This window comes from Crocodylus porosus, unplaced genomic scaffold (assembly GCF_001723895.1).
Source record: "Crocodylus porosus isolate Cpor-Errol unplaced genomic scaffold, CroPor_comp1, whole genome shotgun sequence".
NCBI lineage: Eukaryota > Metazoa > Chordata > Crocodylia > Crocodylidae > Crocodylus > Crocodylus porosus.
This window is the reverse complement of record NW_017728950.1, coordinates 72,983,266-73,055,354: the sequence shown is the minus strand read 5'-3', so window position 1 is coordinate 73,055,354 and position 72,089 is coordinate 72,983,266. Positions and strand designations below refer to the sequence as shown.

The following is a 72,089-nucleotide window of genomic DNA, read 5'->3' as shown; positions in this document are numbered from 1 at the left end:
CACAAAAGGTGAAACAGCAATGCTGCATATCTGATCATTGTACCTGTAAAATATGCATGTATAAGAAAACAGGGGAACTGTGCATATATATATGTATATGTATATGTAGCTGTTCAATTTACACACATGTACTCTAGTTTGAAAATTTAGCCCCAAATGTATAAAAATATTTTCATGATTTTTTTAACTTCAGTGAATGCAACTTTTTTTCTCATTTAAATATTCCCAAAACATACCAATGTTATGCCTGCATTTAAGAATCAGAAAATAAAGCTGGCTACAAAGAGAATACCCCACACCCATTACTTTATAAATAACTGGGATTATAAATTAACTATTATCATTGCTTGTGGTAAGTAAAATAGTAAAGGAACAAAATTGCTAATCTAAAAGGAATTAATAAATAATTAAAAGCAATCAAAACCTTTCGATTTAAATAATCTGGAGTATCATTAGCTATACAGAAAGGGAATTTTTTAGAAACAAACAGGGACAGATTCTGCTCTGACCAGCACCCATATAACAATTTAGCCCATAATTTTTACCTTGACAAAATACCTATAATTGTAGGTCATAAAGTTTAGATTCTGATATTTTAAAAAATGGACTCTTTCCTATATACACATCCCTCAAAAACAATTGTTTAGGTTTTAATGATGTTTTCCAATGTGTTCTCTGTGTTATGCCCTAACCTACTGAAGCAGACATCCTGATGCATAATTACATTTTTCAAACCTTTTCTACATCCTAAGGACTATTTGGCTATGCACACATTTCTCCGTGGCCTTTCATTTCCTTAATCAGACAAAAACTTCTTGGTAAAATAAAGTTGTATTTATTACTTTGGGGCTCAAGTGGCGTTAACTTAAATCCTATGTCAACAAAGTCAGTAAAATCCAACACAATGGTGTATGCAGTCTTTAAATATATCAGGACTCTCCCCCTTGCCTTCTAATCTTCTAACAAGGGAAGATCTACCATGTGATCCCTGAGCACACCAAAAGGTTTCTTTGGAGTTTTACAATATGTTCCTGGGTATAATGTGGGTAGAGTCATTGCCATGTTTCATTTTGAAGTTTCTGTTCCATCTCACAAGTATGTTATACTCCAACATTTTAATAAGAACCTACTTAATATTATTCTACTTCATTTGGGATATGGTACCTGTGATTTGCCTCGAGTAAAATAGATTTCACTCCATCTCAAGAAAACACACAAATTTCAGAGTCATTCATACCACACAACAGGTTCATCCAGCTATTCTTCCATACTCAGACCATAGGCCACAATGCACTAGGCCAGTGGTTCTCAGGCTTTTTTGTACTGGGACCCATTTGCAAAGACTGATGGCTTGTCCCAACCCATACTGCCCTGGCCCTGCCCTGCCTCCCCTTCCGGGGCCAGTGGTTCTCAGTGTCTGGCTACATGGCTGCCTGCCCCATCCCCTCCACAAACACGCACATGCATGCACACACCAACCCCCCACTCCAACAGTCCCCCAAGCCCTGGCCCTCCAACCCTGCTGCCCTTCAGCTGCTGGGGCTGCTCCCACAATCCTGCCTGGCTGTGTGCTGGCCATGCCCCCAGCAGCCAGCCTGCAAGGAGAAACCAACGCTTTCATACAGTTTTCTGGCACCTGCTTGCGAACCTTTGAAATAATCTTGCAAACCACTTTTGGGTCACAACCAACAGGCTGAAAAATGCTGCACTAGGCTTCTATGACAGTTGTTCCTCACAGAACCAGTGATGTGGGGCAGGCCGATATCCCAATATCATTGTTTCCACGTCTGGTAGCAATTTCTCGGCCTTGAGGATGGCTGGTTGGATGGGACCTAGACCCCTTGCTCTAGTGGGATCAGTTGGGGAACTGAGTCTCCTCTGGTGTCAAGGTGGGTTCTCTTCCTCCCACAGCTGGCTCAATGAATACCAGGCTGTGCTCAGGCAAGTATGTATGGGATGAAAAGAAACAAGCTGATCCAGGGCTCCCAGACAGCACAGCAGCACCTTGGTTCATGTCTTCCCCTCTTCCTTTTAGTGCACTCCTGGGAAAACCTGCTGCACTCCAAGAGGTGCTGGTGGGATATACCTATTGCAGCAATTTCCATGACTAACAAAACCAGACCAGCAGAACCTATGGTTCTACAAATAGCTGCTGTTTTCGGATAACTCAATCTCATCCTCAGCATAAGCTGAGAACATTAATAAGTGATGCAGGCCTTAGTGTGTAGATGGGGAGTGCCATCAAGACAGCTGCATCTACCCAAAACACAGCAGATAACTGCACTGTGATTACGTTGCCACACACCATCCAGTCTAAGGTTTGGAGAAGGGTCTGTGAGATGATTTTTGGGCTATACCCCAAATGTGTTTTAAATAAAAGTGTGTGTACATGGAACTCATTTGAACCTGTTTATTTTTATCTTTGGACCCAGCAAATTTTTCATGGTTCATGCTTGAACCCATGAATCAGCTTAGATTGGCTTGAAATTGGGCTCAGTTACACTTAAAACATTTTACAAACCTTAACAAATCTGATCTGGGTTTTAAGATTTTTATAAAACTTGAAATCATATGCATTCCATACGGATGGGGTTTTTATTGCAAGCATTTTATATAGCTCTATGGGATTTACTTTTTCTTGTGGGTTTTTAGCATTTCCTATCCCTGCCAGAACCATAAAGAGCAAATACTGGAAAAGATGGAAACTACAGTTATGTGGGAAAGAGGGTCTTAACTTGTTGAGCCTTGAACAAAATTTGGGTTCACTTGGGGTTTGAAATAGAGTTCCTGAGTCAATTCCTATTTTATTGTAGCCAGTTAGCCTTAATGAGGTGTATTAATGAGAAATCACTTCCCTTCTAATGTAAAATCGTGAAGCTTGCTAGTCATGGAAATTAATAACGTTTTGGAAGGACTTGAGATGGGTGTTGGCTTTTGTAGAAGCATAAGAGCAAATATTTACAGTACATTAGGCTTTACTTAATTTCTAAAATTATATTCTCTCCCTTTGGAGTAATCTGTTTTCCAAAAGACAGATCTCTAATCCCAGTCCCATTTTCTGTAGCTCCCTGCTAGTTCTCCCCACTTTTCTATATTCAGAATTCTCTCTCTAGTTTTCTTTAGTCTAATGGTTTGAACAGGAAAAGGCAAGAAATCCTTAATTTTACACCAGCTCTTACACTGATTTAATCTGTGGCATTCAGCAATTTATTTAAGCTCTGTGCCTCAGTTTCCAGTCAGTAAAATGAGGTTAGCAATGCTGCCTCAAAGGGGTGTTAATTAACTCATGTCTATAATGGGATTTTAAAATATAAAGTGTTAAATAAATGTTATTTAGCAGTATTATAATTGCTCATTGGAGTTTTCAAAACCCCAGAATAAGCATTACTTTGCAAATGACTTAACCTGCTACCAAGAAGTGCCATTTTTGGTCTCACAAGCTAACTTTGTAGAAAGTCAAATTAAATGAAAGCAACACTGTGATGTAAAGAGGGGGAAATTATTACATATGCTGTTTTTTCCCTGATATAAATCTGCAGTGCACCATTTGCCATTAGGGTCTTTAGTAAAACTACACTAACCTGGCTTTGGATTTACAATAGCGAAAACCATCTGTGTATACTTAAAATCTTTGTTGGCAGATTTCCATATGTGGTTCATGCATTCCTTTGCCCATGCAATTTGAAGCTGTCAAAAACTAATTAAATAATTATGTGGTTGTTACTGCAGCTGTGTGTATTCTTCATTACGTTATAGGACTGCGGTTTGAGGCACTCTCTTGTTCTAGGTTTCAAAATATTAGTAATGGAAGGTGTGTTGTCGGTGCATGTTCAACTGTTGCCAGAAAAAGCAAAAAGGAAAGGGAACCTTCCTTAATGTCAGAGTCTGTCTCTGCACTCTGTATTATATAAAAACTGCATACATCATAGATGTGCAGATGCTAACATACTACTTGCTACCTTCTGCTGTTGGAAATTAAATATTGAGTATAAGGAGTCTGTAGGATACAGAAAGTCCACTAGATATGATGTTTTGCAATGGGAACAGACTCTCAAAAATCTAAATTCAAGCTTGCAATACTTCTGATTTTGTAAAGGTGTCTGGTTGAATCTCTTTGCTGAAACAAACAGCATTAACCACAGGTAGGGGGACATTGAATAGATCATGTGGTCTTCTGGTTAAGACACTGAACAGAGAGTCAAGAGATTTCGTTTTTGTTCCCCCAACAGCAGCACTGTTCATTCACCTGTGACCTTGGGCAAATTTCTTCGCTTCCCTGTGCCCCAGTTTTCCAATCAGTAGTGTGTGAATAAAAGTATTTTCCCAATACAGAGGTGTAATAGAATAGTTGCAGTAATGTTTGTATAAACATATAGGTCCTCAGACTGAAGATGCTATACAAATGCAACACAGTGATATTTGATCCCACGTTTGGCCGCTTATGCCAGCTCATATCAACATTTGTTTGTTTTCAGCAGAAAAACCCCCCAGAATATCACAGTATCTCCTATTCCTCCCCAGCAGGAGTTCACAATGCTCTTGTAAATATGAAATTGTAGGCATTTCTTCACTATATCTGGGTCCAACATATCCCAGAGCTGAGGAAAAGGAACAGATTTAGTCTTGCTGGCACAGGCCCAAATCACCCAGACTGCTGATCCACCGGATGAGATTTGCCCCCAGGCAGGATGAGTGGCAGAGCCCTGTGGGGAAAAGGTACCCTTGATCTATGCTCCCTTCTCAATAGCAGACATATTCACTGAAGCTGCTTAATGAGGCTGCTGAATCCTAGGAATCAGCATCTCTCTTTAGTCACTGGTCTTGCTCTTCAGAGCAAAATGGCCTGGAAAGTGATTTTGAAAACACTTTTCATTTAAACCAAGGTAAAGTTTTAATTCTACCTGAAGTTAGCCTTTTGACAGGCAAAACTGCCAACAAATTAATAATAACGCCTTGTATTCAAAAGCTCATCTAACTTTATCCCAACCATGTGGTTGATCCAATAAAAGATATCACCCCAAAAAATCCTTGCCTCTCAAATAAATGAAGATGTTACTACAGCAGCAAAACTGAATACTATAAAATAGCTCCTAATTTAAAACATTTATTGGGCATTTCAATTTTTAAACGTTTTTTTCTGCTAATGTAGACTCATCTCATTCGCAATTGCCTATTGCTAGTTGATTCAAATGATAATAAATGAAAAATATCAGCGCTGAATGTATTTGAGATTTCTAAGGTAGGCTCCCAAATGTTAATGTAGTTATTAATGCAGCTTTTTCCTCCCTGACATTTCTATGTGATTTATGACTGTTAGCCTATAGACTTTTTAGTCACTTGTCACTGAATGGGACACACCTGTTACTAAAAGTCTAATGTAATTAGTAAGTGCATTTAGATTACTGTAAGGGTTTGGGGGTCTTTCCTTTATAAACCCACTTTATTTTCCTCATAAAATTTGTATTTAATTCCTCAAAAAACTAAACTTAGAACCTCCTCACCTTTCTATAAAGACACACTAAGCAAATATCTCTACAAAATGTAGGAGTTACTGAAAAGCAGTATTCTGTATCTTCTACTCCCTCTAGTGGCTTTGTAGCTGCAAGCTGACATAACTGACATTGCACGCAAACACACAGGGTACTTATTCGCCAACACATTTAGATTGACCTAATTAGGGGTAGATGGATCTACATGCCTATCTGTGCAGGTGTACAGAGCAGTGAAATTGGGCAAAAAAAGGGTAAGCATCATCTAAGTAACCTGAGGATGTGAATTAACCTAGATCAGGAATGGATTCACCCCATCTACACCACGTGAATGTAGACTGGGCGCAATAAATAGGTGTATGTACCTACGGAGAAACACATCTTGCACATAGTGAAGGAGAAAGAGTGAGGAAAACCCCTTGCTAATTTGCTTGTTCAAGTGCCTCTCAATAATACAACCACCAATACCTTGGGGCCAGATGCTAATAAAGTACCCTTTTCATGATGAATAGTACCTTGTTCAACAAAGAGTCCCGTGTGTAATTGGGACTGCCTGTAAACAAAACTATGTCAAAACATAGACTTTAATATCATTGCCTCCAATGACTTCTCAGTGTCCTCTTGCTAACGAGGCATGAAAGGCATGAGGAGATCTTTCCTTTAAAGATAGTCCCAGATACTGAAACAATTTGAGGGCTTTTTTCTTGGGGGGGATGTATTTCTGTTTTGTTTTCCTACACTAGACTCTAAGTTTATGACAGAAGTGAGAAAAAAAGTATTTACTCCATAGTTGAAATGTATTCTAGTTCAGGGTTATGTATAACAACGTGCATGTCCACGCTTTTAGCATCCAAGTCACATATGCACTTTCTTCTTAACTAAACATAATCATATACGTCCATATCCCCATCCAAAACCACACCACAACATATTCTCTTCCAACATAAACTTTTCTTTTACCACAAGCCACACATTGAATAACCCAATATCAAGAGCACAAGCTTAATTCAAAAGTTTCATTTTAAGATTGCACATTTTTGATATTCCCAATTTCTTCATCTCTGAAATATCTTCACCTCCCTACATTTTTCATAGACGCAGTTTTCCAAAATGTATGTATACCAATGAACAGATAAACTAACATGCCAACCCTAAGACTAGATTCACTATGCATTAGGATGATCAGTGTTTCAAATATAGTTATTAAAATAAATTTTCATTCGTTGTTCTACTGAGTTGCTTTCTTTTCGGAGCAATTCAGACACTTCTTCAAAAAAGAATCAAGTGCCATCAGCATTTTGAAACAGACTAAATAACGGTGTCAAAGTTTCTTTAAATGCCAGCTCTGTGTATTTAATGGTCACTGAAGCTCAACCTAAATTTCCTAACGTCATCTGCTCATTTGAGCATATGTATACGAGAAAAGATAAATTAAGAGAAAGTAAGAAAGCATCACTGGCTTAGTCCATCAATGCTGTATGCTTCTCATCTCTCTTGCATTCTTTGCTTCCAGGTCCCCCTCCTCCTCTTTCTAGTTCTCCTTTTCCATTGTCAGGATCCTATTCCCTGTTCTCTGATTCAGTGGTTTTCAAACTTCCTGAAGTCATGGAACCCTTTTGTATCACTGTCTCTGCCGCAAAACCCCTACCCCTGGCTCCATGGGCCTTGTGAGTGAATGCACAGCCAGATAACTTCTGGTCCATTCCACTGTTACCTCCAGTCTCTTTGTGGGACCTCTGATGACCTCTCATGGAATCCCAGGGTTTCCACAAAACACAATTTGAAAAATCACTGTTCTAATCCATACTTCCTCCTCCTGCTCTAAAGGCTCTGTACCTCACTTCGGTTCTTCCTTAAGGTTTTGTCTTTCTTGCTTTCTTTTTGTTGCAGTGACGCAAGCCTTGGTAACCTGCCCCACTCTTTTATGCTATAGTCTCTTCTTCTTCATAAACCAATCATATGCTGCAGCCACATTAGGCCTTATAATTTTGCATAGCCTATCTGTAATCCATGTTGCAGTATGAGACAGAAAGCTGGTTCATCTGAATTGCTATCCCATGCAATGGGTAAGCAGAGGTGGATGTTCAACTACGTAAAGTTCTTTGAAGCTATTGGATGAAAAAAAATTATTCATATATGTTCCGTCTCTTCCTCTAGACCTTTTCCTCATCTATTCTACAGTTATTTTTTAATCTTCTCCGCCCTGCAAAAATTCCAGCTCTCTGTTCCAAGATGCTTTATAGATTGGTTAAAAACATGGACAATTGTTTCTACAGAAATTTCAAATCTACTTTCTGACTTGCCAGTTCAAAATATTTTCCGTGAAAATGTCTGTGGACAGACTTGCTGTTTGAAGTGATCCAAGTGCCTTGAAGTGCTCCAAACAGCAAGGACATGAACAGCTGAAGAAGAGCTTCAAAAAAAGGCTGATGTGCTTCAAAATAACCCTAAAAATCTTTGAACATCTTTGAAGTGCTTCCTTTTGAAGGACTTCCTGAAACATCTGTGTGGATCAGAAGTCCTCTCGCATCACACAGTGCTCTGCTCTACCTTTCACCTTTGGGGAAGGGAAAGTGGCTGATGGCCTTCCTTTTTGCCTGTTGTAAAGCAGTGCTGCTGCATGCCCTTCTGAAGTACTTTGGGAGGGGACAAAGACCACATTTCTGCATGGCACCAAGTTCGATGAATTCTAGGATTCAGAGCACTTCATATGGATATCTGTCCATAATCTCGACATTTGCCTCCATTATTGAATGTGTTTCCATTTAAAATGTTTGATAATATTTTAAAGAATTAACCGCATTATATTTTACTTTATTAAATTAACAAATAATTAGATACCAATGAAGCATTTGAAGAAAAGGAAAAATTAAAAAAAAAAAAAAAAACCCAACATTTTCTATATAAATAATCTTTAAAAGAGAGAGGATTTTTATGTGGAAAAAATTTCAACTAGGTATACTATTCTTCTTGATGGTTTTGGCTCCTTTTCTGTCTCAGGCCCATATCTTTTCTCAAAAAGGTCTGAAGTTTCATTTTTTCTAATCCAATACATCTTTCTTTGCCTCTAAACCATTCCTTCTCTTTTAGGCTGCACTTCTGTCTCCTACTCAATTGTTTTTAGGAATATTTTTAAAGATAATTTAAAGCAAAGATGTGTGGATGACAGAAACAACAAGTAGCAGTAGAGAAAGACCGGCTTGAAGCATCCACCCTATAACAACACATAGTACATATGAAACATATTTTAATATATTAAAAGGCTTAATCTGTGTGTCTATCTGTCTGTAACGCTTTTGGGCAACTGCATATGCACTGCTGAGAGGGTGGGCAGCAATTGGCTGCGTGGCCAAAGTTTGCACCACTGCCAGCAAAGTGTGTGGTGGTGGCAAACACATCCCAACTGCCCACGTAGTGGGGCCTCCCCCCGACCTCTCTGGCTGACGGCAAAGGGGGGGATCATGGTGGCAGGCAGTGCCCCACAACCCAGCCCCACTGCCCTTCAGAACAGCCAGCAGGAAGGGGGAGCAGCAGGCATGGAAAGGGGGAGGGAAGAGGAGGCAGGCAAATGCAGGCCAAGCAGCACAGTGGCTGGGTGGGGGAAAATGGGCAGGACTTGGAGTGGCAGGAGGGGGGGGTAGAGCAGGGCTGGACCCCGAGCAGTGGGGGGGTGGGGGGCCAGAAGCAAGGGGATAGAGTGAGGCCAGACCCAGAGAGGCAAGGAGTAGTGTGGGTCCAGACCCAAAGCAGTGGGAAGGACAGGAGGTAGAGCAAGGCTGGATGCAGGGGATAAAGCAGGGCTGGACCCAGAGTGGCAGGGAGGGAGGGGGTAGAGTGGGGCTGGACACAAAAGGGGGCATACAGCAGGGCCAGATGTAGGAGGGGTAGAGTGGGTCTGGACCCAGAGCAGCGGGGAGTAGGAGAGTAGAGTGGGACTGGACCTGGGGGGGTGGGAAACAAGGCCAGACCTGGAGCAGTGGTGGGGAGGGTGCAGGGCCAGACATGGGGCTCCATCCCCATCTACCCTCCCCTTATCGTTCTTGTTGGGCAATTTGCTAGTCAGTAATAATAAGCAATTTTAATATTAAAACTTACCCTAACATTTTCAAACTTGAGTCCCTGATGTTAGATATCAGCATCTGCATTTAGGGCTGTAACAGGTAATCCCATCTCCATGTTACGTAGAGGAAATAAGAACAGGGTTGCAAAGCAAATGCAGTCTGTAAAGGGACCTCCCACGAGGGCAGCAGGACCCAGCCTGAAGATTGCAAGCAATAGAGCACTGGTCAGTTGAATAGGGGATTAGCAGCACCTGGGTCTTATTGATAGCAAGGCCTATCTGAAAGGCAGCACAGTTGGGGCTGCAGCCAAAGGGCCGATGCCCAGGGACAGGTGGAGCTGATACCCAAACAAAGTGATCAGAATTAGAGGGGTCACAGGTGGAGTGCCTCAGAGACACTCCATACTGTGAGGGGCTAAGGTCCAGAAAGAGACCTGCCAGGGTCTGGGACCTAGTGGGCTGCAAGGGGCTAAAGCCTCAGAAGTGGGGCTAAAACCTGGAAGGTCTAGCAGGCCCAGGTGAGAATGAGACCAGCCAGGGAAGCACAGGCAAGAGTAAGAGAGCCCTGTTCCATTTAGGCAGTGAGCATTGGCTGACTGGTGGTCTAATGATAAGCAGGTAAGGCAAGGCACTGAAAGCCAAACTCCAGGTATCTGAAAGCAGTCTCCCCAACTATTAGCTTTTGACATCAAGATATGAAAGGCATGAGAGTTGGAGGTCAGGTATGGGGGAATCTGGAATAAGAGAATGGCACAGTGTGGCCCCTAGGGGATGCTGTGGTCGTTTCTGGAGGTGGAGTCCATTACAAGGGCCTCCATTACTAGTCTGACTTTTATTGCTGAATTGCCTGGTACTATGCACTGAAACCAAAAGCAGCTGAAGCTGATCAGCATACCTGAATAGGTCACTAATTTAGGTGCCTAAAGAAGAATTTAGGTGTATAACTTAACCAACCATCTTTCAAAAGTACTGGCATAAAAGCCCAGAGTTGTATTCCCAGTTATACAGGCAAATTGCATCATATTTCAGTGGGTGTGAGAGCTGTCCTTTGAATAACAATATCCCCTATTAAATATGGCCTTATTATACAGTTCCTTAAAAAAAATTAAAAATCCAAATGTTGGCTGTGTTGGATTATACCTTAAAGCAAAGATGTGTGGATGACAGAAACAAGTAGCAGTAGAGAAAGACCTGCTTGAAGCATCCACCCTATAACCTCAAGCCTCTCTAAGAAGAGGTGCTTTTCTCCACTAGTGCAATTTAATATGACTCCCAGTGTGAGACAATCCCTTGATTATGTAGACCAAAAGCAGATAGCTTTATGCCACCTGCTTCCCATAGTCAGTATAAGACAAAAAGGGTGTGTGTATTGGCCGTGAGCCACCTAACAGGAATACAGAAGAAGAAGGTGACAGAAATGGAGGATGATCCTGGTTGGCAGATCAGTCCACAGCAGACTTTATTCAAACACATATAAGGCAGTGCTTAGGTGGCTGTTGTAATTGGTGTTGGGACATGGTTTCTGAGCCAGTCCAGGTTCAAGAGCAGCACAGAGATGACCTATGGACACTTGTCCTTCCCTAGCTGCATCAGGTACTGCATTTAATCCATAGGCTAGGGACAGTCATTACACATAAACCAGTTTAAATGATCAGAAACTGGTGTAATCCTGTAAAAGAACAGACATTCAGTGCACATAAACCTGTTTGAAAATGGCTGAAACCAGCTTGAGATAAACCTGGTTGAATGTAGTATCAGACTTAACTGATTTGGCTCAAACAGGTTTATGCAATGTCTGTCCCAGACCCCTTCCTTGTTTAAGTTAAAATAGAGTCCCCCAGAATCCCAGCATACTTGCTGGGATGGCCCCTCCCCTCTGCTCCCTTTGGAGCTCCAACAGAGACTTACAGGCACAGCAGCCTCTGCCTGGCTCCCCCCTCCTCCTTGCTGCTCACTGCTCAAGCAGGGTTCCCCCCCTTGCCTCCCTCTCTCCCACAGCACTCACTGTAGCTACCATGTCATATGTTAGGTAATTCAGAGAGCTTTCTGCATAAGGTAGACAGGATGGTGTCCACTTAGGGCTTTTTGGAGCTAGTCAACCGGTAGCTGGTTATGTCCCTCCTTGAAATATTCCCTTCCTTGGAAAAAGTTATTTAAGAGCTTGAACTAATGAGAGAGGCTTTGTTTTCTGATGCGGTTTTAAATGCTGATAACAGAAATGATAAATGCTCTTATCTTATGCTGTTATCATGGAGGTGGGGGGAACCCCTCCCTAATAAAAGCTTCATGCCACACCCCCCTCAACTCAGCATTGTGCAAGGAAAGGAAGGGCTGTTCTAGTACCCCCCCCCCCCCGGCTTCTTGCCTGAGCCACTGCAGACATGTGCCTGGATTTCTGAGATGTCTGTGCACTTACAAACTGATTCTGCCTAGCCAGGTTAGACTAACCTGCAAAGATTGAATCAATTCAGACTCAAGCTTTTTTAGTGTCTGTCCCTAGCCATAAAGCCAAACTCAACCAGTTGTTACCAGTATATGCATATATTCCAGTTAATTTCTGTGGTGCATATGGATGTCGGTGAAGACAGAATTTGACCATTATTCTGTATTATCAGAAACTAGTCTCATAGCATTATTATTATTGTTACCTATCAGAGGATATGGAATAAACAAGTCATTCTTAATATTTGCCAATTTGTCTTGAAAATTGTAGGATGTTGAGTAAATCTCATTCCTTCATTGAAATGTAATAGTGAAATATACTTTGATCTTGTATATCTATTAGTATCCATGTTTGAGTTTTATATAAACCAGCTTGTTAAAAAGTTTTTCCACTCTCAGTCTTATTTATAGTTAGACTCCACTTCCTATGCAGCGCAGGGTCATACTGAGTTAGAGGACCTCAGTGACCTCCTAACTATTCTGTCTGTCTTTACCTATGGGAAAAGCAGACACAACATTATGAACAAAAATGGGTTTACCATAAGACTTTTTTAATCCATATTTAGAGCTAAAGAGCTCTTTCAAACCACAGTCACTGGGAAAGGACACATTTCCAGAGGTGCGGTAAAGGAATCTATCAGGGCTCATCAGAGCCCATTATTAAAATGTCACCAATGTATAAAAGAAAGAATTAGAGACCAATACACTTTATCTAAATCATTCTCAGTCATTCTGATCATAGATTGTTCATCTCTGCAACACTCAAAAATACATCTAAAAAACATTTCTTTTGGCCTATAGAATACATAAGAATGCAACATATGGTATGAATGCCAGGCTTCCACAGTAGGACTCAGACCACTGATTCTGGAGCTGGCCAGAGTCTGATCCTTGGCATAAATTACAGCACCTTGCAGTTGATCTTGCTTACACTCATCTGCCAAAGGTCCTATGAGTTGTTCTAGAAACTGTGCACCCTATTGTCAGCAAAAAGTATCTGAATACAGTGGGAAGTAGACCACCATGTTAGCTGTATGCTGCACAGGGATTCCCCCTATTCAAAGTTAAGTCTTTGAATAACAAGCTAAATCAGTTTTCTCCTTCACATAGCAGCTAGGGAGGGGTAATAAACTAGTCTAAAGATCTTATGTTTCTTTCCCCCAAATTAAATACTGATTTGAGTTATTCATATATTAATGGTGATGCCTTTTCATCCTCTGCTTTCCCCAATTTATGTGTGCAGCTTGTTGCATCGCGTCTTCCATAAGCTTTCTGGAGCACAGACTGTCATCCTTATGTTTAAACACTGCTAATCTTTAAAAGTGCTAAAGCAATCTATATAACAATAATATCCAGCAAAAAGCATCTTAATATACACTTATTTGCCAACCAGTATTATCTCACATTTTAGCTGTGGTCCTCACAAGGCATCTTGTTTAATGAGAAAACAAATTAATCCTAAACCTCTTAGCTTGGGGCACCTGAGCCTGTAAAACATAAGGCTCATCAGTCTAATTATTTATTACTATTCATTTGTCATTTGATAGGTGAAGTCAGGGTTCTTAGCACTGTACATGAAAAGTCAGTCCTTGCCATAAAAGCTTACTTTCTAAACGCCAGTAATAGATTCACTGATTTTACTGCAAAAAACAACCATTAGTCTGGCCTCCAACATAACACAGATCATTAATCCTCATGCTGCAATTTCTGCCTGGAGCCCATCATTTCTATTTGACTTATAACATACATTTTTAAAAGACATACAATCTCGATTGTATGGGTAATCAAGCACATGCTGTCTTAAGTTATTTCAGCAGTTAATTACCCAAGCCTTATTTCTAATCTAGCTTCAGCTACCAACCATGAGTCTCATGACACCTTTCTCTGATAAGTTAAAAAGCTGTAAGTAGCATGTAATTATTTGTAGATCATGACACCAGTGATTTTTAACCCTCCATCTAAACTAAATAGATCCAACCTCTTACATTGCTTGTAATAAACCAGTTTTTCCAAACCTTGAATCATTATTAAGATATTTCTGAGCACCTTCTAACTTTTCATCAACTTTTATGAAATATGAAAACTAGAATTGCACACAGCAGAGGGTCTTGTAAATACCGTATATAGAACTCAGCTCCGACTTGATATTGCCCTACTTATCTGACTAAAGATGGTAGTCCCCTTTTCAGGCACAGAGTCATATTGGGAGTTCAGAGGTAATTAGTTATCCTTCTAATTCCTAAAATAAGATGAGATACACCGGAATATCCAGGCCATCTCTGTGTTCCCAACAGTGGTATCTCAAGCACACTGAGCTACTCCATGCAAGCTGCCTCCTAAACTAGAAACTATGTAGCCACATCTACAGGGTGTTTCTAATTGGCCAATTAGCTTGTATGCAGGTTAACCAACACTGTCACTCTCCAGTGCTTAATTAGCTAACTTGAAGCACTGTGCAGCTTTTCTGACACTCTTTCTGGTTAAGGAAGCGACCTGCTCTGATCAACCCAGATTGCTTCAGGAGTACTGCTGCTGAGGATAGTGGGTGCATCTACACGTGCACCCCACTGCACAGTTGGTATTGCACGGTCATTTAGTACTTCCTTCAGCAATTTAGCTAAAGTACTAAATGATTGTGGAGTACCCACTGGTGCTGTGTAGTCCTGGCAGCACATAGGTTGTTTCTGACCCTACTGCTCAGTAGCAATGAGCTACTGTGCAGTAGAGGTGGCATCACAATTAGTGCCAGCTGATGCTACATCACTGTAGCAATGAACTACACCTCTGTAGCTCATTGCTACAGTGATATAGCGTCTCGTGTAGATGCTCCCAGTAAGGTTACTGTGGAGACAAAGCCCCAAAGTGAAGCTCTTTTTGTTAGGTTTTTGATGGAGCTAAAGGGTCACCTGGCCCTACCAAACCCAGTAGCAACACTATTATAAAATGAAGGGCTAACTCCATCTGTCAACACTTACCTTGAGTGGGTGGGCAATAAGGGAAGGAATAAAGTAGGTCAGATGCGAATCTGCTGGCCTACTTCATATTGTTCCTGAATTGAGCTTTTGTAGTGACCCCCAACTATTGATTAAATGGAAAAAAGTATATCAGTTTATACCAACTAAGGATCTGCCTCATTATATATATGTAAAAACCAAATATATATGTCATTTATAGTTAATCTTTGCAATTTAAATGTTCTTTATAAAAATAAAAATAAACTGAAAAGGTCAGTTGTGCCATTACTTAACTCTCCTCACTGCCATTTTATAGATCATCTGTCATACTCTGAAGTCATGATTTCTGATGGCATTTAAAAATTAGATCATATGGTCATGGAAAGCATGTGGGGGTTGTAGAAAAGTATATTATATAATTTGCTGTAATAAAATGTGTTAGCTTGCTGAATGACTTAGAGTCAGATGGGTGGAGAGGATCATTACTTAAAATATTCCATAACATCAGCAACTTCATCAAAAATGCTGGTTGCTGTAAGAGTAGGAGGTACATTTTATAGGGTGAGCACGTCTTGGAATGGCTGCCACACAACACTGACACAGTCAGAATTTATCATCTCCTTACAGATGCTTACAATGACTGGGGCCTAGTTAACACTTAAAACTTTTGTGGAAAAATCACACCCATAGCTAAGCCATTCAAATCCCTAGTATAATGCAGTTATACTTTTGAAAGCAAAAAGTCCTTCATTCAGGAAGCTTTTTATAAACTACACCAGCAGCACATAAGCTATTTTGTTTGCCTTAAAGGCTGCAGCTCCATTATGAGTGTTGCTGACAATCAAGGGCTTGAAATATAGCTACACTGATAAAGCTGTACCAGCAAGCCCTTTCTGATTTAAGTGAGGACCAGGTATCAAGATCATGGGTCTGATTCTCCAATGCTTTCTACCCTACCATCAGCACTTGGGCAGTCTTAGTGCATACTAGCATTTCCACAGTTGTAAGTGATAGCAGATGGTACAGTACATGCTGAATCAGTCTCCTGCTGTTCTGATGTCTGCATGGAGGATTCAAAGAGCCCTTTTGTCTTCTCACATACACTATACAGCAATTTAAACTGTCCTCTGATTTCACTGGAATTATGTCTGATTTACACATATATAAATCAGAGCAGCCCATAGAAACTCCCTGTTGTCATCACCCTGTGAGATACATTCTGCCTCTTGCAGGGAAAATGAGGAAAAGAAAAAAAAATGCATCTTTTACATGCTCACAAGTAAAGTGGGCATTGGGGGCCCAAACATAAGCTTACTTACACCAATTTTGTACTAGATCAAAGTGGGGCTCTTTATTTCCAAAGATGCTCATTTCATAAATACATGGCATGTCGAGAACAGATCCTGGCATGTCAGGAATGTCATGCCATGCCATGGCATGTCAAGGAAAGATCCGATACAGTGATTCTTTAGGGTTCTTTTTTCAAGTAAGGAGGGTTATTAGCTGAAATACTGATTATTTCTTGCAGGAAAATATTTTGTGCCTCATATGAAGAGGAAAGGGTCAGGTGACAGTGGAGCAGAATAAACAGAAGTTTCACAAGTGCTCCATGTTTACACAGAAGTACATTCTTTCATAGGTTATCCACATAGGCCAATTCTTTGGGTGATCAGCTTTATACTGTATTATTTTGAATCTGCTGCCATCTAGTGAGAAAAAGGAATATTTTTAAATGAAGTTTTAAACATGCATCAAAATATAGTTGGCAGGCATAAGGACCAATGGTATATTTTTTAAGCTTCTCTGAGAAGTGAGAAATGAGGTGTTCCAAATCTCTGTCCTCTTGTTAGGGGCCTGTGGTGTCGTTACTGCTGATGTGTGTGCCCCCTTGGTACTGGCATGCTAGGCCCCTAGATGCATAGGCAGTGCTAGTTTAGGCTAGCTCTGACAAATATGTTTCCTCCAGTATTAATGCAGAACAATGCCAGTTGCTGTGCTTCTCATATCTCGGATATTTACTTAGTTCAGTCCTGTGAATCATTATCTCCTGTGTAGTTTCAAAAATACGTGCATTTTAAAAAATAGAACAAAAATAATAAAATAATCAGGGCTCATAGTAGAGGTGATAGATAACTTTTATTAGACCAATGAGATTTTTTGCAAAAATAAAAAATCTTTAATTGCAAACTCTTATTGACTCCTCTGTGAAATCCTATGAAATATGAACTTTCATTTCTACCTAGAACTTTTACAATCTTTTCTCTATTGCCTGAAGAAGGGTGTTTGTGTCCAAAAGCTTGCAATTAAAGAAATTTTTTTGCAAAAACCTTGCTGGTCTAGTAAAAGATATCACCTCTACTACAAGCCCTGTTTGTTTTTTCCTCTAGACCAATACGACTACAACCTGGATACCCGACACACGAAAGATATCAAATTTTAGCCAATTTTTAAAATGAAATCTTCATAATTTCCTGAGGAAGCAACTGAAAACCTGAAACCTGGGATACTGCTCCTGCCTTTGTTTCAAGATCATTTGCATCATCACAGAGCCTCACAAGAGCTGAAAGACTCCTTACCAACTAAGAACTGCCTGCCCAAGGGAGTTTTCCATCTATTGACTCCTCTGTGAAATCCTATGTGAAATATGAACTTCCATTTCTACCTAGAACTTTTATGATCTTTTCTCTGATCCCTGATGAAGGGTGTTTGTGCCTGAAAGCTTGCAATTAAAGAATTTTTTTGCAAAAATCTTGTTGGTCTAATAAAACTATCACCTCTACTATGAACCCTGATTGTTTTTTCCTCTAGACCAATATGGCTACAAGTTGAATACCTAATAATAAAATAACACACTTCAATCAATATTGGATACCTAAATCAAAGTAGCCTAATTTGTTAATTAATGAAGTGGTTAATTATCTTCCCATGTGGAAGATCAGATGACTAGCAGACACAATAAGGTGTCTCTTAAAACAATACCTGGGAAACTTCACACTTTAAGTGACTGTGTGGGGCCATTTTTTTCCAGATGTTTATGACAAATGTGCATAACTCATTTTCCATGACTTTTCGTAAACTGTTATAAACTGGGGTTAAATGGCTTAACTTCCACCCTGGACTTGCAGGGAAGGGAGGTGGGCAAGATGTGGATACCTGTTGGCAGAATTTGAATAAGGCCATTCCCCCAAGGATGGAACACATAAGTGAAAGCAATGGAAACCTTGACAGCTAGAGATTAATTATAATAATTGGCACCCTGGAGCAGGGACCTAACTGCTCTTCCAAGGGATAGATTGTTTTTTAAAAAAAAAAAAATAGATAGTAGGAAAGCAAAACCATTAGTCAGGGCAGGGGAAAAGAAAGGAGAGCAGAGCACAGTGACTCCCTCTTGTGGTAAGGACTCAATGAGGGCCTGGTATGCTACCAATCTGTCCTTAGACAAGAGAGAAGGAAACACACAATTCAGGTGCGTCTCCCAAATAGGTTAAGAACTGAGCTGGGGTCCTGTATATTACCCTGATGTCCCCTCAAAGAACACTCTTGTTGTCTCTAGGACATTGCATCACTGTCTTAAAGCAGCCTCTTTAATGTCAGAGGTGGCCAGATTCAGGTGCAATGCTAAGATTTGCTTAGCGCTAAAACCACTGGACACTGGAGCATCCCAGATGATGGGCTTTGCCAATGGCCTTCCTACCAGCACCAGCAGTGGCTGCCTCAGCCAGGTGAGCTCAATCTGCCTGCAACTTGGGCTCCTCTAAGGGCATGGACTACATATAATGGAAAACAGCTGAAATGAGATTTGAACTTAAATCAGACAGGCATACAAGCCTGTTAAACCAGTTTAAAGCTACCTGGAATTGTTCTAAAGTGTGTCGCGGGGCAGGGTCCCAGGAGTGGCTGTGATCTCTCCTGGCACCCCCTACCATGCCAAGTGGGCGTCCGTGCACCTTCGTTGTCACCCACCACATCTTTGATGACAAAAGTATTAAGGGAGGCTGCCTTTTACCCCCTTGGACACAGTACCCCTTGGCGTACTCCTGATGATTCTGTGCACTCCCACCACAGGGCTATGCATGGCTCCTACCACCCCTAATATCACACCCCAAGCCTCTCAGATGTACCGGATGTTGTCGAGTCAATTTCTTAGGTGGCCTGCATCTTCTCAGACACTCACTGGCCTCTCCTTCTTTAGAGTCACCCGCGCTCCCTGCAGACGCTCCCACGCCTCTCTAGGCTGAGCCCACACTGGGCCTGTCTCCCTCCTGTGCCCTCCTTGGGCTACTTGCCTATGCACCCTCATGGGCTCTCCCTGGCCTCTCTAGCAGCTGCTCGCCCCTCCCTGGGGCCTTTTCCCCGTGGCTCTTGTTCCTATACACCCTCCCTGGGGCTCTTACTCCTATGCGCCCTCCCTGGGGCTTAACATAATACTCCTGCCCTCCCTGGGGCTTAACACGAGCACCCTCTGGGCTTCTTGCTGGCGCCCACACTGGTGCTCCCTCCCAATTGGGGCTCAGGTGGCCTTAGCCGTGCCTAGCCTGCAGACCCCCTTCTTGGGTCTATAATCCCTTTCCAGCTCAGGCAGCCTCAGCCTTACCTGGCCTCAAATCTAGACTGCTGCACCCTCTCTGGCACCAGGAACCCCCACATTACTGGGGCACTCCTGTGAGGCCTCCTCCAACCCCTTATAGCCTCACCCAGTCCTCCAGTGTAATAACAAACAACAAACAAACAGAATAACACAAGCCAACTGGCTATAACTCAAACAAAGCCTCCTTGCTAAAACGCAACTAAATCATCAGGTAGCTTATCCTCCCAAATCCCTACCAGGGTTTCCTCCACCCAGTGTCACCACACCACAACTGCTCAGGCCATCTGGCTTCCCTGCTCTGCTTGCTCCAATAGAGTCCCACCTTCCTTGGCCACCAAAGGAGAACTGCCTGCTTGGCCCCAGCCCAGAGTGTTTATCTAGGCCAGGCCCTGCCCCCTTCCAGTCAGCTGACCAACTGCAGTTGCCCCAGCAACCAGCACCTGTCCTTCTCTCTAGGAGCAGGCACTTCAGTGCACTGCAACACACCTCCCCCACTTAAGTTTATAACTCCCTAGGAGCAGGGCATGGGAGTGTCCTGCGACAAAGTATACCTGGCAAATCAAGTGCTATTTTGAAACAGTACACTGTGAACCAGTTCAGTGTTACGTGTGGACATGAAGTACCTGTTTGTAGGCTTGTAATTACACTTTAGGGTGTGGACACACGTAAAACATAGACCTTTTTAAAGGATATTTAAACCTCAAGTGTCCAGATATACAAGCTATTTTAGAACAGTTTAAACCTCCTAGAATACTTCAAAACATATTTGGATAATTAGGTATTATTTTGAACCAGTTCTCTTTGAACCATTTCCACATTATGTGTGGACACTAAGCTAGTGATTAGTGCCTGGTCAGTCCTTCAGGCTTATAACACTGCACCTGTCCTCATTCCTATGCACCACTCCTCATTCCCACCCCCTGGTAGCAATTCAACAGCACTCCAATTCCTGAAAGGTGTCAGGATTGGCCAGGCCATAGGTGGTCACTCAGAGATTTACCAGGGTCATACCAGGTCTCAGTTTCAGTCTGGGTCTTCAGGCCAAGTGTTAAGACAGTATCACAGCCAGGGTGGAAGGTAGATCACAGCCAGAAAGTCCAAACAGAGCCAGGGCAGGAACTGTAGTGAAGCTGGAATCAGACTGGAGCAAGGCAGAGGTACAAGGAGCACATACATACAAGCAATGTTGCTAAGACAAATCCTACTGAAAGTAGGAGGCATTTTATAGTCCTCCTATCAGGGGCTTACAGGGGTATGGGGCATGGGGTGGCCCAAGCAGCCTCTTGCAGGCTGAAACTGCCAGCCTGCAAGGAAAGAGCTACAGTTTCCTACGTGTTTCTCCTTTAAAGGAGAATCCATTTTTAAAGTTTGTTTGTGACACTTTCATATATTCTTGCAACCCACTTTTGGGTTTCAACGCATGGGCTGAGAAACATTGGCCTATAGGATATTTTGGCTTCTATGGATAGTAATATGATTATTTATTTCATTGAACTGTTCCTTTATTTTTTCTAGTGAGATTATAACTGATACCAGGCTGGGCTGGGGCTCATGTGACCCCCAAGGACCCATCCTCCATTTGCTGGTCTGGCCACCCTGGGTTCAAATACCTGCATTCCTAGCAAAAAGTAGCCGTTCAGCTTAGAACCCTTGTCAGTGTGCATATAGACACCTCTAAATTGCAACCATTGTGGACCAGTGCCAATCAATGACATTCTTGGAACGGTTCATATGTTATGTGTGTCTAGACCCTCTGTGTCCATGATGCCATAATAATAATAATAATAACTATGTTCACTATATGCCTGAGTCAATGGGCTGGACAAACTAAAATAATACAATTAATCAGGAATGCAATGGAGAATTCATCACAAGAGAACTCTTCCTGGCTTGCAGGAACATTGTCATAAAAGATCTCTAACTTACCACACCAGTACGTATATAAAAGCTACTTCAGATCATTTTGAGAAGTATCTAATTTTTCTTCTGCCCTAAGATCTTTATATCTAAATTGATGTGCCTTAGGGAGCCCAGCTTTAGAAATGGAGGATAAATTCAAGTAGCAGCATCACTACTGAGGGTGGATAAGGGCCTTGGGGTTCTGTTCCATTTGTGCATGAAGGAAAATATTATGAGAGGATGCAATAAAGTTAGCCTATCACTGGAAATAGGAAAGAAGAAAGTAGGTAATGGAAATGCAATTGCATTCCCTTTCCCTACAGCCCCAGAAGGAAAAGAGATTGAGAGGGTTCAAGTCACACATACAACATTCCTAAGTCTCCCCTGATAATGAGAAGACATAGGAAAGAGGAGCAGAAGAGCCACAGGCGGTGTCCCCTTTCCATCAAACCACACAGTGGGACTTAGGTTTTTCCTTCTCTCTGCACAGGATACCTGGCTGCCCTTGCACCTCTAATCTCCTTTTCAAGACAAGCCATTCCAGTACCATCAAGGACAGCAAAACTGGGCCTGACCTGGTCATTCTTCCTTTGACCTGTTTTCTTTGGTCCATCTATTTCTAAGGGATATTTTGTGCACTTTAGGTTTTCACCACATACCATCACAGCCATGATCGTAATGTAGAGGTACCCAATATATCTTTAAATTGCCTGGCTCGTGTACTGGTAGCTGTTTAGCTGAGGCAGGATGTAACTCAGCATAGGTAAATTTATTCTTCTGTTACTGCAGTGTGGAGATATCCTACATTTTGACTGGTTTTGATTAGACACATGGGATTGTTTTCAATTATATAAGCACTGAATAAATATCCCTTAGCATTAAAAAAATACTGTTTCTATGAATATTCCTGCCAGGAAATTCAACTACTACAATATTTCTAGAAACATAATACATTTATACACACAAGAAAATGCCCAAAGACAACCAAAGCATTTTCAGTTTTTTATATTAGTTGGTACTTATGGGGTGCACCTACACGGGATGCGTTAATGCGCATTAGCCTAATTTAATGCACATTACAGATATGAGTCTACATGTGCACGCCCTTAATGCACATTAGAAATGGCAAAATTAGGCTAATTGTACCTAAATTTGATACCTACAAATGCAAATGCAGGTATCAAATTTAGGCGTGATTAGTTAGAGTGCATTAACGCATGTGTAGACATGACCTGGCACTAACTTAAGGGATGCTAGGGGCGTGTGGCAGGGTTGCAGGGACTTCGTACTAACTTTAGTGTCAGGTACACTAACTTCAATGTTAAGTGTGCTAACTTTAGCACCAAGCCCCTGCACATGTAGACACCTGCCAAAAATTGCTTGCATGTGTTCCCAACACAGCGCCGGGTGCTTTTCATTAGTAAGCAATGTTAATTAAAAAGGCTCAGTGCTGCATCAGGTACGGGTATGTTAGTGGTGCAGCATGCATGAGTACTGAGAAAATGGTGGTGGTGCAATTTGAACTAAAGCATATCGAATGTGTTTTAGTTCAAAGTGTGCCACCTGCTATTTTCTCAGCACTGACTTACACTATGCCACTTATACACCTGCACCTGACACAGAGGCAGGTGCGTCAATTTATATCCTCCAGCAGACTCAAGTAATCGAGTCTGCTTCTGACACACTGGATTTCCAGCACATTGAAGCAGACTCACCGCATGTGTGTAAGTGCCCACTAGTTAGCTTGCGCATTAAATTTAGTCATGCTTAAATGCACATATAGACACACCCAGGGTGTTGGTGTATTCTCCCAGAACCTTTTTAATTTACACTTATAGCATTAATCTGCGCCACATTTTGCAGTGATTGAATGTCATTCCTGTCTTGTATCTGTTTGGTGACATCTACTAGAAATATTCCATTTCATTTCTAGGGGTAAATTTCAGAGCCCACAAAAGTCAGCTGATGTCCTGGGGTAGCAAGAACCTTTCCATTTTAGAGCTCCTCTGGCTTCCTCCAGTTTACCATGTAAGAGCCTGATTTTATCTGAAGGAGATATTTAATGCTGATCATAATCACTGGTGGGGATATTTCCACATGGCTGAATTGGGCTCCAGCTGAATTGGCCTGAAGACAACCTGGCACTGCTCATCCAGCTGGTAGGCTGAAAAGTTGGGACACCACTGATCTAAAGGGCATGTCTCTTGTAGGCACCAGCCAAGTGGAGAATGTGCAGGTGCAGTAAACCACCTGCTCGCCACACTGAGTTGACCACTTCATGGAGTTGACAGGCATGGGCAGAGCAGGTACATTTACACTGGCACGACTGGTATGTGGCTCCATTCCTTCACTGAAAGATAAGGCTGTCTGGGACAGGAGAGGAGCCCAGTGCCTCCCACGCCTGCATCTGGGGATGTGAGATGGAGGCTGCCACGGCCGGGGTGATGTGGGAGTGTGTGGCAATGGGCTTTGAAGCTATGCTGCCGCTGGTGCTACACCGGAGCCAGGCCTGGGTCCTACACGTGTCACACAAGCCTGGCCTGGGAAGGGACAAGTCAAACCCCCAGAGGAGACTTGGAGCATGAGGCCATTGGCATAGGGCAGGGGTAGGCAACAACTGTTGGCCAGAGTGCCAAAAAAACCACAATGTGTATCTTGGAAGGTGCCAGAGTGCCAGCATGCCAGAAAGAATTGGGGGGGCGTGTAATATGGCAGGACGCACTGCATATTAGTATATTTACTCATCATGAATGTTGCCTTTGTTGTTGTGCATTCCTTTTTTGTTGAGCATGTTGCAATGAGAGAGAAAAAAAGAGACACATAAGAGAAAGAGGAGAGAGAGAAGGAAAAAGGAGAGCAGAGAGAGAACCATGTGCACACAGAACCAGAACACACCCAGAACAGACACATGCGCACACACATCCAGAACCAGACACGTGTGTACGCACAGACACACAGAACCAGACAGAGACAGTCAAACACACAGAACCAGATGCGTGGGTGCACAGAGCCGGACTCCTGGACCACTGGACAAAGTCCCACCCAACAATGCCCTGGTCCTGCCAGAGCCCCCATGCTTCCCCAGGGAGCCAGCCCCTGGGCTGCAGAGCAGCTGGCCAAGGCCCTGGCCCAAAGCCTGCCCATCAGTCCAAATACCCACCCACCCTGCACAGCTAAGCCTGCAAAAAGTTCAATGCTTTTGTCAAGGAGCAGCTCCAGCCTCATCCTGGTGGGAGGCTGGGCCGGGGGTGGGCTCAGAGCCGGTGGGAGTCAGGGGGGCTCAGCTGCAAGCAGCCTGGGCTCCGTAGTTGGCAGCAGCTACCGAAGCCTGCACCAGCCACAGCTGGGAGGCTGCAAGCAGCTGCTCCAGGCTCCAGCATCAGCTCCATATTGGCGGGGGCACGCATGCCTTGGAGCGGAGGGTGGGAATAGGGCCTGAGCCAGCGCAGCCCTCGCTCTGTCCACTCTGAGGTGTACGTGCAGTCACTGCCAGCATGGAGCTGATGCCGGGGCTTGCTGCAGCTGCCCAGAGCCCAGGCTGGCTACAAACAGTTGCGCTGGGCTCTGGAGCCCAGTCAACAGCTCTGTGCCGGCAGCCAGGGAGAGGTTGCGGTTGCACTGCCTAGCAGCAAATGGAAACAGGAGGCACCCACACAGGGGTGCACACAGCCAGCAGAGGGCTGGGGGGGGGGGGAAGGTGCCTGCCCCTCCAACAGTGGGAGGGGGTGGGGGGACACTTTGGGGGCGGTGGAGAGCTGTGTGGTAGGCTGGCTGGGAGACGCTACCCAGGGTAGCCCAGGGCGGGAGGCGCCGCAGGCCTCCCATCCTCCTTGTTGCAGCCTGCGCCAGGGTCAGACTTGCTCTGCTGCCGCCCGCATGAGCCACAGCTGCTGTAGCCCCTGTGCTCTGGCCCAGGCGGTATGGGGGCAGCTGGGGGAAACAGCAGGGCTCTGGGTGGAGAGCGCGAGGAAGAGCCCAGGGGCATGGGGGATATTGGATTGGAACTAAGCAGAACTGGGAGGGCCTGGTGGGGACACGGGGCTGCGGGTCGGGAGTGCGGGGCACCAGCAGGGCCAGGGGCTGCGCGTGGGCAGTAAGGCGCCCCGCAGGCACCCTCTCTCCTGCAACTGGCACAGGCCCGTGCACTAGTATGAAGCAGCAGCCAAAGCAAGTGGAGAAGCCAGTGACCCCGCCCCATGGAATGCCTACTCCCCTCCCGCAGCCTATAGCGTCACGACTGAGGTCCGGGAAAATGTTCCTAATACCTCTAGTGTCATGGCAGCGGGTAACGTGAAATCATCAACGTGCGCTGCAGCGAGTGTGGCGCGCGCTAATGACGGCAGGGGCGGGGCTGTGGCGGAGAGAGGGGGTGGGGCGTGTTGCCGGAAGGGGTTCAGCAGACGGGCAGTGGGGGACTGCGGCCGCTTCCGCCGCGCGCGGTGGAGGCGGAGGGGTAACGGCTGGTGGACACGGCTCCGTGGTGAGTCCTCGCCTCGCGGCCTGGGCCCCGCCCTGCCACAGCCCTTAAGCGGGGGCACCGGGCTGGGTCGGGCCCGTGGGGACGGCCGTGGCCTTCCCCTCCCCCGCCCCCCCGGGTCTGCCTGGGCAGGGACGGGGCGGGGGCGACTGCTGCAGTGTGTGTGTGTGTGTGTGTGTGTGTGTGTGTGTGTGTGTACACACACATGTGTTTCAGGACGCTGGCACTCGCGGATGGCCCCAGTGGCTCTTTGCTAGACCATGGACTATATGTTGGTCCTTGGCCCTGCACACCCCGAGAAGCTCCTGCACAGGCAGAATCCACGCAGGGCCGCAGGGGTCTGACATTAGTGCACACTGGCCAAGCTGTGGTGGCTTTGTCATCAAGAGCTGCATAAAGGCCACTCAAGTGTTGAAAACTGACTCCGACCTAGGGGCCAGTTGGTATCCTCCCTTGTCACAAAAGCTGTACAAAATGCTTTGGGACAAAGTTACAAAGGGGTTTAGGCACCTGAAAAGATTCATGAAGAGTCCCTTGTTAGGTTAGGCACCTTCTGGAAGTCCCTCTGGACCTTTAGTTGCCTAAACTGCTTTGTAGCCAGGTTTTTTTTTTCTTTCATAGCTGTGCAGATATATCTAAATGCTCTTGCACCAGTGGTGTTTTGCTGACGCCTGGGTTGAGCCCTTCCATACACGGTGTCCTGGAAGAATCGAGTCTTAAAACTTGGGCTGCAGCAACCTTAAAAAGACCCCTTTATGATGGAAACACGCTCAGAATCTAATTTTAATCTGAAATTAGTAGTAGAGCCTTAATAAGCAGAAATATGATAATCTGCTGATGAGACGCGTGTCACCAAATGTCAGCCACCATTGGAGTTATCTTTTAAGTACGTAGGATACGGGCCCTGATCAGATGTGTAAAGTGTAATGAGGAAAACTGTTGTGTTTCATAAATGTATCTCTGTTCAAGCTACTTGTCTTGACCTGATTAAAATGCTACCTCCTTTTATTTTCAGGTGTGTCTTGTTGAACTGAGCAGCAGTTACAATGGGAGATGCTATGAAACCTTCCTTTGCCAAACGAAATAAGGAACGAGGAATCTCAAATGAAGATGAGTTAAGGAGAAACCCTGTACAACAGGACTTCCAAGTTATGGATGATTATGGAAATAACCATGGCAACAAAACCGAAATGGGCTTTCAGAAGAAAAAGGGACCACCTCTTCATTATGGAAACAGTCCCCGGAAAGGAGCGCACAGTGTTTTGAGTAGCCCAAATTCATTTAAAAGTTTGGGTCATAGTCAAGGGGCAAAGTTAAATGATGCCCAAAAAGACCAGATTAAGAAGTGGATATCTGATGACCATCGTGGTACTTCAGAGAACTGGAGAGAGTACAAATCTACAGTCCGGATTTCCATGCTCAGTAGGACGAGAAAAGACTCTTTTCAGGAGGTTGAAGGTACCGGAAGCAGGAGTGTAAGAAGACAACAGCAGAAAGACTTGACAGGTGAAGAAATATCAGACATACAAAAAGGAAATTCTGGTAATGAATACACTTTTACATAGTTTCTTCTAGTAAGATTGCTTTCTGTGTGCTTGTCTTGAAAGTATGACTTCAAAATTCACTATAAAAAATTATATTTTGTAACATGTAGATGTTGCAGAAATGTTGATTGTATTAACCTGTAATAACTTAAGTAATGTAGTTACAGCGCATGATGCAGAATTTGTTTTCTTACTTGACCTGCTGGGAAATTTTTTTTGATTTGGCAAGTTTATAAACATACAGATGTACTTGTGATGGCCCAGTCTGCAGTTCTCACACATTCCCAGTTTCAGTTTGATCAAATTTCACTCATGAGGTGAGATTGAAGAAATTGCTACAGGAGCACATGATAAAGTTGCATGCAACTTTTTTCAGTAAATTGGGAGAAAAGGTTACGAAGAAGAAAGGCAATGTATAAATATCGAGTTCCTTTTCCAAGAAGATCGTTTTGTAATATAATTTGCTAAATCAGAATCTGTCATTGGAGCACTTTTGAGTTTGAAAATTATATTCCTCCCTAAAGGAGAGCAGAATAAAATCAGTACTAAATCAGTGCATTCACAGCTTTTGTCAGTGTTATGGCAGTGTGTTGAAATAAGTGATCAGAAATTTCTGATTTATTAAGTTTTCTTTCTTTTCTTCCCCTGAGTGCCATCCTAGGCCTCCCCTGCCAACACTTCTTGGAGGTATTGTGTATCTGTCTTTTCCTCCATGCTTTGTGTTAAACTTTTGGAGGTAAACTATGCTGTCATGGGGTATACCTGTTGTCCCTTTATTCATGCTTCCTTTAGATCTTGTTCCCAAATGCCACTGTGTAGAACTGTGTGAGGAAGACCTAAAACTTGATTAAAGGAGGATTTTGTTAAACTGATGATGATGATTTGTGTTCAAAGATATAAATAAGGTAATGAACAAGGAATGCTTTTAATATAGGCAAAATTTTAAAAACAATGTAGAGGTGGAATGAAGTACTGGAAAGAGACAGAAATAGAGCAATGATGAAAAACTATTTTTCCGTCTACTTTAGTTCTTAGAAGAGATTTAAATAGGATTGTTTGACACACAGTAGTAATATTTCTAAATACATTTCTCTCCTTTTCCCTGTTTGTCTGTCTCATATAATTATGCCTTTCCTAGGTTCTTTTACTGAAGTTATCTCTTAGATTTTTCACAAGAAATGGTGCTTGTATCATATAACAAATACATGGATTTATAAACAGCAAACAAAATCTCCCATTTTAAAGGAAAAGTCTGAAGTGTCTAAACCATATAGAATCATGTTTAAAATAATATACAACATTAGTCCACGCGGACTTAATTCTCACTCTCATTCCTTGTGATAGTCGTCTCCTTTCTTGGTAAAAATCTAACTTTTTTTAAAATAACACTGAAGATCCTAACACTTCTTGCCACTTCCCTCTGAGTCCTGCTCCACCTCCCCATCAGCTCCTTCCTTCTATAAAACTGCCATAGAACCTGGAGCTGCCCAAGTTACAGCTTGCAAGTTATCAATCGCAGTCTCTTCCTCCTAATAGAAGCAACGTTTTTTGCTTGACTGCTGTTTAAACCCCACTGAACTGGTCACAATCCAGAATGAATGAAAGAACTGGATTTCTAGATTGTAGCTTGATCTGGATATTGTCTCTTTGTGGCCATAGCTTATATTTCAGACTCCTTCTGTACTTGACTCATGCCTAGTGAGTACATGAATCTAAAATATACTGGGTTAGTGAGAACATGCGGATCCATTCACCGTGTTATAAGACTTTCTCGCTGACGGACAAGCTATTCAGCCGGACAGGTAAGGATGTCATCTTAAGATGGAAAAAGACTGGAATTATAGGATTTCTTTCATAAGAATTAAAAGAAAAAGAAAACCATGAAAACCTGCTTGCTTTGCCTGTAATTGTAGACTAATAAACTAAGTATTAACCATCCACCATCAAATGATGTTACAAGTCTCAAATCACTTTTACTATTGCTGTTTAAAACAGCTATTTCTTTGCTTGCTGAAATAAATACTCAGTTGGCATAAGCAGCAAAACGTCATGTATAGCCATTTAATAAGTAAAAAAATTAAATTTTAGACCGGATAAGAGTAAAACTGAATAACGTGGAAAGCTCAAAAATGTTGACACTTACGGGGAAGAGTAGTTAAGAGATGGGGTAACACCAAAGAAATCAAATGCAAACAACTTTTGATATCCATTTCTTCTGTTTACTAGGGCTTCTGGCAGGGTTCTTTCTTCTGTCAGCTCCTGGCTTGTAGGCATCAGGCATTGTTGAAGACCACCAGGCCAGCTTGCTTCTGGAAGGGAGAACGCATCTGAATGATACATTATTCCCATCAGTAACTTTGTGGGCAGTAAGCAGCGTTTGGAATAGTAGTGCAGGAATTTGTCTTGTGTACTTGAGCAGACAGCACTACATTGCTTCACACATGGCAGTAAATATGGCCCACAGATTAATTCAAATTTTGTTTTCTTGCTTTTATAAAACAAACAAAAAAGTTTAGAAATGATGTGTTAGAAACCTGGCAAACAGGGTTCATTCCTATTTTTCATTCTCATATGAGATTAGTTAAGTCCCGAAGCAGTAACTGGATATTCACAGACTTTAAATAAATAAATAAAATCAGTGAGTCTAGGATACCTGGGACTCCCGTTGTATTTCAGACTTCTGAAGAGCATGTAAAACCCTTTGGTGCCTATCCTATTAACTAATGCAGGTTTTTAAGCTTTAAAAACAGGAAGCCCACTGCATAAACCACTGCAGTGGTTTATGTGCAGCCAGGGGACTTTGCTGGCAGCTTTGTCAAACTAGAGGAGTAAAACCCAAAAGCTCTAATCGGCTTTCTTCCTGTCTTTAAGAATTTACGAGAGCCAGAATTCTTTGAGTGAACAGACATTTTTGTACAGATGAATTGACTGAATGAAGCAGGGAAGCTCCTGATTTCTTTTCTTGATTGGCAGGAGAAGAAAGGTGGCCCCCAAGTTACTGCTGAACGAAGGCATGAAGAGCTGTGTTCTAGAGCAGGGATTGACAGCCTTTTGCCAGTGCATTAGCCATGGCTGTGGGCTTGAAATCTCTGCACTCTTTCCCCTGTCCACAGCAGAGGAGATGGGTGACACAGCACAGCTCTGTACCACCAGTTCCCACTGGCCTGTGGGCCATAGGTTGACCCCTGTTCTAAAGCATCGTCTCTATATCAAGAGGCAGCAGCACTTTTTGGTACTACGTGATGTATTGAAGCAGCTCTGACGCTAATTAATTATTGGGAAGCAAACACTTTGTGTTTAAGTTGTTTAACAAAGCGAGTAAAAATGAGCTTTTGGCAGTAATAAAGATTTTTTTTTTCCTCAAGTTTAGACTGTGAGCCAGTGTATTGGGGCAGAGTGGCAGAACTTAAATGTCCTTCAAGGGATGAGTGTTGGAGACTAAACAGGAATGGCTTAAGGTACAACAGGAAGTGTGGCAATGCAGATGCTGCTTAACGAGTCTAGTAATTATAGTTATTCAGCGAGTAAGGTAAAGTTTTGCAGGCCTTGCTATGGACAACAGTGAAATGTTCATAATCCTCTTTATGGAAAGATAGGGATAGCAGAGGTAGACTCTAAAGTTAGTCACTAGTAGGGAACACTCAACATAAAAACAACATCTCTTCTTTTTTCTGGAGTTGTAGATTTATAAAACATCTACTAGACAGTTATATGGCACCTTTTTATCAAGCTGAAATCTAAACTAGTGCTAGGTATAAGTAGTTTTGGCATACTCTCTTCCCAGTTCTGGCACTTCATACATGGCTGTTACCCTGTTAAAGGAACGAATTAAAAAAAACGCTTAACCCTTGTTTGTAAACTTACATCAGTGAGAGGCTAAATAAGCAAAGCACTAGTGAATGCCCACAAAACTGGGGGAAAATAAAAACCCTCTAATTATTTTGTCCTGGCAGTGCTAGGTATTTCCTAAAACTGTTTTAAAAAAAATAGGAATTATGTAACCTGCCTCCCTTGAAAGTCGGAGCCTTCAGGTAGTATCCCTGAAACACTTGGTACCCTTTCTTTATACTTGTTGAAGTTTTCCTGCTTAAAATCAGTACAAGCAAAAATCTGTTGCCAATATGAAAACTTCAAAATTCCCTCAACTTCTTATTCTTATTCTTTCAGAGGTATTCAAGCCTTTAAAAGACTCAACATTCTGGCCAATATTTTAGTATTTGCATGAGAGGAGAGCTGTAATTTCAGCTTCCTGAAATCTGACTTACATTTACCCGCTTCTGCTGGAGCCAAAGATTACATTTTACCTGTATACTTTGGACCAAAAACAATTACTGTTGCACAAGTGCTGACAAAGCTAGATGCAGTTTGGGGACAATATTTACATTCACACTTCTGCTAGAAGTTTAGCTATAAACATAATAGTTTATACAATTATAGTTAATGCAATTTACAGTTGCATTAACTTGTTTTTTTTAGCAGGTGAGACGTATTGGTGTGCTTTATCTACTATTTTGTTATTTAATTGATTATTGTAGTCTAAAAGTAACTTCACCCAGTGTATTGCAGTACTTAAAGAAAGCATGATGCTACAATTCTAAAAACTTGTCTTTTGAGGGAATAAAAACATGCGTTGCTATAATATCAGGACTTCAGTTGAGAAGGAAAGGAGTTTTGGGAGGACATCCTCAATGTATGTTAAATCACTTCAGTTGAATCTGTTTGGACCTATACCTCTCATGTGATACTTGCACAGCATGCTGTCAAGGCATAATTTAGCTTCTGTAGTATTAACTTGAGCTTCATGTAGTGAGGAGCTCAGGTAGGTTTAAGTTTCAAAATTTATTGCAATTTCAGCACCAGTAAATGAAAGCAGGTAGGTTTAGAAATGGAATATAATCCTTCTCTGACTTACCCACTGATTAAAGAATACTGAATATGTTCTGTCTTCTCAGTTTATTACCTTGGGATATTTTATGCATATCAAGTTGACAGTAGAAACTGTCGTTGTCTTTTAACTGTTGTTGTTGCTCAGACAAGAATGTGCTATTAGATTGTCTGACTTCATGGGTCAAAGGTTGGTTGCTATAACTTAAGTCTCATAGCTGGTAAGACTCTAAATAAACGTCATAGGATATGGCGTGAAAATATACAAAAGTGTACTATTGCATTTTTTACAAAGATAATGACTTGCGTATGACAGGAGAAGGTAAATTCTGTGACAAGTAGGTATTTGTGTCTGCTTCTGCAAGTGTATTAATAGAAAGAAGAATGAATGGTTCTATATCATTATCTTACAACACGTGTTCTGGTAACTCTTTAAGAAATGAAGAAACATAGGAAACCAAGGAGATCAAGAAGAACTACTAGAAAAGAAGACTATGAGCAAGATGAAGATATGGAAGGCCCTGTCATAGATGAATCTGTGCTGTCAGTAAAAGAACGACTAGGGTTGCAGCAGGCTGAAGAACGATTAAAACGAGACTGCATTTACAGGTTAAAGAAGGTGACATTGGCTTTACATATATACTATTTTCATATTTTATCAGTCTGCAAATAAGAACCACTTGCCTAAGAATTGCACTTTATTTAGCTACTGAAAGGCCTGTTAGTAATGATCAAATCTATGAAACTTACTTGTGATAAAATGGGCCCTTAATGGACAGAAAGAACTATAAATTCAACAGCAGGCTTATATGCATTTGTTATTTTCTGTGTGTACTGTTACAGTTTATTGCACCTTCCTCTTGAATATCCAAATAGCTAGGCTCTAAGGTTGGAATCAAAAAAGAGGGAAGACATTTCTTTTTTTGACATTAGAACATCCAACTAGACTGGACTGGTATATCAAATGAAGATGATATCTTCTTGTAACTTAGTGTGTTGACTTTTTAGCGACCTCGAAACTATCCAGCAGCCAAGTATACCTGCAAATTGTGTGATGCTCTGATTGAGTCGGTGGCATTTGCTCATAAGCACATTAAAGAGAAAAGGCACAAGAAAAACATGAAGGTGAGTTAATAACAGCTGTAAACTGGTAACAGCTAAATACATATAACGCATAGATTTGTAAAACTTTTTTATTCTGGTAATAATTAAGTTGCCTCTAAAGTCTTTCCTTGTTGGTTTTTGCCATACTTATTGCCGTAGTAATGTACTTAGACTTTTAGGAAGGTTTTTGATACAGTCTCCTGCAACGTTATTGGAAGCAAACTAAGGAAGTATGGATTGGATGAACGGACTGTAAGAGGGATAGAAAGCTGGCTGGCTCATCAGGCTCAACGGGTAGTGATCAATAGCACAAGGTCTAGTTGGCAGCCAAGTATCCAAATGTATTGCCCCAGGGGTCACTCCTGGGACCTGTTTTGTTCAATATAGTCATTAACAATCTGGAAGATGGGAAGGATTGCGCCCTAAGCAAGTTTGCGGATGACAGCAAGCTGGAGGATGTAGCAGATAACACGGAGGATAGGGTTAGAATTAGGAGTGACCTCAGCGAATTGGAGGATTGGGCCAGAAGAAATCTCATGAGGTTCATCAAGGACAAGTGCAAAATCCTGCACTTAAGATGGAAGAATCTGATGCACTGCTACAAGCTTGGGACTAACTGGCTAAGCAGCAGCTGTAGAAAAAAACAGTAAGCTGAATATGTCAACAGTATGCCCTGTTGTCAAGAAGGCTAACAACATAGTGGGCTGCTTTAGTAGGAGTGTTGCCAGCAGATCAAAAGAAGTAATTATTCCCCTCTATTCAGCACTGATGAGGCCACATATGGAATGCTGTGTCCCGTTTTACACCCCCCCAAAAAAACTACAAAAAGGATGTAGACAAGTTAGAAAGAGTCCAGTGGAGGACAACAAAAGTGTATAGGGGGCTGGGCCCATGACTTGTTAGGAGAGGCTGAGGGAACTGGGCTTATTTAGTCTACAGAAGAAAAGACTGAGAGGGGATTTGATAGCAGTCTTTAACTACCTGAAGGGTGGTTCCAAAGAGGATGGAGCTAGCAGTGGTAAAAGATGACAGAACAAGGAGCAAAGATCTCAAGCTGCAGCAAGAGAAGTTTAGGTTGTTTATTAGGAAAAACTGTCTTACTAGGAAGGTGGTGAAGCACTGGAACAGGTTACCTGGAGAGGTGCTGGAATCTCCATCCTTGGAGGTATTTAAGGCTCAGCTCAACAAAGCCCTGGCTGGAAGGACCTAGTTGAGGATGGTCCTGGTTTGAGCAGGGGGTATTTCAAAGGCCTATACCCTAGCTCCATAGTATAAAAAAGAATACAGAATTGCTAATTGGGGTTAATAATGTGCATTCACCCCAAACTTCAGTAGAGTAACTGAAGAGAATCACTAAAATATGTTATGGTATGGTTAACTTTAAAGGAAAAACAAGAAGAGCAGCTGCTGACTACCCTGCCTCCACCAACACCTTCCCAGATACAAGCAATTGGTGTTGCCATTGGAAATGTTGTGCAAGAATTTGGCTTAAATAATGAAGATCTGGAACAAAGGTCCAAAATTAATACAATGATGGAAACTTTACTACATCAAAAATTGCCAGGTATTACTTTTGCCATTTTGTTTGCTAGATATTATTGTTTATCCTTTCTTTTTTTTTCCCTTTCTCAAAAGAGTAAGCTTAATATCACATTTGATAAGTTATAGTATGAATATAGAATTTTAGTATAATGGTATGCTATAATATATAGTATTTATTATATGCTAGCATCATATGTTCCACTCGGGGATATGTGACTAGTATTTCAGCTTGAAAATTCTAAGTCATATCAGGTGCCACTAACAATAAAGGAGCAGCTGGTATCAGCAGGACATAGGAAAGTCCTAGGTTTGGCTGTGACCTTGACCCCTTCACCAGCAGGGTTGTGGGAAGGAAAAGTCAGAGCTGCTAGGTCAGCTCCTATTCTGGGAAGAATTGTCCTTACTCAGGGCAATCTTCCCATAGCTATCTGTGTACACCCGCTCTAGGCTTGGAATCTGCTGGCGGTACAGTAAAGTATCTGCTCCCTGCTTCAGGATGTAGACTGCTGTTGATTTAAATGCACCAAATTCTTTTGTTTGCAGAATGCTCATTAAGGCTGTATGGTTCTTCAGGTAGCAGATTTGGTTTAAAAAATTCTGACATAAACATTGATATCCAGTTTCCAGCCAGTGTAAGTAAGATGGCTTTTATTATAAATGTCTGTGATTTTTGGATTTATTTTACACACACAACCTTCATAATAGTGCAAAATCACAATAAGATTTTTACTGAAATGCATCAACTAATTTAATTGAAAGTCATCCTATTGAATGTTGCTATAAAAATAACATTTTCCTTTTCCTGTTTGCGCTACTTGTAGCAGTAATATTATTACTTTTCTTTGAGAATAGAATCTTCCATCCAAAGGACCCAAAGCACTTTATAAACACTAGTGAATTAAGCTTCATCACCTACTAGCCCAGAAAGCAAATGGAGATATTTATCTCCGGTTCTCGCTTTCCCCATCTGTAAAATGAGGTAGTAGTATCTTACAGTAGGTCATTCAGTAAATGGAATATACCTTGGGTTTTTTGCCAGTCACTTTATGCTTTGACCACAAAAGGCATAAAGAATTAGAAACACAATTTTGCACTTTTTATGCTGTTTTTAGTGCAGTTCAATACTGTATAGCCAAGAGATATTTCAGACTACAGTAGACTTTTGATTCTGTCCTTGTCCTGCCCCAATAATAGCTGGTTTGATAGCTCTGCATAATTAAACTCCATCTTTCATGCAACTCTGCATTAGGGCATGGGAAACCTTGAGACTGCCAGTACCTAGTGTCACAGTGCTTGTACAGAAGAACCATAACGTTGACCAGCTTGTCCCTTCGAAGCGTATAGGATGGGGTATGCAGGTCTTACCCCATCATCTGTAGCTGTCGTTGGTATACTTATATGATGAGATGGAATAATCTTTTCTGGAAATCAGGGTGCTGTTTAACTTTTTCTTGAAACCAGGGTGCAGATAGTTAGGCAAATCAATCCATATTTATATCCTTAAAATAAAACATTCTTTTTAAGAAACCTTTACATACTGACAACTCCCATTAACTTCAGTAGATTACTCGACCTTTCTGAAACTTGAACCAGTTACTTTACATGATTAACTGGAAGACCACCAGTTTAAAAATCTTTGCCTTTCATGTGTGAATATTGGAAATCTGTCAAAAATGATGCCATCTAAGTTTTTGTCCTTCTAACCAGAACACGGACGAGCAGCAAGTCTGTCACTGACTAGTTTGTTCTGTCTTGGTGTTTTTTTAATACCAAAGGCTAGGTCACAGTCCCATATTTTAGGTTCAGTGACTGTTTTACTGTTTTTCATGGGGGTGTCTCTGCCAACAGATAAAATACTCTTAAAGGCTCTGAGATGGTTCAAGAGGAAAGGACGCTTTCCTGATATCGGCCTAAAGACTTTGCTGTTTTAAAAGTTATACATTTAAGTAGTTCTCAGAAAAAGGCACAATGCTTAAAAAAAATTTTTGTAAAATATCTTGTTCTTTGCAGGTCCCTGTGCCTGTGGTTTAGTATCTTCAACGAGTTCCTTCTCAGTTTATTCAGCTATATGATTAAAGATAACCTTGATTTAGATCAGTGTTTCTGATTGATTCTCATTGATCTTCACCAATAATAAGCTCTGCCAGCCAAATCATGTTCTAAACAATATCTGTACCACTGTTGTGTTTCAAAGGTGTGTTCCACATATGTGCAGAAATGTAATCCTGTGCTGTCTTGGTCAGCTCACCACTAACCAGTGTAAGAAGTATTTAAAAATTGTTTTAATTAGTAAAGACAATAAATTTAATCTGACACCTATATGGAAACCAATCTCTTGAGTGAGGAATCATTTTTCAGAGTAGGACAACATTTAAAAACATTTCATTATTTTAGTGTTGTAACTTCTGTTATTTGACTGATATATTTGGGTATCATTTTGCAGATGGCTCAACCAGATGTTCTCTTAGTTGTACAGGAAAGTCTGAAAAACAGTGGTAAGAAACAGAACTTTGCTGCTTCGTTTTATTTCAAAATCATTTTTTACCATTACCAGTAGTTCAAGTTCCATAATTCTTAAAATGGAGACATCAGACCAGGCACTTACCTGACTTATAGAGCAATGTAAATGGTTAAAAATGCAGTACACCATGTGAATGTCTACAGAAATTAGTTGTTTCAGTTTTATTTTCAGGTTTCTGGCTACGGTAGCTATAATACCTCTCATGTATTAGAAATTCTAGTTGGTGTGTTTTTATTTTCTCCCCCCATTGGAAATGGAGATACCATCAGACTTAAAGAATTCTGCTGCCTCTTTCCATTGTTTAGATTGTTATTTTATATAGTATCATGGGTAGGCATGGTGCTTCTGACTTTAAGGCATAGACTAAGCCCAAGGATTTAAAGTTCTGTTTGCACACAGAATGATGTGCTAATCATTTTGACTAGCTCATTTCAAAGTTGTTTGGAATTTTGTTGTTAAGTTTTAAAATACAGAAATGGCCTTGAAGGATTTTAGTAATGTCTGACTCTCTAAATGAAAGTAAAAAGGCATGTGATATCAAAGCAATTGACGGAAAAGGAAAAGTAAGAATGGAAAAGAGATTGATGAAAGAAGTGAATGGGGAGTGAGGATTATATAAAGTAGATACAAGAGGACTGAAAAGCACAAATATGAAAGGAGGCAATGGAAGAGGGCCTGTTAAAGGCAGACTAGTATAATGTCAGTTAATCTGCTGTCGTATGTTGATATATTGTCTCGGAGCTACTAGGAAAAATGGTCTTAAGTGGCTGCTTTCTGTTTTTTTCATTTGAGATTTACTTCCCACCCTTTCATTCTCCACCCTAGCTCAAGAATTACATTTGTACAGTCCTCTAAAAAGTAGTGAACTTACTCTGAATTTTAATCTATGTACAGTAAAATGACAAACTAGATAAATGCATAGAAACTGATGTTTAGGATGTGTGTTTGTTTATAGCTAGTGTATGTGTTATTGACCCTGCCTGCAGTATTCATTTTTCCGTGCACTGCTTAAACACAACTGCTGAACTTCTTTTCCCACCAGCAGTAATGCTGTATAGGTTAGAAGTGATACATTTTTCCTTTTTATACTTTGAAAACTTACTTTATAATATTATCCCAGTACTGGCCTCACAGACTTCCCTTACTTGCTAGAGTTCGTGGACAGTATATTTCTACAGAAATCTAGGAAAATGAGACCCCCCCTATTTATCTGTATCCCTTGCAGTAAATCAATTTCCAAGTAAACACAAAAATGTTTATCAATATTTCTTAATGTGTTTTATTTTTTTCCCCCCCCAGAATCTTTTATTGATGTTGATGCAGATTTCCATGCTAGAGTACCAGTGGTGGTGTGCAAAGAAAAGCAAAGGTCTTGGTTGTCAATTTGTCTGTTCTAAATAGCATATAGCAATGTAAATTACACATACCAGCGCCTGTAAATGATGCTTCTGTACTAAATTATTACAGTTCCATGGATGTTGAAAGACAAACTAGGAATGGACTTGCCCATAAGTATTAGGCTAGAATAAGAGGGTAAGGGTTATTCTGTCCTCACCCCCCTCATTACCAATCCCCTAAAGAATAGCTGCTGCTGTTTTTAGCATGCACCCTGCTCTCTTCTTGGGATGATAGCTAAAGTAAACAACTTGCTTCTTCATGATTAATGCAGATTTAATATGTGTTTAGGAAACGTTAAAGAAACTGTGAGGGCTGGTTGTTTAGTTTTTAATACCCTGTTGAGAAGGACTAGACATGTACAGTATTTATTATTCTGCACATTTAACATATACCACTTTGGATTCATGAGATGTTCCTTTAATTAGCTATTGACACACTAGCTTACTGTTATGTGGCCTTTCTCTTGTATGCATCCCCATACTCTAGAAATGGTTTATAAACTCTTTTTTACTGGGTGTGGTCTATGAATTGAGGTAATTTTCTTATAAGTAAATTCACAATGAACTAAAATAACTTGGCTACTAAAAGCAAAAAGAAAATTCAGAAATTAAATGAAGCTGCCCAGAAATTTAAAATGTACTTTTAAAGGGTTTTAAATGTTTACATTCCAAATCTAAAACACATACATTGCTTGCTTCCTTCAATTGTAAATGTTAAGTCCTCTGAGGCTGTTTAAATCTCTCCTTATAGCTCTAAGCCAGAGGTGGGCAAAATGCAGGCCAGGGGCTAGATGCGGCCCACCAGGCCATTCTGTCTGGCCGGTGGGGTCCCTAAAAAATTTAGAAAATTAATATTAATCCATCCTGGTCTGCCTGTCATGTGCCCTTCGATGGCTTGCCAAAACTCAGTAAGTGGCCCTTTGCCCAAAACAATTGCCCGCCTCCACTCTAAGCTGTAATGGTTTTTAGGATTTCATCTGATATCATCTTTTTAAGACCGTTGCAGGGTTTTTTATTTAGTTTCTTCATTGTTTCTAGCGGCCTTGTCTGTAAAATAAGTGCAGGGAATGAAAATGCCTATCTTACAACAAACCACTTAGCAACGCTTGGAAAACTTGAACCTACACTTGTACCACTAGTTATTGCCTTCAGATACTGGGCAAAGGTGAGTCTTTATCTTGTGTAATGCTTTTTATCTAACATGTGATGAGTTTCTTAAGCATGCATCTAGGTAAATGTCAGCTGTAAATGAAAGTATAGGCGTATCTTGGTTTTTACCACAAGTAGATGTTTTACCATAACCATAATGATCTATTAAACTCCTTTTTGTGTACTTGCTGAGCTTCTAGCTAAATTCCTAACAATGCTTTCAATGTAGAAAGTACTGCCATTTATATCTTTTTTGTGCATCTATTCATCTTTATTCCATGCACCTGATCAGCAACTGCAGTAGTGCTTTGGGTGCATAAGAGGAGATGTTTGCTGCTCTTTCCAGATTATATGTAAAGTATTCTTAATTTGTCAAATGAGGTAATTTTTCACATTTCAGATTACTAGAAATTAGAAAGAGTTCTGGTGAAGAAACATAAGAAAGATGTTTTCTTATGTGATGCTAGTAGCCAAATGTGAATGATGATAGAGTATGTTTCTTTAATACAGAATGTCTGTTTATAATGGTGAACTTAATCATCTTTGGTTACACTGTTAGGTAGTGTTCTGTTGGGCTGGACAAAGCTTTGATCACCAATTCAATTCGGAGGAGGTTCGGACTGATTCGGCAGTCAAATCTCTGATACTGAATAGAATTGAGAGACCCATTAAAGGGTCTGAATCTAATCTGAAGTCTCCAAATTGATTTGGAGATTCGGATTGGCTGGAGAGAGGCAGGCACAGCTGGGCGGCTGCAGGTTCTCCTGCTGCGTGGGGGGGCTCTGCCACAAGCCCTCGGAGGCCCTGATCCCTGCTGCTGCAGTCTGCGAGTGCGGGGCTGCCTTTTGTTAAGTCCCAAGAGGCTGGGCCGAGTGGGGGATGGGGCCAGGCAGAGCAGCCATGGGGCTTCTCTCCCTGGCCGATCCGAATTGTTGAATCGGTGCCAAATCTGATTCGGCTGACTCCAAATGGGAACAGTGATTCAAATCACCAAATTGAATAACTGTCCTCCAAATTGGTGGAATCCAAATCCAGACCAGAATTGAATACTTCCCTATTCATACAGGTCTAGTGTTCTGGGTATACATTTATTCAGTAGCTTCAGAATGTGGAACTACAAAAATAAGATTTGCAGTTAGTTTGGAGTTTGTTATACCATTATTGTTTAAATTGAAATGGATAACTTTTTTCAAAGATTTATAGGAATTACATGCCTGCATCTTGTTGTTTCATGTATAATCCCAGTCATAGTGTATCTTCTGGCTCCCATGTCCAGAAGTTTATAAGAACCAATATACATAGAATAAGTCATTTCAGTATGTTTATAGTGTAGAAGTAAGCACAATAAATACACGAAACCCTTCTAAAGCAAGCGCATACCTTAATATAGAAATAAAATAGCTTTGTCCAAGTGTTAATTCTCTCTCAGCACTTAAATTGACTGACTTTTGCAAATAGGAAATAATTTAAACTTGTAAAGATGATGTGATATGATGCCTGAGGCAGAGAAACATTAATAATTATTCCTTCTCTTTTTTTATAGCTGTGTTGTGTTGATCATCCTGAAGAAGGAGGCTTGCCACCTTATGTATTTGCTTTAATGGTGATTTTCTTTCTACAGCAGAGGAAGGAACCATTTCTCCCTGTTTATTTTGGATCATGGGTATGCATGTTTAAGTATTTTTAATCTGAATATGGTAACTTCTATATTTTTGAGGTACAAGTATGTAATAACTTACCTCTTACTTTTTCTCGGTCAGAGGTAGAAAAGGCTCTTAACAAGAACATGTGAAATGTGTTAAATGCAGGGGGGGGAGGGGAACTGTTAAGTTCTTCAAACTTCGATATTGAAATGCCAGAATTAAAATTATCTGAGCAAATGTAGTTCAACTTCTCTGTGCATGTGTATTGGCAGACTTTAGTTATATAATCATTTCCCCCACCACCACAGGATTCCAGACTCATTCACTGCATAGAACAGAAAGTGCTCACTTAATGAGATGCTTTTTATATTGTCTTCCCCTCATTGTTTAATGTGTGGCCCCATGCCTCACTTACAGCACATTGTTCAAACTTGCTGTGAAGGCAGAATTATTAATTTCCTCATAGGACAGTCACGTGCACAGACATGCGTATCAGAATGCTTCAGAAATATTAAAAATAACTTGCTTTGGAATATTTCTGAGAAGCGAGGGAGGTGGTTATCTCCATTTTACAGGTAGGAGAATTAAAGCATAGAACTTAAAAGTCAAAAGAATTAACTAATTTTGTGTGTCCAGTTTAAGAAAACTGGGACCTGATCTCTCCTTTGCTCAGGTATGTAACAGTTATATAATTCGAGGGCATTTAAGGCACTTAGTCAGTGAAACAGCTACAGATGCTGAAGATACTGAGACACTGAGTGCCTAAGCCAGTAGAGACGCTTTTAGGCACATGCAGAAACAAACTTGAAGTACGTACAGATCTTAACTGGCAAAACCACAGGTGTCTGCTAGTTTTAAATTCACACTCTTTGGCTTAGGCATCCAGCTCCTACCTCTGTTTTCTGTTTCTCTGTGGTAGAAGCAACTCTGTTCTGCAGGGCAGCTTTCAGCTGCCTTCATTTTTTCTTTCTTGCAGTCCCCAGCCTCATTCTCTACATACATTTCAACATCAGCAGTCAGAAAACCAGGGCCTACATAAATCTTCTTGACTCAAAAATTTGTGTTCACCTTTAGAACCAATCCATTCTTTGCAGTGTCTGAAGTTGGGGTCCCAGGGGAAAAATAGTAATCATATAACTAAAGATTTAATTATCATGTGCATACTCAAGGGAATGAATTAAGGTTATATAAAAGATGCATAAAATTCTTTAAACCACTTGAGTGACTTGCTAGGGCTTAAGTATTTTTTTTAAAGTGGGGGAGGAATACGCAAAGCATGGAATAGCCTTTGTCAAACACTGATTGTTGCATCACATCCTAAGTGTGTGTACAAATGTCCATTTGTAGAGGCTTCAAAAAAAGAAAAGGGGGGTGGGAACTGTTTCTTGGAATAAGCTGCAGCTCTGTTCCCAACTTAAAGCTGAGAGCAATATATTACTATGCCTGCATTTTTAAGTTGAGGGGAAAATTCTTGAAGTTAGTTAAGAGTTTTTTTTCCATGCGGGAACAGGATTTAAATCTTAGTTTTAAATGACTTGGGGTGGGTGGTTTTTAGGGGGAAAAACCTAACCAGTCTCTTATGTCTATCATAAATCGTGGTGATTTTGATCACAGCTAATATATTGACTGTTTTCTGGATACCATGGGAAAAGTGGGTTTCATGTACTCCAGGCATGAAACATTAGACAGTTTATCTCTCTCTCTTTCTGTTTCCTCCAGATAGGAGGATTCTCACTAAACAAGTTAATGAACTTTAACCTTAAAGAGGTTGAGAATGATATTGTGGTCTGGGAACAGAATCCTGTGGATGATTCTGCCTCTCCAAAAGAAGCTTCTCCTAAAAGGGGCAAGGTCTGAATAATTTCTCTTGCTTGATAAGAGAGTCTCTTGCTACTTTTACCTGTGAATAATCCAGTTTTGTTTTTGTTTTTTTGTTTTTAAGTTGAGTAAAATTGTGAAGTTAGGTGATCTGCCAAAGTGTGTAGGTGTAGGTTTTCTGGTACTGGAAATCACATGTGGAAGCTGGTGTGCCTTTCTAGCTTCCCCAAGAGAGAGACCCTTACTGATTGTATAATAACTATCAGCATGTTTATCACGATTCTGAGAAATAGCTTAACTTCATAACTGCAAATCTAGTTGTGCTTGTACAACTAGAAATGTACAGTGTAGAAATTATATTTTATTTAGTAATATCTAGCTATAGTTTTTGAAAAAATGAAAAATACCTAATTGTAGTCTGTAAAATCAGTATCAGTTTTAAAATATATACCACAAATGTATTTTAATTGAGCCTTTCAAGATAATGTATTGGATGTATTTACACTTTTGTAACTCTGTATAGTATTCTTTAGTTAAGACCACTAAAACAGGACTAATTAATGAAAAACAGAGACATTGCCTTCTAATGCACACTATATTCAGTCTATAATGGAAAATAATACAGTGATTATTGCATCTTTTTTGTCTCTTTCACGTCACTTAACATTTTAAATTGCAAGTTTTAAAATCTTGTTATACTCTCATTTAACTCAGTATGTGCATATATAGTCATTAGTACTTCTGTTGCGAGAAGTTATTTTGTATGTACATTAAAACTGAAAAAATCTAATTTCTTTTTGTTCTGTAATTCACAGGTTCCCTTAGTTTTTGATTTGGGACATCAGTGTTCAGCACCAGTTGGGCAGCTCTGGGTAGAACTGTTTCGTTTCTATGCCTTGGAGTTTAACTTGGCTGATTTGGTTATTAGTATACGACTCAAAGAAGCAGTGTCTCGTGAATCAAAAGACTGGCCTAAAAAGCGTATTGCTATAGAAGGTATGTGAAGTTTATCGTTAAGCTCTGCGTTTTGGACTCTCCGAGCTCCCAACACTACAATGTAAAAAAAGGAAATCAGTTTAAGTAGTCTGTCTATCAGATACCATCAAATGGCTTTAGCCTAGTATTTCATTCAGTATAGTATAGCGTTTCCTTCAGCCTAGTATAGCACTCCGATCTGTTGCTATCCTGCCTTTTAATACAGCTTATTAATTTAAATATTATCTATTTTAATGTTGTAAGACAAATTGGGGCTTATCAAACCCTTTTTAGTTATGTTTAATGAATATGCTGACTTAATTATATTCACGCGATTCATTTCTTTTTTCTCTTCCAGACCCTTACTCAGTAAAAAGGAACGTGGCAAGAACTCTGAACAGTCAGCTAGTTTATGAATATATCCTTCATTGCTTAAGGGCAACTTACAAATATTTTGCCTTGCCTCACAAAAAGTCTTCTTCATTCAGCAAGAAAACCCCTCTGAATGCCAATACAGAAATATCACAAAGGTTAAAACCTGAAAAGAATGCCATAATGCATGACACTGCTAATGTGCAAAACTTAAGTGATAAAACAGAAAAAGTGTTGGCAGGTGACTATATTAATAACACAAATGTATGTTCAGACATCCCTCAGGCTCATACAATTGATCCCTCAAAGATTTTTGATGGCTCCGAAAGCCTTACAGAAGAAGAACTGGCAGAAGATATAGGGCACTTGGAAATTACCCAGGAAGATTCAGATTGTGTGATTGAAGAGATTATTTCTGGTGATAATGAGGACTTTAAACCAAGCTGTGAAGAGACAGAAAGTGGAAATGAAGAGGAGGACGAAGAAGAGGAAGAACACGAACAAGAGAGAGAATGGCCAAACAGTTTGGTAGCTGTTAATCAGGATTTGGATGAAGACAGTGAAAACGGAGATCTCCCTATTAGAGCAAATGAGTGTGATATTGAAACATGCAATATTTCAGACATGAAAGCCTTTCGAAACACGGCAGTTACAGAGAGTGGTGAATATGGCTTAGAGTGCAGTGGGATACTGGATGAGAAGGCTGATATTGATGAGGAGAGCACAGAAGGTACTGATGAGCTAGATGAATCTCTGAACAAATTTGCACCTTCAGTACAGGACCAGATATCTGAAATCAATAATTCAGATGATGAGGATGAGGAGGAAGAACAAAGTCTGATCTTAAACCAGACAGAATGCGGTGATATTTTGACTGTCGAAGGTGATCTGGACAACACATACACTGGATCTGGAGATGAAGAAGCATTATCTGAGGAAGAGGAAGAATTGTCTATCCCTGTTAAATATGAAGACAAACAGTTGGAAGAAAATGTAGAAGAATCCCTGTTGGTAGATTTGAGTAAAGAGGATGTTACTGAAAAAGGAAGTACTTATGAAGAAAGCACAACAATAGAACAACTTATTGAATCTGAGTTCTTTTATGAATTTAATAGACTTATTTTTACAAAGGGCAAGGTAAACATTTAACGTCTAACCAGCTGGCAGCATAATTTAAACCTGGTAGAAATTGATATAAAAATATTTAGATTTATTAGAAAAGTGTTTGCTTGCTTTTTTTTTTTTTTAAATCTGTCTTGCATTCTATTCATACAGTCTCCTACAGTGGTATGTAGCTTATGTAAACGGGAAGGTCATCTAAAGAGAGATTGTCCAGAAGACTTCAAAAAAATTGAACTTGACCCTTTGCCAGCATTGACGCCCAAGTTTTCAAATATATTAGATCAAGTTTGCATCCAGTGTTACCGTAAGTTGTCAATACCAAGGTCCCTTCTCCCCCCACTTCGTTTATGCTGGAGGATAAAATGAATTGTCAGAAAATTACATACTGTAGGTTAATGGTACTGAACCAAGACTAGGTTAATGTGTAAATTACACCTGAATTTTTCATAGGTCATTATAAGTCTCGTCAAAATTGTAGTGAAGGATATAAAATTTTAAAGTATATCGGCTGACCTTCTGGAAGGCTGATCTGTATGTAGAGTCAGTGTAAGCTTCTGTATATTTGGTTCCTCGTTTAGGCATCTCTGTATAGACTTGACTTCAGGCACTGCCAATGCCCTTCTTAACTTGAACCAATACCTTTTTTCTTGGTTATTTATTTCATTACTAGAAGTGGCCATGTGACAGGAAACCCTAGGAGGAACAAACAAAACAAATATTTACAAGGAATAACATGTTAACTCTGTAGTTCTCTACCTATTTCTGTATTTACTTGTTTTTTTCAGTATGATTTTTTTCAACTCTGACCAGGCCCAATCTGCTCTTTGCATAATGTACTGTATATTTGTGTTCAAGAAAAGAAACGTACTCCTTTTTCTTCTCTGTCTTCCTTTCTGTATGTGGCAACACTTAACTATTTGCTGTTGACCCTTTTTACATATTGCTGTGCATGAATTTGTTTTTCTGTTGTTTTTTAAGAGGATTTTGCTCCAAATATTATAGAGGATCAGGCTCGTGAACATATACGTCAAAACCTGGAAAGCTTCATCCGAAAAGAGTTTTCAGGTAATTTTGTGGTGTTGTTTTATATGTTCTTACTTCAGCTTTAACTGCAGAGGGCTGAGGGCTCAACAAATGTATTGTGTCAGTATAAAGGATATAGTTTTTTTTGATTTTTATACTCTACCTATTTAATCAAGATTCTCCTAGTTGTTTAATAGCAATTTCTACATGATGATATGGTCTTGTTCCTATGCATATACCATTTCCTGCCCCTATAAGGCATATGCTCTCACTCTCTCTCTTTGTGTTTCTTTTATTCTTACTTTAAAAAAAATCAGTTGCAGGGATTGGAAAACTTGAAACTGGTATGGAGTTTTGTTTTTTGTATGTTAAATTTTGCTTGTTAAGAAATAGCTATGCATCACCTCAGCACAAAAGAGTAACAGCAGGTTAAGAAACTAGGAGTCGCAATTCAATATACAGTTACTGTATTTACCAAAATCCAAGATGTCTCTGGATTTAAGATGACCCCTCCCCCCCCCCCAATAATTACATTCTATACATGGAACATTTTAAAATATTTTTCCATGTATAAAACCTAATTATTGGGGTTTGTCTTAGATGCATCATGCCGTGCCTCCCCCGCAACTTTACATCCTTGCTCCCTGCAAACGCCTCCCCACCCCCTGCTTCACTGCATACCCTTCACGTTGAATGGTTAGACAAAAACCTCATCTTGCATTTAAGTAAATATGTATAGTATTTTTAGCCACACCTTGCTAACATAAAAAAGACTTTTAAAGCATTTTAATATTTTCAACATACCTGTCAACTTGCTAAAACCTCATGATAACCATTTTCAAGCACATGATCAGAATTTCAAAAATATTTTTGAAAGGCAGATTTAGAAAATGGCTCCAGAAATTTCCATTCTTCTCGACATTTTTTGATTTTTATCTGATTTCTAAAAATAGAAGTTGACTGGACCTTTTTCTGCTTTTAACCCAAACGTATCATAATTTTTAGTTTGTTTGACATAAATGTTCATCATGGCAAAAATACCTTTTTAATTTCTGATACCTTACATTAACTGAATTAGAACCTATTAACTTTGCAGCGCTATCTTCCTTAGAAGAACAAGAAATTTGTCTTATTTATTAAACAGCCCCTTTAGAAAGTAGTTCAGTGTTTAACAGAGACATGGTATAACTGGGCCAGTTCAAAACCATGATTGTACATCATGTTTTTTTATAGGAACAAAGCTGAACTTGTTTGGCTCCTCAAAAAATGGTTTTGGCTTCAAACAAAGTGACCTAGATATCTGTATGACAATTGATGGACGGGAAACTGCTGAGGTAACTTGCAGAGCTTTTTTGTACAAATTTGTACATGTAGTTAAGTTGTGCAGTTTTTTTAATTCTATGACAAATATTTTTAAAAAGAACCTTCACATCAGGTTGTCTGAAAAATCAGGGTGCTGGATTCAGCATTCCTGCTCGCTATCACTTGCTGTCAACTATATCATCGTCTTACAAGAATTCTCTCCCTTGCTGCTTAATTCTGCAGGGAAGCTATATTTTTCAAGGAAATTAAGATGCATCTAGTTCAACATTACAGTTCTGCTGCCTAATAAACTAGAGAGAGAACAAAGAGTGGGAAAGGAGCAAGACCTCCTCTGTTAACTAACAAATGTTTTAAGTGCAAATTTACTTAAAAACAGAATATTAAAATATCAGTTAGTGTTGATCTCGTCTTAAGCTGCACTTTTTAAAACTGGTTTTGTATCATTGCCATTGTCTGTATAATTATATGCCATTTACTGATGACAAGCAAAGAGAAGTTTATCTGCTGAAATGGCTTTGTTAAAACCCTTTCTAACTGCTATAATTATACATAGCTTTTCTAAAATTTTGCGAGAAGCTCTTTGTAATTAACACAGAATAGTTTTAATACATTGTAATCCTTTCTTACTTTTATTTAATTTCAGGGGCTTGATTGCATAAGAATTATTGAAGAACTAGCAAAAGTACTCAAGAAACAGTCAGGTATCTTTCCTGAAAATAAGTGTCTTAGTTCTTTTTACATAAATTTGTAAGTAATTCATAGAGTGAGGTGGTTTAAGGGCATAGTGCAAAATTGCTGTTGAGAAATAATGAGCCTAATATTAGTGGGGTGGAAGCCTTAGACCATAAATACTTGCATATCTTCATTTGCTTAAGTAGATCTATTAAGTGTCATAATGTTCATAGGGTTGCTGGCACACATTCATTTGATGGTGTGATGACAGGAATGTACACATGCATGGCAGTAGGCATGATTTTGGGATCAGATCCCATCAGGCAATTACTACTCACCAATGCAGGGGAAGCCCAGGATTATGAGCCCAGGCTCCCACTGCACTTTCCCTGCCCCATGTTCCATTTAAGGAACTATGGAGGCCAGCAACAAAAAAAGTGTTTACACATCTTTTGTGGACAGTTTTTGTGGCTGGTTTCCCATTTTGTTGATCCTTGTAATTCCTTGAATACATATAAAAGTTAAAGTTTATGGTGAGATTAACAGAGTAATCTTGACTTCTTCAGTGTAACACATCTGCCAGGAGTCTTGGACTGGGTCCATTTTAGATGCACAGATACTATGTCTGCAAACTGTGTACATAAAAACATGTTGTAAGCTGAAGTCTGACTGAGGACTGAGCCACTAGTTAAACTTTTAAACTTAACTATCCATTTTTTGATACATTATCATTGAAACAGCTGGTAATATTTATCATCAGTAATACTATTATTAACAAGAATTTTTTTTATATTTTAATGCCTTTTTATGAAAAAATCATATATGGTTACAGTGAACTAATCTCTCTCTACATATCAAGTTATTAGATATTTAAATAATTTCCATTTAGTTTTTAGTTAATGTTAAAAGATTAATTTTGCATTATATTGAATAGGTTCTGTGCTTTTTTGATGAGTGTTCTTAAAATTAGTGTTGTAATGTAAATTGATTTTGTTATGCTCTTAATAAAGAGTTCATGTATACCTTTGATATCTTCCAACTGATTGAAACCTACTGCAGTCTTCGGAGAGTATTATTGGAGTACTTAATTCCATGTGGTGTTATCTTTAAGTAGAAAATCAATCATTTCAATATTCCATTTTAGGTCTAAGAAATGTCTTGCCCATAACAACTGCTAAAGTCCCAATTGTCAAATTTATCCATGCCAGAAGTGGTCTTGAAGTAGACATCAGTTTATATAACACACTAGTAAGTATCTCTTAATCTTTTTACATAAACTGAGGGAAGAATGGGACATTATCATGGGGATTTAGCATGCTTTTTCTTTTTATGATGCAGTAATCATTGTCGTATATCACTTAGTGCAGTTGGGTTCTTAGAATCTAATCCACCATTTATCTCTGCCTGGGTAGTCCAGTATAGAATTGAGACCTTTAAAGTGGCTATTTCTTATTAAGAAGGTAAACTGGTAATACCAGTCCTTGGGTGTTTAGATCTGTCTTTAGGCTTTGGAGGGAAAAGAATAACATCCTAAATAGCAAAAAGACCATTGCCACATGTCTTATGAGCAAGGATTGCTTTGTATCAGGGCTATCTGAATCGTCATGATATAAGTAGATATCTCCTGGACTGCTATGGAGAATTAGGTTGGTAAAAGGAAGAAAATGTTAGCTTAAAGTCCTCTTACTGGCATGTATGTCCAAACTGAATCTGTTTATAGATTTCAGTTTGAACTCTGAACGTAGGTTTTGAAGAAACAAAAAAGCTTGTCAAGTATTAGAAAAATGTTTTTAAACTTTTGTATCGGTGTGTGAGGTAGATCTCAGGAATGTTACTTTGTGATGAAAATTTGTTCTTGAAGGTTACCCATTTGTATGGATCAGTCAGATAGCTCTTGTATCTCTGGACTGAAAAGGATGCGAGTTTGGTAACCATACCAGATATCATCTCCCAGAAACCTTTTGAAGGTGCAGTGTTAGGTTAATGCTTTACTTCTCTCAGATAATATCCTTCAAATGATGCATCTTGTCATGTTGTGAGTGGATAAATGTTAAAAAATGCTTTTAAGGTCTCCTTAACAGAGCATAACATTGTTATCTCGATGAACGCGTCCGTTCTCGATAAAACATCTTTCTAGTGTCAAGGACCATGCATTTGCTGCTGCTGGGAATGAAGTAGCTGCGGTGTTTGCCTGTGACTTTGTACCAAAGGCTAGATACAGGCATTTAGTTTCTACCAAGAGAATTGTTGTCCTCTCAGTCAAAAGCAAAAGTGTAGAGAAGTTTTAGATTTTTTTTTTTTTTTTTTTCCCGGGGGGGGGGGGAAAGCTCTGGGTGAGAAATAACCCTGAAACAACCAATGTTAAATTGCTCCCGGGAGAATTTCTCCTGGAAGATTGAATATCTGTGTGTGCTTTTCCCCAGCTTCTCTCCTGCAGATCAGGAGGCATGGAGCATGGGGAAACTCTCTTGTGTGTCTTCTTGAAACTGGGGTTACCTCATAGATTGGGAGGTGAGGTGAGCAACAGCCACAACTCCCTGCCGCTTCACCTCACTTCTTTGATATAGTCCCTGGTTTGGGAAAGAGGCAGGAGGCTTTGCCAACTCTCTCCAGCTTCTCCTTTCTACACCACTGCCCTGCTGAGTGGCAGAATGGTGATTTTAAAAGTTGGTGGCTGGGAGCAAGGCTAATTGCCAGGAGGATAGGCATTGTCCCATGGTGGCAGCCTTCTTGGTTCTCCCCTGTGGAAGAATAGCTCCCATTCCTTGCATTTTGGGCTGGCCCAGGGGAGTGATGGGAAAGATGGGGAACACTACCCTTACAGCAAGGCTCTGGGATAAAGCCCTCTTCTCAGCTGCCAGCTTTAATATTGCTGTTCAGTTGGGCAGTGGAACAGCCAGGGGAGCCAGAGGGACTTGGGAGCAGATGTGCAGAGGCTTTTCCCAACCTAACTCCCAGTTCCTGAACCCTCTAGCTTCCCTTTGCTGCCCACCCAGCTGACCCAGAGCAATGCAGAGTAAGGCAGGCTGCTGTGCCTTTGCAGCAAGGCTCAGGAGCCTTGCTGCCACAGCAAAATGCCCCTGCCTTACCTGTGCTGCTCTGAGTCAGACTGGAGCAGTGTGGTGTGCAGCAGGCTGTTGTAACCTTGGAGGGGAGGAGTGCTCTCCCCTCTCCCTGCATTCCTCTAGGAGAGTGCAAGGAGGAGGGCTATTCTCCTGCAAGGGAGAACTGAAATGGTTTCCACCATGGAGGAATGCCTACCCTCTTGCATATCAACTTATTGGGGGTATGTGGGAGACATTCTTCTCTGGTGGTAACTCTCCCCAGACATGGCAGTTACTACTTTTCAACAGCACCTGCCACTTGACAGCCTGCCTCCTTCCCAGGCAGGGGAGACAACAGGCTGTTAAGTAATGGGCTCTCCTAAGTGGGATGGCTCAGGGAGCAGCCCTCTAGTGCCCCCTGGCTGGTAAACTTGCCTGTGAAGCTCTCCAGCCGTGAGCCTAGAGAAACCTCTGTACAGTTTAGCTCCTGGGCTGTTTTTCTACCAGAAGAAATTTCTTCTGGTAGAAGTGAATTTCTGATTTCAAAGTCTAGCTTATAATAACTAATAACTAACAATGGAAAGGTTTGGATGTGTGCATGCATATAAAGGAGTAATAAGCCTTTCAGCCAGTGACTGAATAATTTTTGGATACTTCCTGCCAAATAAAGACTTTTTTATTTTTTCAAAGTTTCCCTCAACAGAAGCTGTAGTCTGCTAACACATTTTCCACATCACTCACTGGTTCCCAGAATTGACTACCTTGTTTATTTACAGGCCCTGCATAACACAAGACTCTTATCGTCTTACGCAGCCATTGATCCTAGAGTGAAATATCTGTGTTATACAATGAAAGTCTTTACAAAGGTGAGTTCTACTTCAAGTATTCTGGAAGTGATAACATTCACAGCAAAAATTTATATAGTTTAACATTTCTCTTTCTAGATGTGTGACATCGGAGATGCATCTAGAGGTAGCCTTTCTTCCTATGCATATACTCTTATGGTGCTTTATTTTCTTCAGCAAAGAAATCCACCAGTTATTCCTGTTCTTCAAGAGGTATGGTATGTCAAGAAGTAAATTAGTAGAAGTCAGTTTTTTGGTACACTGTTGACTAAAATATTTATTGAAATATCAAATCTGAACAGCTATACTAACTAGTTACTCTATACTTAGATCTACAGTGAACCAAAGAAGCCTGAAATTTTAGTTGATGGTTGGAATGTATATTTCTTTGACAGAATAGAAGAATTGGTGAGTATTTCACTTTTCATTTGATATAGTATTATACAAGACAGTTCCCAGTGCTTATAGTGGGCCCCATGGTTTATTCTCCACATGCCTGCTTTCTAATATGGGCCCTAAAACCATGGCTGCCTATTAGTACTGAAAATAACCAGGACAGCCAAGTCTGTCCATAATAGCCAGCACACTTATCAAAGTATAAATAGTACCTTTGTCATTGACATATGAGGGTAAATGGGTAGCACTATTTGCCCTTCATAAACAGCTGCCCACATCAACCATAGACCTTTAAGTGGTGGGGTCTGCAACTTGCAAACTAAAACTACTTCTGTTAAGACGTGTTAAAAGTGCAGGAGTTGTAGAATCCAATCACTAAAATTGTAGTTGTCTTTGAGTTATACATATGGGAGGAAAAATAAACATTTCTTATAAATAGCACATAAATTAGGGCAAGAAATATACTATATTTGAAAGAGAAAAGTAACATTTATTTGCAGCAGAAGGGTCAGAAAACTTCTATATAAAAGTTGTACCTATTCATGTTTGTTGTCTTTAATAAAAAAAAATGCCTAAGTTCTCATATGAGAGAGAGCACTGCTTATATTTCTAAAGCAGTGTAGAGGACATAGCCAGATAACTAAAAACATTGGACAAATAATGGAAGTGTGGCTAAATATATCTGTTTTTGAAAATATTGGTCTTATGTCTTCAGACTTTCATTACATAATTGTTTACATAGAATATATGAAATGTGCATCTTTGTGTGTGGGGAGGTAAAAGTTACAAAACATGAATACTTTGCATTTGATCGTTTGTATTGGGTTTTGCTAAAAATCTTGCCAATCTGCCACATTCCTTTGATGCATGGCATAACTCTTCAGCTTAATTTCTTAAATTTAGTGGAGTAACTGTGTTTAATGAACAGTCTGCTTAAATGATCTTTTTCAGAGCAGGCAAAATTGAACAGGGAGAGGGGAAAGAAATTGCTAATTTTGATGCTACTTAGATGATCCGTAATGTATTAATATTAGCCTTCAAAATATGAAGCGATGGAAGTGTTTAGAATAGCTTTAAATATGCTTCTGTATTACATTAAGCTGTGTCTGAATCGCTGAATATCAGAACAAGATTCTTTTCCTTCATTTCCAGCCAGCTGTTTGGCCCGACTATCATAAAAATACTGAATCTGTTGGACAGCTATGGCTGGGACTTCTCCGTTTCTACACAGAAGAATTTGATTTCAAGGAACATGTCATCTGCATTAGGAGAAAAAGTCTACTTACAACCTTCAAGAAGCAGTGGACTTCCAAATACATTGTCATTGAAGGTAGACATTAAATACAGAAGTCACTGATATGTGGGGTTGCTCTAATATTCATTTGAAGACATCTGCCTTTTCCATGTGTCTTTTACTTTCTTCCTGCTGGATTAAGAACTACTACTCCTAAATACTTGGAAATTCTTAAATGTTGCACCAGGAACTATGTCAGGAAAGTTTGAGAATAATTCCAAAACTTGTCAGTGCTGGCACTAACATTCTGGCCAGTCTGACTTTTGTCATAAAGTCTTCATCCTCATCCTCTCCCCTCCCCTGCTCCCAGCCCCTTCATTGAATTTTCAGCATTTCATTCAGACAGGGCCTGTGTCCTTTTGAGTGTGCTCTGTTTTGGTATATACAGAGAAACTAATTTTTGTGTATAGAGTTTGCAGTTGAAATAGAATATTGGATGGCTCATGTACATTTTAACTGGTAAGAACCACTTGATTTTTTCTTCACGCTAGCTTTAGTAATATAAACCCATAACATTCTTCACATAGATCCCTTCGATTTGAACCACAATCTTGGAGCCGGATTATCAAGAAAAAGTAAGTATCCATAAATAGCACATAGAAGAGGTAAGGATCTTGTTTTGGTTGGCAACTAATTTTTTGCTTTCATTTCTTAGTGACAAATTTTATAATGAAGGCTTTTATCAATGGCAGAAGGGTGTTTGGTACCCCAATTAAAGGATTTCCTAAAGAATATCCATCAAAGATGGTAAGTGTCTTAAGGATGCGTTGGAGAAAGTGTGTGTGTGTGTCCCTTACTTACCATGAAGCCTTACACAGGATTCATGGATAAACAGAGTTGTACTCTGTTAAGGACTAACACTTTTTCATATTTCACTGGCATCCTAGGTAGTCAAGGTTCAGAATTATACTGTAAATTGTTGCCTCCCCTGGTCTAAAATTTACGTGGTTGAGCAGGCTGCTTTAAGAGGGAAATAGCAGCAGCCAGGGGATCAGAGAGCATCAGACCTTGCAGGCTTATGGTTATAAGCAAGGACTTATGCAGTTCCATATAGCTCTGGATTACTTCTAAATTAGCATGTGAAGTAAAAGCTGTGCCTTTTCTTTTTTCATAGGGAACATAGCAGTTGTGTATCAAGTTAGGAGGCTATAGTTAATCATAGAATCATAGAAGTAGGGTGGGAAGGGACCTTGTAGATCTTCAAGTCCAACCCCCGGCTTGGGCGGGAGAAAAGACTGGACTCAAATGAGTCCAGCCAGGTAGTCATCAAGCCTCTTCTTAAAGATCCCCAGGGTAGGAGCCAGCACCACTTCCCTAGGAAGTTGGTTCCAGCTCCTAGCCGCCCTAACTGTGAAGTAGTTCTTTTAGATGTCTGATCTAAATCTACTCTCTAATAATTCGTGTCCATTGTTCCTTGTCATGACAAGTGTCTCCCCTAAACCCTTCTGGTCCCCCATAGTGAGTTTATAGACAGTCACCAGGTCCCCCCTCAGCCTTCTCTTGTGAAGGCTGAACAGTTTTAGGTCCCGCGGTCTTTAATGGCCTTCCACATTCTGTAGTGGACCACTGCATGATAGAGAGCACTGCCTAGCTCTTTCTGGGAAAATCATCCCAGGCCTTTCTGTTGAAAGTGGTCCACTTGTTGTGTTGATGTGGCCTCACTTTCTAGTTTTGCCTGTATGACTAGCAGCAAACATTGCATTTGTCCCAGGTCAAGTTGTGCCTGAGTTTGTCCTGGAACAGAAATGTCCCAGAAATGGTTTGTACACAGCCCTTCCAGTCAGGGTTTAGAGAACAACCAAATGTACTGCTGCTTTTCTGCTGTTGGTTCAGTTATGCAGTCCTGGGACAGTGGATCAGACACTTTGCAATGTCCTGGGACAAACTGTTAGCACTTCTTATCCCATTAACCTTTTTCGGGCTCGTTCTGGGATAATGGACATGAATATCTAAACAACACTTTTGTCCCAGGATAAAATGGCTTCTCCCAAGACAAATGTGACTTTTTTTGTAGCCTGTAACTTTTTTTTCCCTTTTAGGAATACTTCTTTGACCCAGAGGTACTGACAGAAGGAGAACTGGCCCCAAATGATAGGTGCTGCAGAATTTGTGGTAAAATTGGGCATTTCATGAAAGACTGCCCCATGCGAAGAAAGTAAGTATAGTTTTGGGGATGTTTTTTTCTTTGGTACTACAGGTTTCCTTAGATATTTTAAGGTAGATTGTTTTAATAACTTTAGATTTAAAATAATAATCTCACACTGCACATTTTGTTTTAATTCTTAAGCTGAAAATGTGCCTTTTTGCATTTTTGGGGCTTTTGATGGATTTCGCTATTATTACATGTCACTATCATCAGAATTGGATTTTTACAGGAAAAAAATATTTCATAACCTTTGATGAAATGTATATTTTACCCAAGGTACTACTCAGCAATTTCAGGGATATTTGTTCTGGCCTAAATAAAGGAAAGCATTATTCGGAGAGTATCTGAATGCAAAGATGAATAGTGATGTGCTGGAAAGAGAGCTCATGAAAACTTTCTATATGTTTTTGTTTAATAGCTTCTATTTATAGAATCCTGGAGCTCCCCAGCAAAGGTACCTTTTGTGATGTTTACTGAATCATGCTTCTCATCGTGCCAAAAAGCAAGTAAAGGGCACCACAGCATGACTTTTTAGACACCCACTCACCAGAACTGAGCCGAGCTTACACACAAGAACAAGGCTTCCTGGACTCGGTAACAGATGTCCAAAATTCAATAAATACCTTACTGTAGAAAATGAATGCAAAACTGATTTTCTTGGACTTTAGATGGTAAACTCTAATGTCTGCATTTAATTCTACAGAAGCAATTAAGGATTGCAAATCATAAAATGGTGACATTAAAATAAAAATCCAAGAGGAAATCATAAAAGCTTGTGTGGTTTAGTTGGAGGTGAATGGATAATTAATTTCTGTTGCAGCCTTAATACCCTGGAAGATTAAAATCCAGGCCTATAGGGTATTGGCTGTTTGAAAGGAAATAAACAGATTTTTATGTAAATGGTTTGATTCCAGAAGTACTGAGATCTGATGAGAAAGCAGGATGAGTTTTTAGGGGGCTACATTACTTAGACAAATGTGCAAGTAACAGAAATAAGATCCATAGACATTTCATTCTCTAGGTATGAATACATGCTGTTTTCAATTTCCTATGTGCAGAGCATAGGTCAATGACTTTTTTTCTCTCCCCTCTTTTCCCCCCTCCCCTGTCCCTCTCTTGTTCTAGCTCTAAGAATATGGACTGTTATAGGGATGGTCAATGTGTGGCATGCATGCCACAGCACAGACAGCTGCTATGTGGCATATGAAAACCCAGGCACTCAGTAAAAGCGGCTGGAAAATATGCAGGACACTACTGGGGGAAGAGGTGTTAGATGTCACTGCCAAGAGCCAGTTTAATTCTTTTCTAGCTGTGACCAAATTCAGGCCTTTGCATCCTTGCTTGCCATATAAAACTGGGGCAGTTGCAAAGCCAGGGAAGTGTTAATCTTGTTGTTAGCTATGACACCTTGCTTGCAGCAGTATTCCTTACTCCCACTTTGTTCCAAGTACCCACAGGCTCCAAGCCCTTCTGTGTTCATTCTGGCCTCCTAGGGTGTAGACTCCATGAGGTACTTCTGGGAGTTGGGAAATACAGTGGCACTCATGGAGGGTCAGGTTAATTTGTGGCATGCTAGACAAAAAGGTTGGCCATCAGTGGGCCATTGCAGTAAAGGCTTGTCTAGAGAAAATCATCCTAGTTCAATTGTATGTTTAGTCAGGTTGAAGGCCTGTAAAATATATTTGTGTGTGTGTGTGTGTGTGTGTGTGTGTGTGTGTATTATGCTTTAAGCATATATTATGCTTTAATAAGTTCTCAGCCCCATTTTGGATGCTTAAGACAATCATTTTGTAATATATGCAGTGCACTTCTATATTAACTGCCCTCCACTCATGCAAAAATTAATTGGATTCCAAACCTAAATCCCCAATATTGCGGCTGGAGTGACATGAAATTAAACTTCTTATATATACACACACCTTTTCTGAGAAGGCCTTCAACAAATAACAAAAAATAATTACATAACTACCTTGAGAAGAAGGAACATGTAAGTTCAATTAAATATCCTTTTTTGTACTACATAGCTTTATAACTTGATTAGGGAATTGATGTGACACCAAGTTAGTAAGTGATCCATGTGTAACAATGGCTGTAGTTAAGACTGTAGGGTAGATTTTCAAAAGCATCTGAGTGGCTTTAGGGTACCAGTTAATGAATTTTGTAGTAGATTTTGAAGTATCATGGGCACTTTGAATCTACCACCCACATTAAAATTCTTTAATGTTGTTAATTTTTGGCCATATTTTTCAAATGCATCTCGATTGAATAATACCTAACCAAATTTTACCAAACTTGAACTATGGCATCCTTTTTTGTGAAGGATGATACCAATTTATGGAAAAAAAAATAAATTATTTGAGAGGACAGCATCTTTTTTAATGTTGTTCCTTAATTGCAGGTCTGACTTGACATAATTTTCCCTGGTCTTACAGAGTTGTTAATGAGCCATTCTGCTTTCCAGGAGTAAGCCATAACTAAATTATATATGCTCATAATTCCTCAGTCAAACTCTTAATTGTAGTCCTTTATTTTTTAGTGTTGTAAGTAGCTGGGATGGACTCATGATTGTGAATTAAAAGTTTTTTTTCCTTAATATGTCTAGCATTTAGTATGAAACTGGCCACATTTTTCAAATGTGTCTCATGATTGAATAATATCAAATCAAATCTGGTCCAACTTGAAGCAGTTAAGCTATGGACTGTGAACTGGAAGAATTTTGTCCAGCTCAAATTCCCAGAAGTTACTATTACTGTTTGACCTCTTCTGAAAAGATGCTGGTGGTTTTTCTTTTTTTTCATGATGCTCCTATTGTACATAATGCCTTTTTTCAGCTAGGCTTCAGCAGACAATTTGCCATGAGTGTATGAGTAAATACTGCTAAGTTCATCCCACCTTTGCTTTAGTAAAAAGGGTAGGTGCATTCACTTTTGTTACATGTTGCAGAAATGCTTTTAAAGTTATACTTGTTTTAATTCTCTCCTGTATCTACTAACATAAAGTGTAATTGCTGTTCTCTTCTGCAGAGTGAGACGGCTACATGATCACGAAGATATCAGAAACCAAAGGTACCCAGAAAATAAAGAGAAAAGAAGTAAAGAGGACAAAGAACTACAAAATAAAACCACAGAAAAAGACACCTTAGTCAAAGAGGGAAAGATGCAATTAGGTGCATCTCAAAAAAACAAACTAGGGAAAGGAACAGTGGAAATGGGAAAAGATAAGACCCCCAGGCAATCAGCAGAGAAATGGAAACGGCAGGAGGACAGAGATTTAAGAGAGAAACGTTGCTTCATCTGTGGAAAAGAAGGACACATTAAAAAAGAATGCCCGCACTATAAAGGACCTGCAGGTAAGAAACCCTGATATGACTCAACATGAGCACTTCTCAAACAGAGCATATAACTCTCTGAAGTATGTAATGCATTTAGCTAACTAAATGGATCAGGTTTAGTAACCAATGTGTGCTGATCCTGTGTGCTTTTTCAGGAAGGTGATAAACAAAAGCCCCACTTCCTTCCTTGGTCTTTCACCTACATTAAATGACATTCTATACCTGAGAAGGGCTAGACATGAACTTTTTAGAGATGGGGCACTCGTCCATAACTTTTTTTTTTTTTTGGCAGCACTCCATTTGAAAACCACTGTGCTGCCACAGCTTACAAGATAACTCCTTACTGAATAAGGAATTTAATGGACTCTTAACTTTTTTCTTTTCACACAACAGCAACATTGTAATAGTTATCTCCTACCATATTCAGGTTAAAAAATAAATAAATAAACAAAAACCACAGTGAAGCACAAAATTAAATCAAGTGCTACTCTATTGTTTTCTCTGTGAGAAACTCCTTGATATGTATTGGGTTGTTATGAGTGGAATAAACATAACTATGGTCACAGCCTATGTAACACACATTTCATCTCTTGGTTATGCAGAAACTAAGAGGCTGTGAAACCCTTAAAATTCAGACTTGAGTGGTGAATAAACCTTGCCGTAATAAACATTGGGTTTTTGTTTTCAAATATTAGCATACAAATACCGTGTGCTCTGTCAGCATATTTCCCTGTTCTAAGAGCAGTTGCTTTCAAATGGTCCCTACAGAACCAGACCAGGAAGCAAACGAGACAGGAGCAGCTGCTCTTGTCCTACCCTTTCCTTGTCTGACCCCACGCACTCCTCCCAGAAACAGGCAGGTAGGACTGTTCCATCTGCTCCGCTTGCCTCTGTTTCCAAGAGAGACACTTTGAGCATTCTTGCCACAGCCACTTCCCAATTAGGCTCTGCAGGTGGAGTTTCACCCAGCTGTGGCAGCAGTAGTGCCCACCCTCACTATAGCACCCTTTAGAAGTTCTTGCATCACCCAGGTTGAGAACCTGTGCTTTAGACCCAGAAGACAAGCTCCAGTTAAAACTTTAATATCTGGCTTTTTCTACTTCCCTTCATAATTTGTTAAATAAGTATCCAAATTTAAGATTTTATTTCATCTACTAACAGTAAAAATTGGATCCCCAGCTATCCTTGTCACAGATTTTAAAATGTTTTAAGCAATGGAGACTAAACTATTTTCCCCCCATAATTAGTTCAAAATTGTTGCAGATCTGTACAGTTTAGTTCATGCTCAGATATAATGTGGCAATCTGTAAAGTTCTTCCAAGTCAGCAGCCAGACGGAAGGAACATGCCTTTTCTTTAATACCATGGGAAGAATGGCTATTTTACCTGAAAACCACTGATGTGGAAATCCTGGGATGACACCAAGTCCTTCCTCCAACTAGAAGCCAATTGCCAAATTATCTGAATTAGATTGACATCTCTTCACTCCCTCAAGCAGTCAGTGAAAGAGAGTATCAGTTCAGCAAAGTGAAGTATGAAGCTGAAGCCTATCCTAAGAAAACTGAAGGGTGCTCTTCAGCTAGCCTCCATCATCAAAAGGAATATCAAACTGCACCGTTTCCTGAGCTAATAAGTTGTCCCACTTGAAAAGTTTCTAAATAGAAACACTAAAAAAATTACACTTCTGTAGAGTATTTTTTTAAATGGCCTGGAAGTAATAAGGAGTCCTATCCAAAAAAAAATCTTAAAACTGGCCTCAACTGTCCTGCATAGCTTAAATAAGAAGGCCGTCTTGGTAGGATACTTGTGAAGTATAAATGAGAGAGAGAAATTTTGATACCATCCAAGACTGTTGCAGTCTTCCTTTCAGGAGGGAAATTTATGTAATTTTTAGGTGTTAAAGATTTCCAATAATACCCTTAATTTTCCAATAATACAGATGTGCTTAGCAAACCACTTTAATTGCGTAGATGGTCAAAAATAGTATTCATGGACTCTAGTCAAACATATGGGTTTGATATTAGGTTTCAAGTCAATGTTCTGGCTGGCTTCTGACCTTCTGAGTCACTCCATTGGCTCTCCATGTACCATTGTATGTGTTCTGAATTTTTTTTACTCACCCTCAGGACTCCATGATCCTCTTCCACATTTGCCCCTTTTGCACTCATTTGGCCATTGACATTATCCTTAGTATTTGTCTCTTCCCTTGTCTCACCTCTTTCTAATCCTGTACTTGGAATGCCCTTCCAACTAAATATAAAATTACAAGGCACTTGGATAATGTGGTGATAGAGGCCATATAGGTGCTTAAGATAGGCTGATGGAAATTGTTTGTTGCAGTTTCTGATAAGTAACTCTAAGTAATTCTTTATTGTATTATTCTCTCAGGTTGTTCCAAGTCAGAAGCTTTGTGTGGATCCCCTTCTTCACCCAGTGCTGTTAAACATGCTGGTAGACTAAATCAGGTAAATGCCATGTAACCTGTTTTCTGTATCACTTCTTTTTAAGCCTACTTAACCTGCTCACAGGAATCTACTGCAGCTGGTGTCAAGATTTTAATTGCACCCTTTTGGTTGCATGTTGTAATTTGTATGTTCATTCATCATCACTGTGTGTTATTTTTAGGGAATGCTTTTACATGAAGAAAAAAAGAAACAAAAAGGAAAAGTGTTTTTGAGTCCCCAGTCAGGTTGGTAACTTACCTTTTCAGTTTAAAAAAAGATCACTAGCTAAAACCGTGTTTGGGGAGCTTAACATATTCTTGCCCATTATCTATTAACCCTTGCTGATGAGAATTTTGTTTTTTTTTTTTGTATAAGTTCTTCTCCCTTCTCTTCCTGTTCTTGACTACTGGAGAGAGGGGAATATGTGCTTTGAAGGAGTGTCTATTAGGATGTATACATGGAGCATTTTACTGTAAGACCACCTCATAGGAATGAATGGTCTATCTCTAGAATTTTACATGATCATTTAACTTAGGATGGAGTATTAAAGGAAATACATCCTTTGATCCTACTGAAAAAGGTGGATAGTTAGGCTCAGAAGAAAGCTTAGAAATAGTCTCGCCATGTGAACAGGAAAAAGATTCAGTAGGAGGTTATACTTGGACCTCCTATATATTTTGTTAGAAGGACGATGCTACTGACACAGCCTTGCATAGTTTTCAAACATTTAATAAGTTATAATTTGAAGAGAAGAGCAAGAGGGTTGGTTTTTTTGCAAGTTTCTTTCATTAAACAATTTGGTTTCAAGTTATCTCAGTGTTGAGGTGCTCAAACTGGCACTACTTAGTTTTTTGTAGCATGGGTGCTAGACACTTTCAGGAGAGAAAAATGAAGTGGTAGTTGGGTAGAACTCAGATTGCTATAAAGTGTCTAAAGCTAAATACAAGTCAGTCTTGAGGACTTGAATTTATTTATTTATTGGTTGTTATAGTTGAAAGTCTTATCTCATAAAAATGTATTGTATTTAAACACAAAGGGGAAAATTACTAGTTTGTTCCAAGTCATTCAAGCCTCAGTCTTCCTACTTAACCCATCTTAGGCTTTCATTAGTGATCATTTAGTGCATGAAGTTGTCTTACACTTGCTTTTGACATCATTTAAAGGGAAAAAATATAATCATTTAGATAGTTCATCTCTAGGGCTACTCTAGTTTAATCCAAGTATGTTGTTTTGATTTTTTTTTCTCTCTGTAGGTTAGACAAGTAAATTTAGAGAGACCTTAAAATCTTTTTCAAAAAGGTTGTATATAAATTATTTTTTTGGTTTAGTTACAAATGTAGTAATGTGACTTTTTTTCTTCTATTTAGGCAGTCTTTCCAATAAATATATGACTCAGGGAAAAGCCTCACAAAAGAGGACCCAACAAGAATCATGAGGGACCGAAGCTCATAAAATGCAATACAGACCGTCCATGCACTCAAATTAGGTTTATTTTGGCTAAACCATCTGGATTCACAGGACAGCAGCACAAAGCTAACTTCAACTTAAGTTAAAGAAAACTTCAGTATTTTATTTTAAATTGCTAAAAGGCAAAGCAGCTATGGATTTTAATGCAGTCCTCCAACCACGGACTCCTGCTCTTAATAGATTATTTGAGTATTTTAATAGAAAGCCATGGTGTTTATATTTGTTTACTAGGTAAAACTGGTAAATAAGGGCAGGTACTCAAAATGGACCATTTTCAAGGTTTTTATCATTCAACCTGGCCCTTTGAAATGCACTAAAATTGTGTGCAAGCCAAATATAATGTTATATTTTTCTTCAAAAAAATTTTTTTTTGAAGGAGGAAATGATATTTATTAATGTTGATTGTTTACTGAATCCTTGTGTAAAAGTGTTTGAAATGTTTGTGGACTACTGCTGTGTTTGCAAACATTTTTTTTTCTGTGGAGAACTGAAAACATGGACATTTAGTAAACTTTTATGTAAAACCTCTGTGGACAAGCAGTGCCATTGAGTTTGGGTTTTTCCCCTCCTCTGTGATTTTAAGAGAGTTAATTTGCTGCTGTGCTTGTGTACAGAAAAAGACTGAGAAGCAGGTTAGTCCTGTTTAATGCTGCTAAGAACTTTCTCATGGCCTTCAAAATGCAACAGACAAAATTGCTTTAAGGGAAAAAATAAGTTATATTCAACAATTTAGGGTAAATGCATTTCTTTTTACAAAAAAATAGAAAAAGAAGAGGATCCATCTGCCAGTCAAGGATGTAATTATTGTCGTCATCTCAAGTTTTTCCTCAAAGTCCTTCTGGAGTTGGTACTGTACCATCAAACCCTGTTCAGGAAAATAACCAATCCATGGTAAAAAAATGAAACCACTGTTATTTATGACTTCGAAATAAAAAACCAAAAGTTCAAACTTTAGATTATCTACCTCTCTTCTTACACTGTACTTACAATTCCCTGTATTTTTGCTACAAGTACAAAATTGAATAGGAGCATAGGAGAATGTAATTCTGCTATGGCTGTTTGTTTAAATAGTGTTATATTTAAGATGAATAGTTTTTCAGTGACTCTTAAGATTTTTCAAGGGACCTAAGAGATTTGAACACCCAACTTCTATGGAGTTTCAAACTACCTTACGCCCTTTTGAAAATTCTAGCTGTAATATACTCTGAAATTCATTACTTCACACTTTTTTTTTTCTGTCTATCATGCATCAAGTTAAACCTTACCCAGAGACTAACAGAAAATAAATGCAGAGAAATCATCTGACTTGGATGGTATGGTATTTGTCAAGGTCACTTCAGCATTGTATCTTAAGGTACATTTTACTTACTGTAAAACTGAATGTAAAAATCATTCAGTTCTTCTCTCGGAAGCAGACTACTTATGACTCTGAAAGTGCCGTTTACTGACAGCAGTGTATAAAAGGTGGTCTTGCTTTGTATATATGCTTTTTTAATTCTGCCTTTTAAAGGTTTCTTTGGTATGTGGATAGCAATAAAGGAGAAAAATTTATGGGGAGGGAGCAGCATCACTTCTGAAGTAGCACATCATCTCTCCATATACATCAAGCATATTCCGAAAATTCTAATTTTGCTTGCTGTTAGTTTACCCTCTTCTTCCCAGCACCTTTTTCCAAGAAGCATTCAAGTGCGAAGCCTTCCTCATGACAACTACCATTATGTGAAGGCTTTTTCTGTGGATCCACCTTTTGCTTTTCGAAAGTTATTTCCCAAGCCAACTCATTTTTGCCCTTCTCCTTCCTGATAAATCAGTAAATACAGAATACTCCCATAACCCTCAAACTAAAACCGTAAACCTGGGTTGTATATCACAAGTACTGTATGTATGCTAAAAGGCTGGACTGAATTTCTACTAGTGAATGCACTGATGTGATTGGCTGTAGTGGAGGAATATGGTGACTTAAATTGGATGTACGTCTGTTGGATTAATGTATTATTATAGTTTTATTTATTGTTAGAGATTTAAGGAAAGGAGTAAAGTGTACATCTTTTAATTTTTTTTAAGGTATAACTTTAAAGCTACTGCTGAAAATTAAAGTAGAAGAATTGTGAGGTAACTACTTTGTAATTTTTTTTATATAGGATTTTGCTTGTTTTATGGCTATATTAAAAAATTATAGGTTTGCATGCAAGAAATTATTCTAACAAAACTGTGTGTACAAATCTTTCTCTTATAAACAATCATTCCCAGAAAAAAGCTACACAGTAGCCTTTGTCACAGGTTCAAAATGCATTATGTTCAATTACAGAGAACATGCATAGCAAAACTTTCTAATACTATCCAGTTGACTTCCAATATTTTTCTCTGTATGTAGTACAAACATTGATTTCCCTTTTGACTAGCTGTAAAGGATTTGGGAGCCCTCATACTTAGATCAAGGACTGGCAAGAACAGTCAAAATTTAAATTTCCTCTTGTAGTGATGTTGGTAACTTAACAGTATCAATACTTTTTTTTCTTCAGTTCAGTGCAATTCCCAGTGGAGTCTCCCCTTCCCATAATCCCCAAAGTACTTAAATGCTGAGGGAAGCTGTGTTAGAAAACCAGAAGTGCCTTTCTTTTCTGAAGGGGACTCCTAGGTCTTCATTCCAAGTATTTGTATACTTTGAAGGGTGTTACCAGAGATGAACATGTCCATCTTCTTCATAGTCCTTTTGGAATGTTGTAGGGAAGGATCCATTTTGTGCCATCTCATATGGAGCTCTTCCAGTGAGATAAAAAAGCAGGGAGCAAGCTGAGTGTTGTCCCTCCCCCTCTTCCCCCCCCCCCAAGAAAAAAGAAAAAACAACAAAAACAGTTTGTTGTATTTACCTTGATGTGCAACAGTTCTTTTGTGCTCTCTTGGCTGAACTCCACATTTTGTTTTATACCAAGAGATGCCGCCAGTGTTGGAAAAAGACAATTTATATATTCCAAATAGGCAGCACTGCTAATTTGCAATTCCTGTGAAAAAGATGCTTAACACAGGGTATAAGTTGATATTAATCTATCTGTTTTTGTGCTCAACAAATAATTGTTCATAACGAATGCCTGCCGACAAAGAATATTCTTTCCTGTAAAATGAAATTGTCAAGCACCCTTTCTGATGACCCTGTCAGTTGCTTTGTGTTCAGATGCTTGGGATATTGACAGATTCCATAGTATACTGGAAAGCTTTAAACATTGTTAAAGAAAAAGACTTTCTTTCTAAAACAATGTAATTTCCAGTCCTGATATGCAGAAAGAATACCTCATATATCCAGCAGTGTGTTGGGGACAGTGAAGAGAGAGATGTCTGAGACATGAAACATCCTAAGGCAACAGAAGAAGCAACAGTCTTCAGCCTACAAAGCAGAATGATGATTGTAAGGAAGGCGATTCATCTGTACCTGGTCTCAGGATATGGACACATGACGCAGTTGCTACAGAATAATCTAGCTCAGCTATAACTGGGGATATAAAGCCTGCCCTCCCAAAGGTTTAACTCAGGGGTGGGAAATTATATTGGGCGGAAGGACGCTTACTGAGTTTTGGCAAGTCATTGAGAGCCGCATGACAGGCAGCCAGGGGCAGATGCATATTAATTTTCTACATTTTTTTAGCAGCCCTGCAGGCCGGATAGAATGGCCTGGTGGGCCGCATCCAGCCTGCGGGCTGGATTTTGCCCACCCCTGCTTTAACTGCCCTCAGTAGGCATTTACAATGTTAGGCCACTAGGTAGTAACATTAGGACGCAGCTCACTTTTAAGTAAAGATCTACCCCAGGATGAAACTAAATAGAACTGAATTGGTATGCTGTGTGGCTGGTACACCAATGTAATTCACTGCGATGTATACTTACTCGTTACGCCTTACTTTTTGAGGGGTAACTTCAACAGTAAAATGACTTATAATACAGTAGTGTAACACAGCTGTGCATCATAAGCCTGCTCCACTCTCCCCCCGAGAGTCAAATTTATTCCAGAGTAAATGGAACAAGTTAGGGACTGGCGCACACACAAAACTGTATTTGGTCACCTCTGTTCACCCTTGTATAAACATATATTTCAAAACAGCTTCAGAAGAGATGGTAGTAATACTAGGTTTTCTGTTTTATGTGTGTTAAAGAATTTGCATAAATGTCATACTCTTCCTATGTAACTAAAGAAAATGCAGTTGGGGCAGTTCAAGCAATTGCTATCATTTGTACTTGAGAGCAAAAAAAGAATATTCAGTCTCTACCTGCATTTTTGAACCATTATGATCTTATTGTATATCCCAAAAAATATGTTTGTGAATGCTTACCTTAAACAAATTGGCTAGCAGAGGTAAAAGTGAGCATGTATTTGCCTATGGAAATACCTGATTTATATTAACTTGGCAGTAGGACATATGAATAAGGTTGCCTGATTCCCTTGTTGTGGATTTCTTCCCATTTTTAGAATCCTGTCCCCAAATTCTCTCCAAAACCAGCATTTATAGAAAAATGCTGACTATTAATGAAACTGAAGTAGGAATTATTTTTTTTCCAGCTTAAAAGGAGCTCTACACCTCATGGGATGTTTGCTTAGCAGTGAAGCTGTTTTATGAAGGAATCGTGCAGATTTGACTAGAACTTCACTTTTAAAATTTTTTAAACAATGGGATTTTTTTGCATATACTAAATAAAATTTAGTGTGATGTCCCTTTGTAATTCAGGTTGTGAGAGAGCTTGTTATTTCCTGTTTTCACATGCTTGTACTCTTCTGAACAATTTTGTCTTTAGGCGTGCATGAAATTTACTCGTGCACAGTCTCTTGCCTGAGAGAATGTATTGGATTTTATTTAAAATTTGACATTGGCTTTTGAGTCTCTTAATCTCTCTCTTCTCATCAGCACAGAGGCAGAAAAGGATCTTGGAGTCATTATTGATTCCAAGATGAACATGGGCCGCCAACGTGAGGACGCAATCAAGCTAACAGGACCTTGTTATGCACCCACAGATGCATCACGAGCAGGTCCAAGGAGGTGATCCTCCCCCTCTATGCAGCACTGGTCATAGATTTCATAGACATTAAGGCTGGAAGGGACCTCGGAAGATCGAGTCCAGCCCCCCACCCAAAGGGCAGGAAGTCAACTGTGGTCATAGGATAAGCATCCAATTTACTCTTGAAGGTGTTCAATGTAGGTGCTTGAACCACCTCCAATGGCAGTCTATTCCAGGCTTTGGGGGCTCTGACAGTAAAGAAATTCTTTACTAGGCCTTATGTCCAGCCTGAAACAGTCTTGCAGTAGTTTACAACCGTTTGACCTTGTCATCCCTTGGGGCACACTAGTGAACAAATGTTCCCCCAGATACTGGTGGTCACCTCTGATAAACTTATAGGTGGCCATCAGATCACCCCTGAGCCTGTGCTTTTCCAGGCTGAAGAGTCCCATAGCTCTCAACCTCTTATTATAAGGTCTGTTTTCCTTGTCACAGGCCAGCTGGGCACTGTGAGTATATCAATTTAGCCAATAGGCTGTTTGGTTTGCGATCAAGGAGGCAGACTTGGGAGTAAAGCAAGGGCAAGTTTATAAATGCACACATGCAACACTTAACAGAAAGATAAAGGCAATAAGCAGATAATACAGTATTAAAGAGCTAACAGTAAATAATAACACCAGATAAATGGATCAATCTGTCACAGGCCAGCAGGGCACTGTGAGGTATCAGCCACTGGCTGTTGAAAACAACAAATAGACTTGGGTTGGCAACTTATTAGCAGTCCCTCAATGCCAGGTGCGTGCCAGGTGATTCCAGCAAAGTCACGCATCCCCAACTGACGCTGTCCAAGGGATTACTGGGGAAGGTCCCTTGATCAGGATTCAATCCTCACTCACACTGGGAGTCCGGAGTCCCAGCCTGGAACAGCAATTACTATCTTGTTCCCTCCTTCCTACTGGTCACCTGATGCAGGTGCTTTTTATACCCAGTTTTATGCTCATCTGTTGGCTTAGAGCCACTCACAATGTTGTTCTAACAATATTATTCTATGGAATTAAAAGGTGTTAAAAATTATTATAAAAGGCTACTACCCAGACTTGGGTTTATCCAGTAAACAAATTACGATGCAGCACCTCAGGTTTGAAATTAACATTACTCCGCTTAAATCTAACCCCTTTAGAACTCTCCGACTGCTTTTTTGAGATGTGCTTTCTTGGAATATGCTGGGTAAGATGAACCCAGTTTTTATCATCGTCAAGGCTAAATTCTGAGCAAGAAAACCATTGGGTTAGCTAATTTCACAGCTATAGCTTTGTCTTTGAGGCTTAGTCAGTTCCATAAACAGTTACAAGTTACATTTGCAGGTTACAAAAATACAAGCTTTATATTAGACAAAAATTCCAAACACCTGTAAGAAGCACATATTTATTGCTTATTAATTTCTTTGGTTCTGGCTGTCACATTTCCTGACCTCTGATCATGCATGTGGCTCTCCTCTGGACTCTCCTTTTTGAATTGTGGAGCCCAAAACTGGGCACAGTACTCCAGCTGCAGCCTCACCAAGGCCGAGTACAAGGGGAGAAGGACGTCCCAGGATTTGCCTGAGAAGCATCTATGAATGCAAGGCAGCATTTTGATCGCTTTACTAGCTGCAGCATCGCATTGCAGGCTCATGTTCATCTTCTGGTCAATGATGACCCCCAAGCCTCTTTCTTCCGTAGTGCTAGCCAGAGTAGCACTGCCGAGCCTATAAGGATGCTGCAGGTTTTTCCTCCCAAGGTGGAGAACCTTGCATTTTTCAGCATTAAACACCATCAGGTTCTCATCCGCCCATTGGCTAAGCCTGTCCAGGTCCGCCTGGATCACCCTCCTGTCTTCAGATGTGGATGCTTTGCCCCAAAGTTTGGTGTCATCGGCAAACTAGGCCAGTCTGCTTCTGATTCCAATGTCTACATCACCAATGAAGATGTTGAACAATATGGGTCCAAGGACCCCACTAGTCACAGGGCACCATGACGATTGACCACGGAGCCAATTTCCCAGCCAGCTGATCATGGTGGACCCAAGGCCACAACTGGCCAGTTTCGCCAACAGGTGATCATGGGATACCAGATCAAAGGCTTTTTTGAAGTCAAGGTATATAACATCAATCTCTTCTCCCTTGTCCAGGTGATAGGTCACCTGGTCGTAGAAGAAAATGAGATTGGTCAGGCTGTGGTTGGAGTACTGTGTCCAGTTCTGGGCGCAGGAGGAATGTGGATAGCATCAAGAGGGTCCAGAGGAGCGCCACTCTCATGATCAGGGGGCAGCAGGAAAGGTGCTACAAGCAGAGGCTGCGGGACCTGAACCTGTTCAACCTCCACAATAGAAAGCTGAGAGGCGATCTGGTGGCCGTCTATAAACTGGCCAAGGGGGACCAGCAGGCAATGGGAGAGTCCCTGTCCCCCCGAGCACTACCGGGAGTAACAAGGAATAATGGCTGTAAGTTCACTGAGAGTAGATTCAGGCTAGATATCAGGAGGCGCTACTTCACAGGGTAGCTAGGATCTGGAACCAATGTCCAAGGGAAGTGGTGCTTGCTCCTACCCTGGGGGTCTTTAAAAGGAGGCTAGATAATCACTCAGCCAGGGTCATTTGACCCCAGCATTCTTTCCTCCCCATGGTGGGGGGGTTGGGCTTGATGATCTGCTCTGGTCCTTTCTGACCCTACCAGTTATGAATCTATTAATGTGAAACTTTTGGGGGTGGTCTGATTGACTACTGATTATTACAGGCATGTGCTAGCTAGACATATTACTTCTGCATTCCCAGGCTATCTACTGTACGATTAGAAGGTTTCAGAATATTTCTAAAGTGTTCATATCTTTCAGTTGTCTCAGTTCATTGTTATTGTCAAGGAGAAAACCTATTGTATGTAAATTCTCATGAAGCATCCCACAATGATCTATTCTATAACTAGATTTTTAGCATAGATTACCTTTTCTGATAAAGGACTGAAATGATTCATCTACTTTTTAAGCTTGATGCCTTGATTCAGTTCCCATTAAAGTCAATCCTAATCATTCCATTGATTGCAATAGGAATTAGATCCCTAAAAACAGTGACTAATTATGGAACTGGGGCTGGAGTCTCCAACTGCTTT

At 40.1% G+C, this 72,089-nt stretch overlaps 1 protein-coding gene across 3 annotated transcripts; it reads left to right on the top strand.

The window, feature by feature from the left end:
* The first annotated feature begins 25,810 nt into the window (after positions 1-25,810).
* ZCCHC6 (zinc finger CCHC-type containing 6) lies at positions 25,811-65,806 on the top strand. 3 transcript variants are annotated; one of them, XM_019555033.1, is made up of 29 exons: positions 25,812-25,912; positions 26,925-27,415; positions 32,775-32,956; positions 33,346-33,462; positions 34,828-35,005; positions 35,527-35,615; positions 37,427-37,478; positions 38,804-38,873; positions 39,940-40,066; positions 41,594-41,713; positions 43,413-43,544; positions 44,327-44,507; positions 44,845-45,995; positions 46,134-46,284; positions 46,959-47,045; positions 48,237-48,337; positions 48,970-49,027; positions 50,143-50,246; positions 52,819-52,908; positions 52,987-53,100; positions 53,218-53,295; positions 54,436-54,613; positions 55,105-55,152; positions 55,233-55,324; positions 56,617-56,732; positions 59,747-60,072; positions 62,442-62,518; positions 62,679-62,742; positions 63,865-65,806. In XM_019555033.1, exons 2-29 carry the CDS (start codon positions 26,956-26,958, stop codon positions 63,930-63,932), a joined length of 4,611 nt encoding a protein of 1,536 aa, XP_019410578.1. In that variant the 5' UTR covers positions 25,812-25,912; positions 26,925-26,955; the 3' UTR covers positions 63,933-65,806. The 3 variants fall into 3 exon arrangements, with proteins under 3 accessions (XP_019410579.1, XP_019410578.1, XP_019410577.1); XM_019555032.1 differs by having other exon boundaries at positions 26,925-27,451; XM_019555034.1 differs by lacking the exons at positions 59,747-60,072; positions 62,442-62,518; positions 62,679-62,742; positions 63,865-65,806 and adding an exon at positions 57,142-57,796 and having other exon boundaries at positions 25,811-25,912; positions 26,925-27,451.
* Positions 65,807-72,089: the final 6,283 nt, after the last annotated feature.

Coding starts and splice junctions, on each gene's coding strand:
- ZCCHC6 (XM_019555032.1), top strand. CDS start 26,956: ATGGGAGATGCTATGAAACCTTCCTTTGCCAAACGAAATAAGGAACGA. Junction 40,067..41,593: donor CCTTCAGATACTGGGCAAAG/GTGAGTCTTTAT, acceptor CTTTTTTTATAG/CTGTGTTGTGTTGATCATCC. Junction 43,545..44,326: donor CTTCTCCTAAAAGGGGCAAG/GTCTGAATAATT, acceptor TGTAATTCACAG/GTTCCCTTAGTTTTTGATTT.